Source organism: Staurois parvus, unplaced genomic scaffold, assembly GCF_062004578.1.
Source record: "Staurois parvus isolate SC_StPar_1 unplaced genomic scaffold, SC_StPar_1.0 ptg000342l, whole genome shotgun sequence".
NCBI classification, from domain to species: domain Eukaryota; kingdom Metazoa; phylum Chordata; class Amphibia; order Anura; family Ranidae; genus Staurois; species Staurois parvus.
Genome location: NW_028318138.1, coordinates 1 through 72,089, shown reverse-complemented (window position 1 = coordinate 72,089; position 72,089 = coordinate 1). Strand labels below are relative to the sequence as shown.

The window sequence follows — 72,089 nt, the reverse complement described above, 5'->3', positions numbered from 1 at the left end:
GAGGGAAATTATGTAAAGTTGCGAGGAGTGTAAAGTTCTACTTTAATGATGTTTCAAACCCAAGACCTATAATCAGCTTATAGACCTAGTGTCCTCAAAAATTTGAAAATATTTCTTCGTAATAGCACAGATCAAGGTTGCAAAACTCCATTGGTGGAGGATCCTAAAACATCCTCACACATTTTTAGGGTTTCTTTTCACAGTATAATTTACTGAAGCTGCCTATTCCTGTGCAGATTGCCACTGCCAACAACTTGTCAGCAACAGGATCACTAAAAGGTAATGTTCTCCAATGGAGCCACTCTCTGACTGTTCAGACCAAAGAGATGTTGCTCCTGTCACTTATCTCCTTATTTTTCCTGTTTTCCTCCAAGTAGACGTGTGTTTCGTTTCGTTATAATTCATTTTTCAAACAAAATTTTCAATTTCGGAGAGTTGGGTGCAGGGGTAGACTGACCATTTGGAAACTCGGGCACTGCCCGAGGGCCTGGGGTCAGAAGGGGGCCCCATGAGATGCCCCTGGTACCTTTTTCATAGGCTTTTTTGAGTTGGGCAAGGACACAGGGGCCCCATGATCCCCTATTGCCCGGGGGCCCCATGAGTTGTCAGTCCACCCCTGGTTGGGTGTATACGAATCTCCGAATGGACATAGTAACGAATCTCAGTGAATCCAAAAAAAAGTTATAATGAAATGAATGAATGTTTTAATCTGATTTGGACGACATCACATGATGCAGTAGTAGTTCAGGCCCATGGGGAAATGAATTCAATTTTCTAATTTGTTCAATAATTCGGATTCGGGTAATGAAAAGATCCAAATTTGGTTCCATTTGTTAATGCAGATTCACATGATGCCAGTCAATATTTTACAATCTACTCATGCCATTTCTCTTGGTGGATTGGACTAACGTAATAAAATATCAAATCCGTCTGAATTTATATTGCCGCGGCGAACTGAGCCAGAAGTGGGAATCAAAACCCGGTACCTCCTCCCCAAAAGGTGCCAAATATGGCATTGGAAGGGGGAGGAGACAAACAAGTGGACCTTCCACTTTTGAGTGGAACTCTGCTTTAAAAAATCAATTGTTCTCTATGGTGTACCATAGAAAACAATTGATTTTTTAAGTTTGAGCTTTTTTGAAGCTTCAAGCTCCAAAACGCTCAAGTGTGAATGCAGCCTGAAGCTCAGAAAATACCAATAGCCTAAAGTAGTGTGCATGGACACATAGGAGAACACTATTTAGCTTCTAGGAGCAGAAAAAAATGCTAATAACAGCTTTTAGGAGCTTAAAAAAACACCAGTGTCTGTTCAAATGAGCCTGATCAAATCACGTGATAGGGTAATTGAAAAAAAAAAAAAAAATTTTGTTAGCACATGATTGCATATTGAAAGCTTCACCGTATTCACTAACAAATGCTTTCCAAGGCAAACATACATTTTCCAAAGTGAACATCTACTTTGCTTGTTAAACAACCTCTAGCGGTTTAGTGAATTAACCTCAATGACTTACATATGTTCCATTTTAAAAACAAATGTATCTCTTTTCCCCATTTTTACCATAGAAGTGACATTGATATTTATTAAAACAACAACTGATAAAACTGCAGCACTTATACTCGATATGCAAAGCTGGCTGCATGGACAAGCATTGTTTCATATTTAATGCCCTGTGACCGGGACATGAACAAGGCGCCACCTGCATTCTTCTGCTTTTTCTCCTCCTCTGTCTCTAGATTTAATTAAATCAACATAATTACAGAAGAGCGGGGCAGTGCTGCAGCCTTCCCTGCTGTGGTAATTAAGGACGGGAGATTAATATGCAATCCCATCAAGGCTTTTACTTTCTGGCCTCCTGATGCTGGCAAGGGTAATGGAACACGATGGACGAAGAGCCGGCCAAATGGAAAACCAAATGTGTGATTGGCTTCTTCCTTCATGGTAGATTATTTCTGCCTAATCACCCTTACCATTTAGCAGGTGCACCTTTGTGTACCCTTAGGACTAGATTGCGCCTAGAATTATTAAGGTCAAGAATCTTTCCTTATGCTCTATGTAAGCCTCAGTTGGCACATAACCTACAGAACCATAGTCAATTATTGCCCCAAGGAAACTCATTTTCCCATTATCATTCATTTTCTATACTTAGGGCTACATTTAAAAAAAATCAATTTTAACAACTAAGCGTAATACAAGCTTTTTAATAGAAATCCTAGTCAATCTTTTATATTGGGACGTAACAATTGCTGTATTTATACGCTGGGATTTTAAGTGTTGGTTTTCTAATGTTGAAAATAATTTCCCAATATAGTGTGATGCATTCCTGATTTTTCCATAAATGGATTCCAGGTTGCTATGGATTCTGGTCCAGAGGTTGCACATGTGTGATCTATCCATGGGCTGTGAGGGGGGCTGAAATGTTCTCAGCTCGATCCCTTTTTCAACATGTAACATCAATTGTGTTGTAAATTATGATGTGTTATGTGATATTATGCCAGTTTGGAGGTTTAGTCTTGGTTCACACTACTGCGACCTGAAAGCCGCATGATTTACATTACAACTTTTCCAGGAGACTTGAGTACTACTTGGAAGCGACTTTGAAGCAACTCTGAAGCAGCTTTCAGGGAATGCCTGGGTAATCTTCCTGTCGAATCCAAATCACATCAGTATAGATGGGGATTCCACTTGGAGGCGACTTCCGTTAAAGTCTATGGGCACAAGGTGGATCGACGTCGAACTTGAAGTAGTGCAGGAACCTTTTCTAAAGTTGGAGAAACAATTGAGTACTGTCCATGATACCTTTTTTATTTGCACTAACATACAATTTTGAGGACAAGCTTTCGGGGAATGTCCCCTTCTTCAAGGTCTAAGCAGTACTACTCACAAAGTTAGCAGAATGTTAGTAGAGATGAAAAAAAGTAGTACTGCTTAGACCTTGAAGAAGGGGACACTCCCCGGAAGCTTGTCCTCAAAATTGTATGTTAGTGCAAATAAAAAAAAGTATCATGGACAGTACTCAATTGTTTCTGTCGCAAATGCACTAATATGGCTACAATCAACACAAACTAAAGTTGGAGCAAATTCAGGAGTGCTAATTAACCTCCCGGGCGGTCTAACTAATCAATATTTTTGAATATCAAAGCGGTACATTTTTTTGCATGGAAATTTGTTGTTTTATATTGTAGGCCTGTAATTCTTAGGGATAAGTCATTTAAATCTGTCCAAACAAGAGTCTAGTAAACATCCCGGGTATGATAAAGTTTGAAACACGAAATCATAAATTATAATATAATAAATAATTATAAAAAATAATATAATAAATTTAATTCAATAATGTAATCAAACCAAAAACACTGAAATATGAAATAGAGCGCCAAGTTCACACATCACTGAACAAAGTCGCAGAACCGTTTTCAGTGTTATTGGACGTCATGGACGTTTCTCAGTTTCCCGGCAGGAAGGATGGTAAAAGTGCAGGCAGGGCACAGGACAAAGCACTCGGGACAAAATGTATGTGAAATGGTTTGATACAGTAATGTAATACTAACAGATTACAGTGTATAGTGTGTATGTTAAATTTTTACTGTTATGAATCTCCCGCTGGTTCTGCCCCCCATACATCCTGACACTCGCAGGGAACGGAACCAGGAAGATGGATGCCGGCATTGGCCAGGGGACATGGCCGGGGGACATAGCAGGAGGACATTGTTGGATGATATGACAAGGCAGGGGCGGACTGACAACTTATGGGGCCCCCGGGCAATAGTGGATCATGGGGCCCCTGTGTCCTTGCCCAAACTCAAAAAAGCCTATGAAAAAGGTACCAGGGGCATCTCCTGGGGCCCCCTACTGACCCCAAACTCAAAAAAGCCTATGAAAAAGGTACCAGGGGCATCTCATGGGGCCCCCTACTGACCCCGGGCCCTCGGGCAGTGCCCGAGTTTCCAAATGGTCAGTCCGCCCCTGTGACAAGGTAAGGCTCGAGGGATCACTGCAGAGTAATCCCAGGTGTTGCTCGAGGTTACCGCTTTTGGTACTGAAATTAACCTCGAGCCACACTCGGGATTACCGCCAGGAAGGTTAAGACAGCTCTCATTGTCTAACTTGGGATTTCACATGTCATGTGACTTGGGGTCTCACAAGTCAGATAGCAAGTCACCACAGTGTGAACCGAGCCTTATAGCTTTATTTTCTCAGTTGTTGCAGATAATTGAATGAACCATGGTGGAGAAGAAGGGTGTGCTGTTTTTGCAGCACAATGCGCCCTCACATAAGGCAGGCAAGACACTGGCTGTTTTGAAGGATTTAGTAGACCTGCATGCTTGGAAATTTAAATATTGTTTCGGATGCATTCGTTTATTGAAGAATTTTGTTTTGTCATATTTGTTACATTGACTCGATTCGTTTTCAGAATTTGTTTTGTAGCTTCGGCATTCATTTTGTATATTCAATATATAGAAATCAAAGTGAGTGCCTCCTCCACCAGAGGGAGGGAGCCTTGTATCCAGGCTGATTCCGGTCCAACCTTAAGGGGACCTCTGGACCTAGCAGTATAAACACACATCACCAAGATTTGATGATCTGTTCTGGAAGCTCATCTGCTCCGCCTGCCTAAGTGATCTCGGTGGATACTGATTTATGCGCGTCCGGTGAGTGCGCACTTTTACTATTTTCTCCCGCCTCAACATCCTGATATCTCTGCTATAATAAGTGGATTTCATTATATGAACTATATATCCAGATCAATTTTTTTGTGTGGACTATTTTTAACATAATAAGAACATTTAGCGCTGCACTTTATTTTGTTGCATTTTGTATATTCGTTGGTCCAGGTGGATTCGAATTTGAATCAGAGTGATTTGATCTTTTCACTAGTCTAACCCACCAAGAGAAATGTCATGAGCTGATTGAACAATATCAACTGGGGTCATGTGTACCCAAATTTACAAATGGAATGAAATTCGGATCCATTCTCCAGCTCCTTTCTTTCTTGGGCTGGCTAAGAACCTTTCATGCCCCCCTCTTATATATAAGATCTATACCGAAAGTAATGCAAAAGTGGGCAGAATTTTTTTTTATACTTACATCCTCCCCCAAGAGTTGGTTCTGGCCAGCTCAGTGGATTGCTTTAAAAAAAGTCCTGGATTCTTTCTTAGATACACAGAATATAACTGGATATGACATTTATAGGTAAAGTTGATCCAGGGAATATCCAATTGCCTCTTGGGGGATCAGGAAGGAATTTTTTCCCCTGCAGGAGCAAATTGGATCATGCCTTGCTGGTTTTTTGCCTTCCTCTGGATCAACTGTGGGTGCAGGATTATAGCTTTTTTTTTTTTTATGGTTGCACTGGATGGACTTTTGTGTTTTTTCAGCCAGACTAACTATGTAACTATGTAACATAGGGAGTTCAAATGTCACATGTTGATAGAATAAATCTTTCTCTATAGCAACTCTTCTTCTTTTTCATTGCAGGTAAATAATGGATTTCTAGCAGAATCATTGGGGTTTATTTACTAAAGCTGGAGAGTCCAAAATCAGACTCACTTCTGCATAGAAACCAATCAGCTTCCAGGTTTCATTGCCAAAGCTTCATTGAACAAGCTTAGGTTAGAAGCTGATTGGTTTCTATGCAGAAGGGAGTCTGATTTTGGACTCTCCAGCTTTAGTAAATAAACCCCATTGTGTCATCAATGAGTTCTTGATGAAGGAGGGATGCGGGCTGTCCGACATCCACAGAAGGCTACAGAATGTTTACAGAGATGACACCACTGACAAGAGCAGTGAGCACAGATAGAGGAAGAAGTTAAAAGAAAGGGAAATAAAACATTGAAGACAAGCCATACAGTTGGAGACCATCAATTACAAACAGCCTGCACCCCTCCGTCAGCAAGAACTCAATGATGGTACGTTGCTTCTGCTTGGAATCAATTACTTATCTTTAATGAAAAAGAAGAAAGGTTACCATAGAGGAAGAGTTACTCTACCATCATGTAAAATTTGAATGACCTATGTAAGTTAATAAAAACTGATATAAAGTATCTGGTGACAGTGATTAAATCAAATAACTAGTTACATATTCAGTTGAACACATTATAGGCAATATCATATTATGTTACTAAGCCCAGGACCCTGCATTTACTATATCCGGTCTCCCCAGACCCTGCATTCACTATATCTGGTCCCCCCGGACCCTGCATTCACTATATCTGGTCTCCCCGGACCCTGCATTTACTATATCTGGTCTCCCCGGACCCTGCATTTACTATATCCGTTCTTCCCAGACCCTGCATTCACTATATCTGGTCCCCCCGGACCCTGCATTCACTATATCTGGTCTCCCCGGACCCCGCATTTACTATATCTGGTCTCCCCGGATCCTGCATTTACTATATCTGGTCTCCCCGGATCCTGCATTTACTATATCTGGTCTCCCCGGACCCTGCATTCACTATATCTGGTCTCCCCGGACCCTGCATTCACTATATCTGGTCTCCCCGGACCCGGCATTCACTATATCTGGTCTCCCCGGACCCTGCATTCACTATATCTGCTCTCCCTGGACCCTGCATTCACTATATCTGGTCTCCATAGACCCTGCATTCACTATATCTGGTCCTCCCAGACTCTGCATTCACTATATCTGGTCTCCCCGGACTCTGCATTCACTATATCTGGTCTCCCCGGACCCTGCATTCACTATATCTGGTCTCCCCGGACCCCGCATTCACTATATCTGGTCTCCCCGGACCCCGCATTCACTCTATTTGGTCTTCCTGGGCCCTGCACTCACTATATCTGGTCTCCCTGGACTCTGCATTCACTATATTTGGTCTCCCACAGTACACAGAACATGGAGGTGCAATTATTTTAGTAAGTCTTGTGACTTCTATCAGCGTCCGGTCGAGCACATTATAAAGCTTGTAGGAGGAGTTTTCATTTTGCTCTAGGAGTATGCAGAACCCCTGACCTCTGTCTGGACAGTGCTGATTGGCTCTTTGCTGATCACATGCACTCTCCCAAGAAAATAAAAACCTCTCTAAAATACACACCAAACTGAGCATGTGCAGAGTGTCTGCACACGATATTTCTTATCAGGAAATAAGAGGGGGGCACTGGAAGAAGAGGAGGATCAGAGAAGTCAGGATTAAACGGCCTTTTTACACAATGCAGAGGATTAACCCCTTAGGTTCCACAGTGAGTATAACAAGCATGCTTTACTGCATCTACAGACTGATTGTACTGTTGTGGGTTTAGTAACACTTTAAGACAGCTTCTCACCCCTCAAGATCAATGACATTGTGTATAATTGCCTAATATTTTTGCCTGTGACGACTATTTTATATTCTGTACTATGACTACATCCAGGGTTCAAGCTGTACGTCCTTGTCATCTATTCTTCAATAAAATAATTTGGTAACAAAAACTTTGCTGTGCCAGTGTCTCAAGCATTGGCACAGCTGTCATAAATAATCCCTGTATTTAGTCTAATATGTTTATTTCCTACAATTTTCTGCTCCATTTAGTGGTCATAATGCAGCCTTTTCCAAAAATATTCTAATTAGGTAAAATGCCATATTATGGCCACTAGGAGACGCTAACGATCAAACGACTATAAGTGCACCATGTCACTGAAGAATTTCTGCAGTCACACTTGGACTTCTGTTCCCAAAATCTAGATGCAGTCAATGACGAACATGGTTAAAGATTTCACCAGGACATTTCCACAATGGAAAATCGGTATCAGGGCAACTGGAATCTATCAATGCCGGCTGACTATTGTTGGACACTGGAGCAAGATGCAATGGACACAGAGTACAAACAAAATCATCAGCAAAACACTTTTAGCCCTGATAAATGCATGCAGAATGTCAGAAACTGTATGCAAATTAATCTATTATAGTCATTAAAAGTTACTTGTATATTTTTCATGATTCCTACCTGATACAGTCATTCTGAAATTACAGTTGTGTTCAGTTTGGAGGTGTCTACCATACGCAACAAAAGTTTTTCAAGGAATAAAACGTTTGAAAAAATATATTTTTTCTGCGCTATCTGTGAGAAAATTTGAAATTTATTACGAAGGTATCTCTGCTCTGAACTGATGGAGGAAACTGTCAGGAAAGAATGGGACATTTCCTATGACGCCCAATGGGAGAACCACTTTAGTAGTCCACAGGGACTGTTGGATGACCCGCTTAGTATTTTAAATGTTCTTCATAAAAATGTAGCCTGGTGCCCGCTGGTTTTTTTTTCGTTTATCTCTGCAGCCCGCTCATCCTCTCCTTTCTCCCGCCACTGTGCTGCAGTTGAGAGACTGGGCCATGTTGTTTCCAGCCGCTCTCTCTTCATCTCCATGCTGTCTGGACTATAATGCTGCTGGATGAGGGTTTCTCTCCCCCATTCATCCCTCCCCCCCATGTGTGCTGTGAGTACAGAGCAGGTTGTGTGTTCAATCCTGACTCCCTCTCTGCTCTTTCCCCTCCCTTCTGGCATCAGGGATCAAATCCAATGAGGGGAAAGGAGAGTAAGAGCTAATGGAAATACTCAGAAGAGGACTTGCTGTGTTGCAGGCCTCATGGTAGATGTAGTCTTAAAGGGGTGCTGCGCCATCTTTGTATATGGAAGCTTATGGCTATTGGATTTCAGTTCCCACAAATCTTTGCTGTTAGGAGGAGGAGAGTTTTGCAGGATTCCTGGCCAAACTGAGAGCAGTCAGGGCAGCCCACAGAAAGAGTGAGTAGGAAGGACCTGCTGTTATGGTCTGTGCCTCACATCTGAGGGACTGGAGCCCCTTGAGAAGACCTAAAAGGACCTGTTGCTGGACCTGTTCCCTCACATCAGGAAAAGGGGACAGGTCTGTTCCCGAGCCTGCTGAAGCTGCCTTCAGAGATTGAGTTGAGAGAGACAATCGCTACATCTACAGGGTCTAAGCTGAGAGAGTGTGGCCTGTGTGAGGACCCGGAACCTGATAGCTGGGAACTGTGAGTCGCCAAGCCATTGGGACCAGACGAGCCTTCTGCCAGGAAGAGGTCAGCTCAACTACATGCCCCAACCACCTGATGCACATGGTCAGCCAAAGCAAAGACTGCTCCTACTTAGTGGCTTAGCCTTTGTGATCTATAAACACATGTGGCTCCTTTCAGCTTGTGGCTGGGTGCATCAGGATGCGGAGGCAGTAAAGACACAGAGTCCAGCTGTAGATAAACTAGAATTTGTATTGCAAAAAATGCCAACTACAAAAAACTAGAAAAATGATGGTGCTGAATTTTGTTAGCTACGAGATAAGCGAGAAGTCTATGCCAGGACAACGTTGTACATACCATAACGTAAGTGAAAGTCTGGCACCGACACGGTATAAAATAAAATGACAATTCTTTATTCATAATTCATTGAGACATAAAAAAGATCCATCCAGTAAGAAGATTGACGCGTTTCAGCCCCACAACGTTTGGGCCTTAGTCAGCTACAAACACACCCCATGGGAGAGCGCTGCTAAGATCAACACTCGCAGTTCAGTTGTTGGCAGAGAGTCAACAGGTAAAGATGCACTGACAGCGTCGGTCTTCAGAGGGGGAATGCAGCCTGGCCAGTTCAGTCCCAAAAGGGAGGCTACAGTACAGAATTGCGAGTCCCTAGCCTTTCCCTTCTCAACAGGAACATTTCCCTGCTGCTATCACTTTCCCTGACAGGTGGGTGCTCTTTCCCTATCCTAACCACTTCGCAAAATGCACACCAAAATCTAGGGGCAGGAACTTAATAAAGACTCTGCTGACCCAAAGATGACCACCACAGGTCACCTGGAAGCACAGTAGCCAACCAGACTTCTGCCTCCATGAACCAGGAAACCATCAAGAAGCTAAGTTTCTCCTGACTTCATCTTCCAGCCTTGATATGGGTGCCACCTACAGTTGAGGAAGTAGACTGCACCTGCCTGCAAGCCAGTCACTATTAGACACTTAGTAAAGGCTTATCATTTCCATGGAGAGGGCTTGGAACATGGAGCTAGAAAACGCAAAAGAAAAATGCAAACACTCCAAAAAGCTGATACAGAAAAAAGACCTTTAAGCCAAACCAGCACTTTGTATTCTCTTGACTGATAGCAGTTAAAGCGGAGTGCCACCTGAAAAAAAATTGTAATTGTCATTCAAATGCAACAACGCTAAAAGTTGAAAATTGGCTTTGGCAGGAAGGCAGTAAAAGTGCCCAGTAGGCAAGTGGTTAAAGTGGAGTTCCACTCGACCTATCAAAAAATAAAAGTCAGCAGCTACAAAAACTGTAGCTGCTGACTTTTAAAATACAGTCAATTACCTGTTCCTCGGTCTCGTGGTGTCCTCACCATGGCTGGTTTCACCGGCCGTCTTCTCTCCCTGGCACCCGCATCTTCATTGTGGGCACCCGGATGTGACAGCTTGCGGGTGCCCACTGCGGATGCGCGAGAAGCGCTGAGCTTTGTGAATGGCCTGTAGTCTTCTGGGACCTGTCATGTGTCCCAGAAGACTACGGCGAAGGAAGGGGAAAGACAACTTCCACTTCCGATTGCCTAGGCGATCGCAGCAGAAGAGTGAGCAGGTACCTGTCAAATTCGGGTACCCGCTCCCCAAAGGTGCAAATCCTTAATGGGGAGCGGGGGACAAAGGCTTAAAGCAGGACTTCCCCTTTTGGGAATAATATTACGATTTGTACCTGTTGTACTTTTTGGTTGATCCTTGTCTTACACTGTTTAAATTCTGGCTACATCTTATGTATGTACTGATTACATTCTCCTAATAAAACTCTTCGTGAGAGACAGAAGCGGGAGCTATTTGCTCCCACCACTGTTAATCACAGCCAGTGAGCCAATAAGAAGAGAGAGTGGGTGGGGCTGAGCCACGGCTCTGTGTGTGAATGGACACACAGTAGCGGGTGCCCCCACAGCAAGCTGCTTGCTGTTGGGGCACTCGACAGGAGGGAGGGGCCAGAAGCACCGGCAGGGGACCCGAGAAGAGGAGGATGCGGGCTGCTCTGTGCAAAACCAGTGCACACAGCACGTAAGTATAGACATGCTTGTTATTTTTTCTTACAAAAAATTAAGCCTTTAGAATCACTTTAGATGTCTCCACTCTGGGTGGAGCAGCAATGGAGCCAGACACCCTTGGACAGAAGCACTGTCATCCTGTGGAAAGTGTAGTGTTGGGTGAACTAGCAGATTTGGATGGACTTGATTACCAAATTAAAACTGAACTCCTTAACACTTTAGAGACAGTTATAGCAACAGTTTTTTCCTTCGGGATAAAGGTTTTATCTAAATGACTAAAAGTTGATCTTTGTAAGCCCCTCTGTCAGTGGTAAACTGTTTATCTCAACTCTCTAAGTGCCACTTTGACTAGAAAGATCGGTCTGTTAAAAGAAGATGAAAAACAACAGACTTACTGGCCAGAGCACCAGGTAAAAATAAAGATTGAGGCCGATCATATTTCTGACATCACTTCCGGTTCCCATGAAATGCATGCCGACTCTTTCAATTGGGCAGCGGTGCATCTTTGAAGTCCCGAACAGTGAACTATGTTGATGCCTCCTTTTAGCATCTAATTATGTGAGCGCAGTATTTATCTATTATATTTTTTGGCTGAATAAAACATACTACAGAATAAGATCTCCCTCTGAGCTTTGTATTTTTATCTTTTGTCTTGGGTGTATGAGAGTTATGCAGTGACATCCATAGGCGGATTGAACACAGATGCCCCACATCCGGGATTGTGACACCTAACGCTTCAGGCTGCTCTGTTAGCTATAGGAATTTGGTGAGTGAGCAATTCACTTGCATGTAGTGGATCACTGTTGTTTAGATGAAGATTTATCACCTAAGTATGTCCTCAAGGGCACGGTGACTGGGAATTTCCTACAAGACATTTTTGGACTTTATATTGATTCTATTAAGTTTATATACTTGTTTAATTTCTTGAATTTCGATTTATGGTGGAGTCTTAATTAATTTAATAATTTGGTTCAAGGTATTACATGCTCCAAGTATTTTGCTTTAAAAGGCTTGCGCCTACCTTATATCATTTTTAATAGTTTACATGTATCAATTAACAAAATGGAAAGTAAATAAACAGAAGAAAAATTTGTCCTGAGTTGTTGTCCTTCTGCGGAATACATTTTGGGCCAGTCACACACCTCCCTTATGGTATGGCATGATGGATAAGTATCTGCTTGTATCTCTCAGCATTGAGGACACCATTGCTGTCCAAATCTCCAACTCTATTTGCAGAAATGCAACCCCAAACTTGCAAGGAACCTCCACCATGCTTCACCGTTGCCTGCAGACATTTTCCAGCTCTTCGTTGAACAAACTACCTCCTGCTACAGCCATATATTTCAAATGTTGACTAACCAGTCAGGAGCACCTGCTGCCATTTCTCTGCACCCCAGTTCCTATGTTTTAATGAGTGTTTGAGTTGCTTCGCCTTGTTTCCATGTCGGAGGTAAGGTTTTTTGGCAGCAATTCTTCCATAAAGACCACTTCTGGCCAAACTTCTCCAGACAGTAAATGGGTGTACCTGGGTCCTACTGGTTTCTGCCAGTTCTGTGCCATTGGCACGACTAGACACCTTCCATTGTCAAGAGGAAGTAAGCATGACATGTCTTTCATCTGCTGTATTAGGTTTCCTTGACCAACTATTATGTCTACGAACCTTGATGATGCAGTATAACTATCTTGTATCATGAAACTAACTGTCTTCCACAACTTCACCCTAGTAGCAGAGTTTGGCTGGTTCTTACCCAGTTTTAAGCATTTTGCACAGCTTTTTCTGTTTCAGTTAATGATTGTGTTTCAGCCTACATATGAAATATGCCTGACTCTATTCCTGCAAAATCCCTGACTTGGTGCAAGTGTACAAAGGGTGCAAGTGTAAGAATTGATGCTGGTTTGAAGCCAAAGGGTAGTCACACAAAAGATTGATTTGATTTACTTTTTTCTTCTGTTCATGCACTTTGCATTTTGTAAATTGATAAAAATAAACAATTATAATATATATTTCTGAAATCATTCTTACTTTACAGCATTTTTTCATACCTGCCTAATACTTTTGCATAGTACTATATATTAAATTTTTGGTTTTCGGTTTAATACCACTTTAAGTCATGCCCAAAATCAGGGTAACTCAACCATGCTCACCTATCTATTGCACTACGCCCATTACTACTATGTGCACTTTAGGCTGTAATCTCCCTAAAGTGGTTGTAAAGACTCATGGTTTTTTACCTTCATGCATTCTATGCATGAAGGTAGAAACCTTCTGTGTGCAGCTCCCACCCCAGCCCCCCCTAATACTTTCCTGAGCCCCACTAATAATTACCTGAGCCCCATAGTGATGCAGCAATGTGCATGAGAGCCTTGGGGACTCTACCTCCTCATTGGCTAAAACAATAGCAGGAGCCATTGGCTCCCACTGCTGTCAATCAGAGCCACTGAGCCAATGAGGAGAAAGAGTGGGTGGGGCTGAACCACGGCTCTGTGTGTGAATGGACACACAGGGCAGCTGCTTGGGAGCGAGCCTGCTTGAGTGCCCCCTTAGCAAGCTGCTTGCCCTGAGTGCACTCGGGAGAAGGGAGGAGCCAGGAGCGCCGGCAGTGGACCCAAGAAGAGGATGGGGGGTGCTCTGTGCAAAACCACTGCACACAGCAGGTAAGTATAACATGTTTGTTGTTATTATAAAAAAAATTGTCTTTAATATCACTTTAAAGTGTGCCTATTTCTAAAGTTCAAAAGTTGAGAGGTATGTAAAAAGATGTCATATGATTTTCTTATTTATTTGTTGTAAAAACAGAAACAGTAATTATTTCTGATTTATGACTATGTTTACCTAGTAATGCAAGCCATCTGACTGTAATTCAGCCACAAGCAAAATGCTGAAGAGGATTCTTGGACATGACAAATGGTAAGAAGAGAAACATGTGGACAAATACAGATAAAAGAGTAATACCTAGAAAGAGAAAATGAGAAACTATTAGCCAAGGTGGAAAATGCTGGGGGGTTGTCAGTGCACGGTCAGGTGCTCTTACACACTTTAAGTTTCATAATTGAAAACAGCAGCTAATATGGTGACTTTCACCCAGTGTGGTGCAAGCACACTGCTGTTTTCAATCAAGAAAATCACACTATGAAATAATTGCCCATCTGTCATTACCCCCGTTACAACTCCAGCAGATTGGTGCAAGTTAGAAAGCAGTAAAACGGTAACTATAAAGTAAATTGAAATTTGCATATTTTTATCAACTTAAAGTGGAAGAAAAGCCCGACTCTCCCCCTCCTCCTACCTATCCTGCCTAACCTGTATAAAAAAAGATGTATGTACTTAGCTACTTTTAATCTGATTCGGTCTGGTCACGTAATCTCACAGCTCTGTATCCCCTGGGTCAGTGACCAGCTGCTGCAGGGGAGAGGAGAGAGCACCAACAATGGCTGGGCCATGGAAGCTTATGGGTGATGTCATCGCTCACGGCATTCCCAGCTGTTGTCGAATGCCCCCTAAGCCAAAGCTGTAGGATCATATGACCAGACCAAAGAAGATTAAAAATAGGTAAGTATATAGATCTTTTTTTCTACAAGTTAGACGGGACAGGTAAGAGGAGAGGGAGGGAACATCTTTAAGAATAGTTAGACTTAGGATTTACGCAGGTTTGACAATCTACTCCAATCAGGAAGAACAACTCTTTCCCCTTCATGGATAAATGTGCAAACTAGCATTTGCCACATCTAGAGGTGCCTTTCCTAGTAGTACACAGATCACCTTTTTTGTCCTTCCTTTAATGACTCTGAACAACTTGGTCCCCAATGGAAAGGCTATGGCTATACTCTATTTCTGGATGTTTTGCTACATATTTGAAAACGAAGATATTGCTGATTAGAAAATGCTATTTTTTTCTTAAAATATGCCTAAACCATGTTTGATGGGCTGAGTACTTATCCAGTCTTTCCAATGTGAGGCCTGGTGTCACATTTTTCTGTCTCTATTGGATATTTAATGCACTTTTGGTAGAACTTTTTGGGTCTATTATATGATTATGCCACCGTTAGGTAACCCTGTGACTGGAGGCTCCTTTTTTGGTGGTGGATTTGGGCCTCTGTATGGTCCAGTGGCTGTACGAGGGCGACTTGGTCCAGGGGACAGCCCCCCACACTGGGTCTTTTGACCAGCAACCATGTTTGAGTTGCCATATAGCATGGGGTAAGTTAAAAGAAATAAGAGGTGAAGAAAGATATAAATGTAAATATATTCTGGACATTATGTGTAGTTTTGAATATGAAACTTATTCTTTTTATCAAACTGAAGATTTTAATATTATGTATTCCTGAATAAGTGGCTTCCACTGGCTGCAAAGCTCTTAGAGGAAGAACTATTTATGACCCCTCTTCCTCATCTTCCTGTACTTTGAAAAACTCTATCTGCAATAGTGATTTCAAGGCTCAGCAGTTGATTGTATGATATAATATCGGATATATAGGGCTGGAAACTCTAAAATAGGGTCATCAATCATACGTACATGCAGGGGCAGACTGACCATTTTGAAACTCGGGCTCTGCCCGAGGGCCCGGGGTCAGTTGGGGTCCCCATGAGATGCCCCTTGTACCTTTTTCATAGGCTTTTTTGAGTTTGGGCAAGGACACAGGGGCCCCATGATCCCCTATTGCCCGGGGGCTCCGTGAGTTGTCAGTCCGCCCCTGCGTACATGTATATTAGAATTCCATGTTGTTTTAACAAATTAAGATTCTTTCCTATGTTTATGAATTTTATGTTCTGTATAAATAAAGAATACTGGGTGTCAGGAATGGACTTGCCAATAGTGGTGGGACTCACCTGCCTTCCCCCATTTATTGTGGATCAAGTGAAATCACTGGTATGGTTGTTGGAGGATGATCCAGATTGTTTCCATGAGCACTATGCAGCATGTCCATCACATGTGCTTATGGATTGCATAAACGCAGTGCACCAAACCCCAAGCTAACACAAATACATACAACAAGGTGAAACAAACCCAAACCTAAACTGATACAGATACACAGGTACATACACATATAGAGCACAACGTAGTCAGGCAAGCCGGGTCGATAACTATCGGGCAGGTAGGTACAGGAGGAGCAGGCGGAGAGAATGGTCAGGGTCACAAGCCAGGGATCAAAACAGGAGAAGTCAGCAGAGGTCAGGATCAGGCAGGGTCGGCAACAAGTCAGGCAGAGGCAGGAACAGGAATGCAGGTTACAAGATACAGGGGCCCATGGAAAAACACACACCAAGGCACAGACTGCAGGTCTGGCCATCCCTTAAATACACCTGCAATCAGCCCCAGGTGATGGCTAATTGCCGAAGTGAACCTCTGGTTGTTGAGAGCACCCACTGGCCAGCCCTGGAACTGCAGCCCACAAGGCAGGTGAGTCCCACCACTATTGGCAAGTCCATTCCTGACACTGGGATTTGTTAAAAATCCTTTTCTCTGAGGTCATTGATGGACACAGCTCTTCTATTCCTTACCTCAGGGTTATATCATCACTTACAGGAGTAGAACACTAGGCAGAAAAAGAGCACAGCACTGCCTAAAGGGCAGTCTTAGCTGGTATAAACCTCCTCTCTTCTATAGGCAAGCCAGTTAGTCACAAAGCAGTGTAAAATGATTAAATAAACACACACACACAAGAAGGGTGGGTGCTGTGTCCATCAAAGAACTCAGAAAAAAGGATTTTACGGTGAGTAACAAAAAAAAAAAATTTCTATCATATTCATTGACAAACAAAGCTCCGCTATTCTTGACCATAATGATATACCAAAGCAACACCTCAATAAGGGGTAGGGAAAAACAACAGCCCGCAAAGGTATTTGGCCAAACAAGCATTCAAAGATCCAGACACATCAACATTGTAAAAGGTGGTAAATTAATGCACATATGATCATGTCACCAGAAAGATGGAAATGTGACACCACCTTCATGGATGGAGGGGCACAGACAGAGCACCACCTTATCTCTGCCCCAAACCAAATGGGAAGATTTAGAGGAAAAGGCCACCAGCCCCAGCACCAGGCGTGCGTAAGCAATGACAATCAAGAAGAAGACTTTGAGAAAGTGTAAGAGAGGGAAAAATCCTACTGCTTGCAAATGGAGGCTGCCGGAGGACAGAAAGAACTAAGCTCAGGTCCCACGGTGGCAATGGGGAATGAAAAAGGGGAGCCAGCCGGCAAACCCCTGGACTGAAGGAAAAAGGCAAGGAGTGTGTGTCTAGGTGACATTGAAAGAAGATCGCAAGAGCAGAACCTGGCCCTTAATGGTACTTAAGGCAAGCTTTCAATTAACACCCTGATGGGGAAAGACCGAAAACCTGAGCCACAGAGAAGGAGCATGTATGGGTGCCCAGAGCCAAGTACCCTATGATATAAGCCCTCCAGGTGCAATGAGAAGTCTTCTTAGTGGTTGAATTGCATGGCATCAACATAGTAGGGATCACCAACCCAACAACCCCCTATATCTCAGAGCATGAAATTTAATAGCCATACTGTCAAAGCCAGAGGCGGTATAGCAAAGAGGTAGAGTGTTCTTAAAAATGGGAGGTCCTCCCAAAGTAACAGCTGTCAGGGGGCATCCACTACCAGCCCCACCATGTCAGCATGGCCAGTCTGGAGCCACCAGAAGAACTTAAATCTCTTCTGCCTCCAACCCGCATATCAGGCGAGGGAGCATCTTGGAAAGAGGAAGGAGATAAATAAGGTGAAAACATATCCCACAGCTCCACCAGCACAACTGCTGCATCTGCCAGGGGGTCCCTCCATCTCACCATGAACATCGGTACCCGGCCATGGAAGCAAGACATCAGGAGAGCTATGCCCGCAGTCCTCTGGCGTCATCAGATCTGACAGAACATGTCCAGGTGTAGGGACCACTCCCCTGATCCTGCGTATGATGAAGCAATCATCTGCCAGTTCCCGACGCTTGAGATATACATCATAAATTCCATTATGCGCAGTTCTGCCCATTAAAGAATGCGTTATGCCTCCAGTGCCGCTGCCGCCTAGCTAGTGCCATCACGGTGGGTGACCTAGGCCACTGCGATGGTGATGTCTGATTGGATCCTAACTGGGTGTTCACAGAGAAGGTCCATCCATCGCACCAGACACAGCCTGACTGCTCACAACTCCAGGACATAGAAGAGCAGCCAAGCGGACGGCGGCCACTACCCTGTACTGATCTTGAACTCAGGACTCAGGCAGGCTGGCATCCATTGTGACTACCATCCAGGGAAAGGGAAGGAACAACTTCCTGGCCTTTAGGAAGCATGACCGAAAGCCACCAGAGGAGAGAGATCCTGGTCAATCAATCCAGATGAATCTGGTTGTCTGAGGAAGTAGGAGGCTTGTCCTAGATAGCCAAGATTGCCCTCTGCAGAACCCTAATAAAGGACCTCGCATACGGGACTGCCTCAAATGTGGACACCAGCAGACCTAGGACCTGCATGCAAAACCACAGAGAAGACAATCTGCAGGGCAAGAACAGCTTGACCTCAGCCCGAGTTTCCAGAGCTCGTCCATCGGGACAGAAGCACCATGGCATGTGCCAAGTCAAGAAGCAGACCCAGATACTCCAGTCTCCTGATTGGGGTCAAGGCAGACTTCTTGAGATTCAAGCTTCATCCGAAGTCCTGCAGAGTGCGCATTGTGATCTCCAGGTTGTCAGTATAGAATGAGTCCAGGTAACCATTTTGGTAAACCTCATTGTCTCAGCATTCCCCCACTGTCCCAGAAACTCCCAGGCGCAAAGCCGAAGGGGAACATCAGAAATTGATAATGTGTATCTCCAACTGCAAAGCGCAAGAAAAGTTGGTGACCCCCACAGATGGGACCGTGCACGCATCTTTGATGTCTATGGAGGCCAGGAACATCCACTAATGAAGGGAGACCACTCCATCCTAAATTTCTGCGCCCGCACAAAGAAAATTCAGGGTCTGAGGTCTAGGATCAGGCAAAGCCTTTCCATTTTTGTAAGGTAAAAATATTGGGGAAAGGTCCTCAGGTGGAGTCTTGTAGGAGGCAAAACTCTTGCCACCCGTAAAGTTCTTGATGATGTCATCCAAGATTGCACCAAGGAAACCTTCAGCATCTGAGATCTGGGGCTATCACAGGCCACAGTGCCAAGCTGACAAAAGGGAACATATTGCGGGAGATAAATTCAGCCTCCCAGTCCACAGGATCCTAAAAGGAAAGAGATTCCTCCACCAGTCACATGGTCTATTTGTTCAACCCAGGGATGGGTGAGATCTGCCACAGGAGGAACAGTTAACTTTTTTTTTGGAAGTGCCTTCTCAAAGGCATAATGTACTGAAAATACACTGAGAAACCAGGAAGGTATGCAGGTAAGAAAAAAACCTTAGCCAAGAGTTGACATCCAGGCACCATAGAGAACAGTCAGTTCTGTGGCCGCCCCAGGAGGACTATAATCAGTAATATTTCCAGGACCACCTTAAATAGAGCGGCATCTTTCTCCTGAACACAAAGCCAACAAATAGACGCAAACACACAGATGTGCGTCTGTTGCTCAATGCCTGCTGCAAATGGATTACTGCAGGGCTGCTACCCATCTAACAGAATCCCAAACTTGGAACTTGGAACCATGACAATTGCCAAAAGTGCCAAAAAACACCTAAATCTCCCCATTCAGCACATAAAAAGGCACACGTAAAATCATAGGGGCAGGAAACAGTAGTCTTCTGACCGGCATATGCAGTTGCAGCCATTTAATTAGCTGGGCCAGCTGAACCACCTACAGTGAGACGGGGGGAGGGAGTGTGACAGGACAGGGGGAACTGGTAACATTACAGCTTTATTGTAATCCATTGAACCTGTTGACAGGAGCAGACTTCCAACCCCAGATCCTGCTATAGTGAGCCTCTCGAACATTGCCTGGCAGGGAAGCAGGAGAAGGGAAATGCCCCCAATAAAAATGGCGGACGCGCCAGGTTGCCAGAGTAACCGCCCACTGATGAAATCTCAGGCACAGAGGCTAAACACCCAGTGTGTATGAGGCCTTTTGGTTCAGGGTATCACAAAGGCTACTGTTTCTATCTATCTATGTAGCTTAATGGGGAGGGGGCAGGGGCCATTTAATGACTATACCCTCAGCTGGTCTACTTTAGCCACAATGAAACAGATGAGCATAAAGGATCTTTTCTACACAGACTGTAATGCGTTACTTAATTCACCAAAATATACTTATTTATAGCATCTTAATCTTGTCCATCCAAGAAAAAAGGTAGAAAAACATACCTCCCAACTTTCTGAAATGATAAAGAAGGGCAGGTCCCTGCTACTCTCTCAGTTACATGGACCACAAAGATCTAATTTTCATAAAATGATAGACTTAACCGCACAAGTCTTTAATTACCTCTATTTTTCCTTTATATTTTTTTTTCAAAATAACAAATGCAGAAATAAAGAGGTTAGATAAAATGTTTGGTGCAGCTAAACACTTTTGATAGTAAAATAGAACATTTTCTGTAGAGATGCACACATCAGACCAAAAAGAGGGATAACTGAGACTCCAAATGAGGCACAGTTTGGAGCCATGGAAGAGCATAATGCATGTAGCAATAATATTATTATATTGCCCCCCCCCCCAATATATATTCTAGACCCAGGCCAATGAAGTCTTTATCCATTTGTCACACTACGTAGGTTACAAGTATGTGATGTGTAAAGTATGGAAAACCTTTTGACTCACAACTCGGTTGTGCTTACGGCTATGGATGCATGGGAGGCGTATAAAAAGCAAAAAATAAATGTGAATTATGTAAATGTGAATGAATAACAGACTGTTATTAGAAAAGACTTAAAGAGAAGGGGAGTGACCTTCCTGGAGGTAAATGACATATTGCTCCGGCCTAGGCTTCCATTATTGTGTTTTGTTAATTAGGTGATAGAGGCCGGCTTGTTTGCCTCGTGTGCTTAGAGGCAGATTGCAGCTTGGCATCTTGCCAATGTCAACATCACAAAGGCTTCTGAGAAACCCAATGGAAAGGTGTCCAATAAAAGAATTATTTAATAGTAGTGCCTGTCTGCCTACACATAATGAAGATATTCTGTCTGAATAATCTTCAGGTTCCTGTCTTCATAGCCTAAGGCAGGATGATTAAGCCTTTAAAAGAAATGTTATTTACTAAGTATTTTTGCTTGCTTTCTGAAAGATATAGCAGAAGGCAGTTAGACAGATAATATACAAATTAAAAGAAAGTTGTTTTGATTTCAGTGCAGAATAATTGGAGAGCCTTGCACCCTAAATGAAGCCTTCAACCATCACATTTGTCAGTATGAAAGGCCCTAATTCTGGACAAGAGGCTAAGATGATGGTTCTAGGGAAACCCACAAGATGGTAACAAAAATAAAAAACCGGGATGCCCTAAACCATAAATAGTGGTGAAATATAAACAACAGGGTTTCAAAAGGATGACCCCAAATTAATTGATACCATTATAGCCAACTCACTTGTGAATAACCCAAAGTGGTGTCCTCAGAACCAATCATGAGCATGTACAGTCAGGTCCATAAATATTGGGACATCGACACAATTCTAACATTTTTGGCTCTATACACCACCACAAAGACTGTCAGCTTTAATTTGAGGGTATTTACATCCAAATTAGGTGAACGGTGTAGGAATTACAACAGTTTGCATATGTGCCTCCCACTTGTTAAGGGACCAAAAGTAATGGGTCAGAATAATAATCATAAATCAAACTTTCACTTTTTAATACTTGGTTGCAAATCCTTTGCAGTCAATTACAGCCTGAAGTCTGGAACGCATAGACATCAATAGACGCTGGGTTTCATTCCTAATGATGCTCTGCCAGGCCTCTACTGCAACTGTCTTCAGTTCCTGCTTGTTCTTGGGCATTTTCCCTTCAGTTTTGTCTTCAGCAAGTGAAATGCATGCTCAATCAGATTCAGGTCAGGTGATTGACTTGGCCATTGCATAACAGTCCACTTCTTTTCCTTAAATAACTCTTTGGTTGCTTTTGCAGTATGCTTTGGGTCATAGTCCATCTGCACTGTGAAGCGGCGTCCAATGAGTTCTGAAGCATTTGGCTGAATATGAGCAGATAATATTGTCCGAAACACTTCAGAATTCATCCTGCCGCTTTTGTCAGCAGTCACATCATCAATAAATACAAGAGAAGCAGTTCCATTGGCAGCCATACATGCCCACGCCATGAGCAGTTCCTTTCCTTCTCCATACTCTTCTCTTCCCATCACTCTGGTACAAGTTGATCTTGGTCTCATCTGTCCATAGGATGTTGTTCCAGGACTGTGAAGGCTTTTTTAGGTCTAAACTTAAACTCTGATTAAACTCTAATCTGGCCTTCCTGTTTTTGAGGCTCACCAATGGTTTACATCTTGTGGTGAACCCTCTGTATTCACTCTGGTAAAGTCTTCTCTTGATTGTTGACTTTGACACACATCCACCTACCTCCTGGAGAGTGTTCTTGATATGGCCAACTGTTGTGAAAGGTGTTTTCTTCACCAGGGAAAGAATTCTTCGGTCACCACAGTTGTTTTCCGTGGTCTTCCGGGTCTTTTGGTGTTGCTGAGCTCACCGGTGCATTCCTTCTTTTTAAGAATGTTCCAAACAGTTGTTTTGGCCACGCCTAATGTTTTTGCTATCTCTCTGATGGGTTTGTTTTGTTTTTTCAGCCTAATGATGGCTTGCTTCACTGATAGTGACAGCTCTTTGGATCTCATCTGGAGAGTTGACAGCAACAGATTCCAAATGCAAATAGCACACTTGAAATGAACTCTGGACCTTTTATCTGCTTACTGTAATTTGGATAATGAGGGAATAACACATACCTGGCCAATGAACAGCTGAGAAGCCAATTGTCCCATTACTTTTGGTCCCTTAACAAGTGGGAGGCACATATGAAAACTGTTGTAATTCCTACACCGTTCACCTGATTTGGATGTAAATACCCTCAAATTAAAGCTGTCAGTCTGCAGCTAAAGCAAATCTTGTTCATTTCATTTCAAATCCATTGTGGTGGTGTATACAGCCAAAAATGTTAGAATTGTGTCCATGTCCCAATATTCATGGACCTGACTAAAGGGGAGAGAACCAAGGGAAAGAAATCCCATTGGTCAAGGGGTCCCAAAGAGGACAAAACATTGTCCTCATTGGGACCCCTTGACCAATGGGATTTCTTTCCCTTGGTTCTCTCCCATTTATAAACTCACAAGATGGCCCTTTGCAATGAAAGAAGCATGCAATGAGTTGTATTTCTAGGCTATCGAACACTAGTAAGTCAACCTTTATGAACCAGTTTTAAATCAACTGCTGGAATCGTTTAAAAAAAGCATTTTAACCTATTTATGCCTGGATAGGGATTAGTTCCCCTAAGTGCACTGAGAAACCTTGAACTCCTAGGAGTATCCAGGGCTGTGAAAGCTTCTATTGCATGCCTCTTTGCATGAGCTCACCCCTGTAGGGACAACTTGCCTGGCCTGAACAGTATTCTCCATCTGTGCTTCCCAATACCTACTACAGACCTTACAAACATGATTTCCTCATCAGCCCGCAGACACAAAGGCCCATTACAAGGAGACATTCCCAAAAGCTCTTAGGAGAAGGAAGAGTCCAGAAGCATAAACCCCTTTACATTTTACTGAACAGTTTGCCAGTGTAGACAGGTGTAGTTCAGCCTCCCTGCACAGGTGGCGCTGTTACAGCAGCCACCATGCAGAGAGGATGGAGGATAAGAGGAACTCTAGTTCCTCTGAGGCCTACATAGGTATCATCAGGGGAGCAGTTGTCTGATTGTTTATTGAGGGCAGTACTAATAAAGGAGGATAAGATAATAAAGGGGAGCATTTGCAAAGTGGCTAGGTCAGGGACAGGTGCCCTCTGGTGAAGTGTGTCTAGCATAGGGAAAGGTTCCAGTGGAGTAGGGACTTCACGTCTGACCCTCCATCTAAGAGCTCCTTCTGCCTATCGACCACCACACCACCTATCAGCAACCTCCTTCGTCAGATTTATTTATTATTATTTATTACAGATACTTATATAGCGCTGTCAATTTATGCAGCGCTTTACATATATATTGTACATTTATATCAGTCCCTAACCTTCAAAGGGGTATACAATCTAAGGTCCCTAACTCACATTCATACATACACATACTAGGGCCAATTTAGACAGGAGACAACCTACCAGCATGTCTTTGGAGTGTGGGAGGAAACCAGAGTACCTGGAGGAAATGCTCGCAGGCACAGGGAGAACATTCAAACTCCAGGCAGGCGGTGCCATGGCTGGGATTTGAACCAATGACCCTAGTACTGCCAGGCAGAAGGACTAACCATTTAGCCACTGTGCTGCCCAGATGTATACTTTACTGTATTAAGACCTCAATTTCCTCTGTAAGAAACTGTGGAATTGTTTGGTCGCTTAGTTCAGGCCCTGTTGTCACCCTGTGTTAATACATTATGCTGAACTCCTTGGTCTCTGTGTGTATTTGCTCCCCGTTGGGTACCAAACACTTGGCCCCACTCACACCAGTGACAGTCACCCTGATCCCAGGGGATGGCAGACATCTTCATTTACAAACAGAATATTTGATATTAGCAGAAAGAAAGTGAATAGAGGGTCCTGCAGCCAGGGATACGAATAATTCAAAGGGTCCATCCCCCTCCATGTTTTGTCACCCCTCAAGGGTAAACTCTAGGATAGATCCTTACAGACTATCTCCTGCTGTACCTTGGTTCTCAGTACTTCCCATGATAAACCCTAACAGCTTCCTGGTCTCCTACCCGGTGAGCCCCACTGCTGGCGGGAACAGTGCTGGCATCAAAGTGATATTAAACCCTCATTTTTTAAAATCAGTTTCAGCGGATGATTTAATCATTTAATGAGTACACAGCTTCTTTATCTTTTCATCTCTGCCTGTGTTCCAATTTAAAGTTATATTAAAGGCAATTTAAAAAAAACAAACAAAAAACAAACATGTCATACTTACCTGCTCTGTGCAGTGGTTTTGCACAGAGCAGCCCCAATCCTCCTCTTTTCGGGTCCTCCGCTGATGCTCCTGGCTGCTTCCTCCTGCCGAGTGCCCCTCAAGCAGGCTCGATCCCGAACTGCTGCTCTGTGTGTCCATTCGCACCCAGAACCATGGTATTTGGGGGTTAGGTGTCTGTCAGTGGAGGGAGGGTGTGATATTCGGGGGGTTGGAGGTCTGTCAGTGGGGGGAGGGGTGGTATTTTTGAGGGTTTGGGAAGTCTGTCAGTGGAGGAAGGGTTTTTTTTGGGGGGGTCTGTCAGTGGGGGGAGCGATGGTATTTGGAGAGGTTGGTGGTCTGTCAGTGGGGGGGTGTTTTGGAGCGTTGGAGGGTCTGTCAGTGAGGGGCAGTATTTGGGTCTATTAGTGGTGGGGGTCTGTCAGTGGCAGAGAGGGGGTCAGTAGTTGAGGGGTAGTGGTCTAAAAGTGGCGGCAGAAGTTTTGGGGTGTAGGTCTGTCAGTGGGGGGGTGGTAGTTGGAGGGAGTCTGTCAATGAGGGAAGGGGGCAGTAGTTGAAAGGGTGGGGTTTTGCAGTGGAGGGCAGGGGGGTGGTTGGGGTCTGTGAGTAGGGAGCTGGTGGACAGTAGTGGAGGGGGTCCATCAGTGAGGGTAGAGATTGGTGATTGGCAGGGTGGTTGTCTATCTGTGGCACCCTCTCCCTCCACTGACAGATCCCCAAACCCTCAAATATCACCCCCTCCCTCTAATGACAGTTCCCCAGCCCCTCCAAATACCATACCCTCCCTCCACTGACAGACCCCCAACCCCCCAAAAAACCACTCACTCCCTTCACTGACAGACCCTCAACCCCCCCAAATACCACACCCTCCCTCTACTGACAGACCCCCAACCCCTCAAATACCACCCCCTCTCCAACTGACAGACCCCCCAAATACTACTCCCTCCCCCACTGACCCTCAATACCCCCCCTTCGATCTTCATGCTACAGCTCCCCTGTATCCCCGGGGATCCCGTGCCTGTGTCCCCTCTCAGCTGTTACGGTGTAGCAAGAAGATCTGTACCGACCATAGGTGGCATGTAAGGGGTTAACCAGCTCAACTGTCATGGTGTAGCATGGAAATCTGCAGCTCGGTGCTTGGGTTGCTTTTCCACTAGGGAAAAGCTAAACCTGAGCTTCTCTGGGTCTGCTGATGAGGATGAGCTACTGTCCTCTTCCAGCTACCCACTTGCCAAGGCAGCAGCACTGAGTGGTTGAGTGCTACCTGCAGAGGTCCCTGGCTGATCTTCCAGCGGGGCTTCCTGACTGGCACAGCTAGGAGGCTGCCTGGCTGGGATGACAGAAGTGAGCTCAGAGATAGAATCTCACACCACCTTCTTTAATAATGATGACACCTGAGCTTTCTCCTGCTCCCTGTTGACTCTGAACTCCTCCAAGCAGCCTTTGCACACCAATTTATTTGGCATAGGTATTCCATCACAAGCCCAGAAGGACTTCTTGCTGGGGCGCTGGTGTTGCTCTGGAGAAGAGGAGGTATTGCATCTCTTTTTGGATTTCTTCTTGGAGTGGGAGCGGCGTCTGTAGCTACGTTCCTCTGAAAATGTGTTCCCTCCCTGGCTTTTGATCTTTGACAGTGTGGGGCTGAAAAACATAACACAGCAATTTGCATAAGAAGTCACTCTTTTAACATTCCAGGAAACTTACCGGTACAGTGGTCCCCTACCTTAGAAATTGAGGGTCTTGTATAAGTGGTGACTGACTCATGGTTCGAGGAAGAATAGGACGGCCAGCTGAAATGAGGACAACTGAAAAAAGGGGAAAATAATGAAAGGGAGCAAGTTTTTTATTTTTTTTCAATTCCTAAGGAAAAGAACAAATGAATTGTATATACACTATATTGCCAAAAGTATTGGGCCCGCCCTCCAAATCATTGGATTCAGGTGTTCCAATCCCCTCCATGGCCACAGATGTATAAAATCAAGCACCTAGGCATGCAGACTGCTTCTACATTTGTGAAAGAATGGGTCGCTCTCAGGAGCTCAGTGACTCCAAGCGTGGTACTGGGATAGGTTGCCACCTGTGCAATAAATCCATCCGTGACATTTCCTGGCTACTAAATATTCCACTGTCAACTGTTAGTGGGATTATAACAAAGTGGAAGCAACCTGGAACAACAGCAGCTCAGCCACCAAGTGGTAGGCCACGTAACATGATAGAGCGGGGTCAGCGCATGCTGAAGCGCACAGTGCGCAGAAGTCACCAACTGTCTGCAGAGTCAATAGCTGAAGACCTCCAAACGTCATGTGGCCTTCAGATTAGCACAACACTGCGTGGAGATCTTCATGGAATGGGTTTCCATGGCCAAGCAGCTGCATCCAAGTCTTACATTACCAAGTGCAATGCAAAGCATCAGATGCAGTGGTTTAAAGCACGCTGCCACTGGACTCTAGAGCAGAGGAGATGTGTTCTCGGGAGTGACTAATCATGCTTCTCTGTCTGGCAATCCAATGGACTTGTCTGGGTTTGGCGGTTGCCAGGAGAACGGTACTTCCCTGACTACATTGTGCCGAGTGTAAAGTTTGGTGGAGGGGGGATTATGGTGTGGGGTTGTTTTTCAGGGGTTGGGCTTGGCCTCTTAGTTCTAGTGATGGGAACTCTTAACCACTTCCTGTCCGGACACTTTTACCCCCTTCCTGTCCAGGGCAATTTTCAGCTCTCAGCGCTATCACATTTTGAATGACAATTGCGCGGTCATGCAATACTGTACCCATATGAATTTTTTACCATTTTTTTGAGACAGATAAAGCTTTATTTTGGTGGTATTTATTCACCGCTGGGATTTTTATTTTTTTTTACTATGTAAATGAAAAAGTCCAAAAATTTTGAAAAAAAGTGTTTTTTTAAATAAAATTTTGCAAATAAATAATATTTCATCCTAAATCTTGGCCAAAATTTATTCCGTTATTTTTTTAATAAAAAAAAAAATCCAAATTAGTTTATAACCAAACATTATAATTTTTAAACATTTTTTTTTACATTTTTATTTTATTTTTTTTTATATTATTTTTTATTTTTATTTTTTATTTTTACATACTGTCACCCTAGCAGTACAGTGTCACCATGGTGACACTGTACTACTTGTGGGGGGTGATGAAGATTTTTTATTTTTTTTTTACACTGATTGCTTTTACACCCATATAGGATGTAAAAGCAATCATTTCTCTTTCTCTCTGTCTGCATTCTTGCAGTCATTGAGAAATACTGAGTGAGCTGTGATTGGTCACAGCTTGTCACATGGTACAAGGCTGTTGTGAATAGCCTTGTACCATGTGACCTCTGTGATCATTCACAGATTTCACACGTAGTAAGCAATGATGTCACAAGTGACCGGAGGACATGTCCGCTGTGTCCGGAGGACACAGCGGACACCGGATCGCGGTGGTGCGCGCTCCTAGGGAGCGCGCACAGCTAGAAAAGGCGGGTGCCGTTTAGGAACGGCAACCCGACCTTGGACTGCCACCGCCCTGCCGTTTATAAACAGCAGGCGGACGGCAAGAGGTTAAGGCGTCAGCATCCCAAGACAATTTGGACAATTTCATGTTCCCATTTTTGAGGGAACAGTTTGGGGATGACCCCTTTCTGTTCCAACATGACTGCACACCAGTGCACAAAGCAAGGTCCATAAAGACATGAATGAGCGGGTTTGGGGTGGATGAACTTGACTGGCCTTCACAGAGTCCTGACCTCAACCTAATAGAACACCTTTGGGATGAATTAGAGCGGAGACTGTGAGCCAGGCCTTCTCGTCCGACATCAGTGCCTGACCTCACAAATGCGCTTCTGGAAGAATGGTCAAACCATCCCATAGACACACTCCTAAACCTTGTGTACAGATTTCCCAGAAGAGTTGAAGCTGTTATAGCTGCAAAGGGTGGGTCAACTCAATATTGAACCCTTCGGACTAAGACTGGGATGCCATTAAAGTTCATCTTTCCAAAACTTTTGGCAATATAGTGTATTTTTTCTCCTCTTTTTTTTTCTATGATATAACTGTAAACAAACAGCAGGGGGTGGCAGAGGTAAGCATCAGGACATGAGGCTCTGTATTGCCCAACAAACAGTGGCAATCTGAGCCTTTTGTATCCTCCTAGAAAGGATGGAGAGACCTCCACCAGCACTCCACCTCTCGACTGGCAAATGAGCAGCATTTTCCGAAAAACAAGATGGCGCCCAGCGCACTGATTAGGCCAGCGTGCCTGCAGAGTGTCCCACTGTGCCAAAAACAGACTCAGGTGGCCCTACTTGCCCTATAGAGATGCCAGAAGGGGCTGCGGACAGTGCAGCATTCATAGCATAGCCAGAAGGAAAATAGTAGGAAAGGAAAAAAATTTATTTTGCTTGGAAAAGGGATAGAGAGATAGGTAAAAGAGAAGGTTAAAACCTATGGCACATGGGCCAAAAGAGAAAAGGGGAAAATTAGCTGACCCCCCAAAACCCCTATACTGCAGGCACTTCCACAGAGGCAAATTTCGTTCCTAATGAGGAAACAGTGCAGGCCCCATCAAGACCCACAGAAAGGGCTCCCAGGATATTTAGCCCATTTAGCAGCCCAAACACTGGGACTGCGTGCTGGGAGAAGCTGAAGATGGAGACTGTGCTACAGGCAGAGGTGGGGACATAGTACTGCTTCTCTTCACTGGTACCTTGAGGTATGAGGAGAAAAAGAAGAACGGGGCAAACAAAAGATATCTAGTTTGATTAATTATTGCTGTCCAAGGTTGGCGTCACACAGCCCAGTGAAATCAGGACATTGCAACCAACTCAAGTGTGTGGATTACTTATAGCCTGTTGGAAAGCTATAGGGCACAGATGTCTGATAATGCCATTTTTCCTGGAGACCCCCCCCCCCACCCCAAGATTTGCCACCTAAAAGCACTATACACTTGGGGGTCTATTTATTAAAAAATCACTGCATGAATGTCTCAAGCAAGGGATGGATATTTGGCATAGTTACATTGGACCAGCTTGGAATAATGTATCTACTGTATGTATATAGCATACCCGTCGGATACCTTTAGAATCTGGAAATTACTGTAGTAGGCAGCACTACTCAAGTCTTCTCCACTAGCTTCCGGGTCTTGAATAGAGATGTACATGAAGGAAACATTTGTTTCATTTCAGATTCTTTGTGAAGCTAATAATTGCTTTTCTTCATATTCGTTGTTAGAATGATTAGTTTTCGGAATTTGTTTTGTATATTAGGATTCATTTCGTATATTCGTTCTTTTCAAATCGATTTAAAATTCAAATTTCGGAAGATGGCTATATCCGTTCCACTTTATTCTATTTTATTCTATTTAATTCTAGTCTTTTCTTTTTTATTCTTTTATTTTCTATTCTATTATTTTTTCTATTCTAATTTATTCTATTCTGTTTGTCTATTTTATTTTGTTCTATTCTAGTCTATTCTTATTTATTCTATTCCATTCTGTTTAATTTTATTCTATGCTTTTCTATTCTATTCCTTTATAGTCTTTTCTATTTTATTCTATTCTATCATTTTCTATTCTATCCTGTTATTATGTATTTTGTTCTAATCTATTCTATTCCTTTATTTTCTATTTTATTCTGTTTTATTATATTCTTTTTTATTCTATAATGCAGCCTAAGTAGGTATCATCATTCTTTTTCACTTTTACACCTTACTGTATTTGTTGCAATATGTTTCGAATTCAAATTAATTTTCGAATTCTAATTCATTTTCACATTCAAATTCATTTTTAAATTTAGATTTGGATAATTAGTTTAGTTATAATTTATTTTGAATTCACTGAAATTCATTACTGTTGTGATTCAGAAATTTGGATACATCCAAATCTCCAAATAACAAACATTTAATCCGAATTTCAGTTTGTAACGAAACAAATCACACAAGTCTAGTCCTGATCTAAGTGGCTGTCTTGCTACATTGTGAACAGAGGAGGTTGGTTGCACAGCTCGGGCACCATTCAGAGAATGCTTATATATTCTCAATCAAAGCATTCTCTGATTGGACTAAGTGGAGAGCATGATGTCACTGCCCTGCCTCTTCACCTTGTCCATTTAGAATTCATTGCATTCATTGAGAAGATGCAAAGCATTCTCTGAATGGTGCCCATGATTAACGGGTGACCTCCTGTGTTCACAATGCAGCTGCTTGGTCCACAATCCGGAAGCTAGTGGAGACCACAGGAGTAAAGGCTCCTTCCAGCTTTTAAAGGAATCTCACAGGTATGGTATATATATATATAATATATATATATATATATATATATATATATATATATATATATAGTTACATTGGTCAAAGCTGGTCCAATGTAGCTTGCATAAATGCCATATCTGGAACTGTAGCGACAAAGGTAATTCAATCTCATTTAAAATACAATAGGACGGTAATATCACTGTAATTTCCATCCATTGACTGCTTTGTAGAACAAGGCTTGCCAGACTCTTTCATTTGAAGGGTATTTGCAGGACAGAAAATAATGCATTACTGTAGATAGTAATGTTATATTGTACAGAGGGCAACACAGTGGCTAAATGGTTAGCACTTCCACCTGGCAGTACTAGGGTCGTTGGTTTCAATCCCAACCACAGCACCACCTGTCTGGAGTTTGCATGTTCTCCCTGTGCCCGTGTGGGTTTCCTCCGGGTACTCTAGTTTCCTCCCACACTCCAAAGACATGCTGGTAGGTTAATTGGCTCCTGTCTAAATTGTCCCTAGTATATGTATGTATGAATGTGAGTTAGGGACCTTAGATTGTACACCCCTTGAGGGTTAGGGACCTTAGATTGTACACCCCTTGAGGGTTATGGACTGATGTGAATGTACAATATATATGTAAAGTGCTGTGTAACTTGACGGCACTATATAAGTACCTGAAATTTAAAAAAAGTATTTATTTCAAGCTCTTACACAAACTGCAACCTCCAAAATGATCATATGCACCTAAATAAATGAGATGGACATAATAAACTTGTCCTGCAATTTATTCACCGTATTTAAATAGTTCAGCAATGCAAATCAAAGCCAGTTCAGTATCTATTTACTCATAGTTTTTACAGCAAATAGGATTCTACATGGCAATGCATGCACAAGGTGCCCTCTACTGGTGGAAGTACAGACTGCAAGCCCTAATTAGTATATGGCACTGGATGAATATGTGGTTCAAGCAGGATCCGTGATCATTAGGGCTTGTTTACATTGTGATTGGAGCAGGAGGGAGCAGGGGTGGACTGACAACTCATGGGGCCCCCGGGCAATAGGGGATCATGGGGCCCCTGTGTCCTTGCCCAAACTCAAAAAAGCCTATGAAAAAGGTACCAGGGGCATGTCATGGGGCCCTCTACTGACCCCAGGCCCTCAGGCAGTGCCCGAGTTTCCAAATGGTCAGTCCGCCCCTGGGAGGGAGGCGACAAAAGCATGAGGCTGAGCCATGTTTTCACCCCCCCCCCCACAATCTGCAAGGAAGCCATACAGAGTATATGCATTCTGCAGCAAACAATATCCCCACTGATCGAAAATGACCCAATCAAGTGAAGAGAGCCATGCCACAGCCGCTGCAGTCGCAGCATCCTGGTGCAGGCTTTTAGAGTAGGTGATACAATACCTGATCACTGCCTGTCAAATGCCCTCTGACAAGCAATCTACCACAGATCACTCTATAAAGGGTCAACGCAAGTGTAAATAAGCCCTTATAGCTATACCCACATGGAAGAAAAATATATTTGAAATATATTTGAAAAATATTCTTCACAAATATATTGCCATATATTTGAAATACTACAATTTTGGCCAATAAATATATATAAATATACTGTATGTTGAAATGCTTTTTTATTACAAAATATATGAAAAATATTTTTAAAAATACATTTCAAATATACTGTGTTTTTAAAAATGCAAATATTCATTTTTGGAATGCATTTACAAATATATGTAAAAATATATGTTAAAGTGACTTTTTTATGTTAAAAAAAATCTGAAGAATATATTTTAAAAATATATATTTTTAAAAATATATATATTTTTAAAATATATTCTTCAGATGTTTTTAACATATAAAAAATTCACACTAGATGCAGTTCTTTGCATTTGTTTTCTGCATCAAAAATGCATGCATAGTGTTTTTCATATACTCCAGTGGCCCTAGTTAACACCAGTGCAGTCAGTTCCAGTTTCCAGCGAAGAAAAAAAAGTAGAACATGTTGCATTTTTTCTGCACAGAACCATACAGGAACATAGCAAACTGCATCAAAACTGCACCGGAACTGCCTGTGGTGTGAACTGTAGGCAAAAACATATCCAGAATGCATCTGGAGTATGTTTTTGTAGTGTGAACTGGCCCTAAGGCCTGGCTTCTTCGGGGGACCATGCCAGTAGTTTACTGGCTTCAGCACAGAATGTCTAGTTTAGAGCATCATAGATTTGACCTTGTCCAAGAGTAATGTGTGTATCTGTTCTCTAAGGAGTTTCGAATCCATCGCTTTGGTGGCTAGACGTGTGTTTTGATTCATTTTTCAGACAAAAATTGCATTTATACATCCAAAACTCCAAATAAACATAGTAAACAATTCCAACAAATAAAAAAAAACAGTTATAACAAAATAGTGAATGCATTTGTTTCATTAGGATGACGTCACATGTTCGCACCCATGGGGAAATGAATACAATTTTCAATTTCATTCGATAATTCAGGTTCTGATAGCAAATGGATCTGAATTTCGTTCCATTTCCTAATTATGATGCATATGACGCCAATCGATATTGTCCAATCAGCTCATGCCATTCTCTTGGTGGGTTGCACTAGTGTCTGAAATTATTGAATCTTTACGATTCGAATCCGTCTGATTCTCTAATTTATCGAATATAGAGCAATCTTCCAGAAAAACTGCAAAATGTTTTGAATCCATTGGATCACTAATATATGAAACAAATGCTGAAGATGAAACGAATCCTAAAAACTAATCGGCTGAACATAATGAATATGACGAAAACAAATTGGGGTAAATGAACAAATGCATCGAAATGAAACGAACATTTCCAATGTTCACGTCTATTCTCACATGTGGAGTAGGCTGGAAGTACAGTGGGAGCTTTCCTATCCGGGAGACAGAAAACTATTGATTTTAAAGTACGATGAAGGGTGAAGAATACATATACATAATATGTATTATATATACAATATATACTTATATACAGTTGTGTTCAAAATAATAGCAGTCAGACATCACTAACCGAATCAATCACTGTTTTTGGTAGAAATGATATTTCTACATGGCAAATAATTTACTAGCAGGTGTAGTAGAGTAATAGAAATCCAACAGACCCAACAGTCATGACATGCATGCTGCTGATTCTGTGTAATTGAATCACTCATTGAAAGGGGCATGTTCAAAATAATAGCAGTGTGGAGTTCTATTAGTGAAGTCATTCATTCTTTGAAAAACAGGTGGAAATTATTGCTCTTATTTAAAGAAGGAAGGCAGCAAATGTTGTACATGCTGGTTACAGTGCATTTCTCTCTGAAATTCTGAGGAAAATGGGTCGTTCCAGACATTGTTCAGAAGAACAGCATACCTTGATTAAAAAGTTGATTGGAGAGGGGAAAACATATAAAGAAGTGCAGAAAATGATAGGCTGCTCAGCTAAAATGATCGCAAATGCTTTAAAATGGCAACCAAAACCTGAAAGATGTGGAAGAAAGCGAAAAACTACCATTCGAATGGATAGAAGAATAGCCAAAATGGCGCGGACTCAGCCAACAATCAGCTCCAGGAAGATGAAAGAAGGTGTAAAGTTCCCTGTGAGTACTGTTACAATTAGAAGACGCCTATGTGAAGCCAAGCTATCTGCAAGAAGCCCCCGCAAAGTCCCACTGTTGAAAAAAAGACATGTGCTGAAGAGGTTACAATTTGCCAAAGAGCACATTGACTGGCCTAAAGAGAAATGGCGCAACATTTTGTGGACTGATGAAAGTAAGATTGTTCTTTTTGGGTCTAGTGGCCGGAGACAGTTTGTCAGACGACCCCCAAACACTGAATTCAAGCCACAGTACACTGTGAAGACAGTGAAGCATGGTGGTGCAAGCATCATGATATGGGGATGTTTCTCATACTACGGTGTTGGGCCTATTTATCGCATACCAGGGGTCATGGATCAGTTTGAATACATCAGAATACTTGAAGAGGTCATGCTGCCTTATGCTGAAGAGGAAATGCCCTTGAAATGGGTGTTCCAACAAGACAACGACCCCAAACACACCAGTAAACGTGCAACATCTTGGTTCCAGACCAACAAGATTGACGTTATGGAGTGGCCAGCCCAATCCCCGGATCTTAATCCAATAGAAAACTTGTGGAGTGACATCAAAAATGCAGTTTCTGAGGCAAAACCAAGAAATAGAGAAGAACTGTGGAATGTAGTCCAATCATCCTGGGCTGGAATACCTGATCACAGGTGCCAGAAGTTGGTTGACTCCATGCAACACAGATGTACAGCAGTTCTCAGAAACAGTGTGACTACAACGAAATATTCATTAAGTGATTCAAAGGAAAGCAAAATCTTCAAACATTTTTCAGTTTATATAGTGAATGTTTGAGTTTGTAAAGAAGAATACAAACACTGCGATTTTTTTGAACAGTCTAATATTTACTTTTCTTCAATTTTTTTAGAGGAACAACACAAATTTGATATATTTTTCTTCATGTTTTGATTTGGAATAGAATGTGTCGTGTTCCCAATGCATTTGTGTGTATGGAAATAAAAGCTATTAGAAGGATTTTGAGCTTTATTCACTTTTTTCAACACACTGCTATTGTGGTAACTTTTTGAATAACATATATATATACACTGCTCAAAAAAATTAAAGGAACACTCTAAAAACACATCAGATCTCAATGGGTAAAAATCTGCTAGGAACATTTGATGGAAACGAAAATTATCAACCTACAGAGGACTGATTAAATTCAAAGACACCCCAAAAATCAAAGTGAAAAAATGATGCAGCAGGCTAGTCCATTTTGCTGAAATTTCATTACAGCAATTCATAATGGTCCTCAGCAGGGATGCACTGACCATTTGGAAACTCAGGCACTGCCCAAGGGCCCAGGGTCAGTAGGGGGCCCCATGAGATGCCCTTGGTACCTTTTTCATAGGCTTTTTTGAGTTTGGGCAAGGACACAGGGGCCCCATGATCCCCTATTGCCCGGGGGCCCCATGATTTGTCAGTCTGCCCCTGGTCCTCAGTAGTTTGTATAGGCCTCATGTGCTTGTATGCATGCATGACAACATCAGGGCATGCTCCTAATGAGACGATGGATGGTGTCCTGGGGTATTTCCTCCCAGATCTGGACCAGGGCATCTCTGAGCTCCTGGACAGTCTGAGGTGCAACCTGGCAGTTTCGGATGGACCAAAATATGATATCCCAGAGGGGTTCTATTGGATTTAGTTTAGGCGAGTGTCGGGGCAATTCAATGGTATCAATTCCTTCGTCCTCCAGGAACTGCTTGAATACTCTTGCCACATGAAGCCGGGCATCGATGTGCACCAGGAGGAACCCAGGACGCACTGAACCAGCGTAGGGTCTGACAATGGGTCCAAGGATTTCATCCCAATACCTAATGGCAGTCAGGGTGCCATTTTCTAGCCTGTAGAGGTCTGTATGTCCCTCCATGGATATGACTCCCCAGACCATCACTGACCCACCACCAAAACAGTCATGCTGAACCATGTTACAGGCAGCATAACATTCTCCACAATTTCTCCAGACCCTTCCACGTCTGTCACATGTGCTCAGGGTGAACCTGCTCTCATCTGTGAGAAGCACAGGGTGCCAGTGGCAGACCCGCCAATTCTAGTGTTCAATGGAAAATGCCAATTGAGCTGTATGGTACCGGGCAGTGAGCACAAGGCCCGCTAGAGGAAGTCGGGCCTGTAGCAATTGTGCATACAGAGATGGACGCGGTCACCCATCTTGCTAAGGATCCTCCATCTTGTATCATTTCTACTCCCAAACCAGCCTCCCTCCAATTTCCCCCCTCCCTCAGGAATGTGGTATGGATGATGCCAGAGATCACAGGCTCAGCAGGAGAGCTTAATGGTTATAAATCCCACTAGCTGGTGACCGGGTATCTGTTAGCTTCTCAATCTGAGATATCGTAAAGCCATAAACCAAGTCCTTCACTGAGCTTCAAAGACATTCCAGATAAGCCATAAAACAGACATCACATTCAAAATCCACTTTCCCCTATGATTTCATATCTTGGAATATGAAAGACTTACAAGGAGACCAGGCATATATTCAGATCGGTCACTTTAATACAAGTCGCCTGATATATTATACCCCCTAGCTGGAATCTACAGGAGAGCAGAAAATGATATCTCCTTAACCACCCCAAGCAGGTATGCCATATTTCATTTTTAGACATTCAGCAGATGCTGCTGCATATTAATCTACTAGTGGCTAGGCTGCTACATGCACCGAGGGTAAGTTATGGGTCATGATATAAGCTGGGGGGGATTTAGGCTGCTACATGCACCGAGGGTAAGTTATGGGTCATGATATAAGCTGGGGGGGATTTTGGTTCTAGCTGGGGTCTCCGCCTCCAACACCCTCTCCAAATGAGGCGATTGGTTCGCTGCTTCAAGATGGCACCCTGCTGAGTTCCTAGAAAAGCTGTTATGTTTGGAGTTAAGCTAAGTTGAGCTGAGTTGAGCTGAAGTTGAAGAATCCTCCCTTTTAACATTGGAACCAACTTTGAGAGAAAAGGCCCTTTTGCTCAGGAAACTTGATCTGCTTAACCCAGGACTTTTGGCAAGTACTTCACCTCTCTAAATTTCTTCTGTTATCTCTTTGCTGTGTTATTGCTCTCTGAATATGTATATTTATATATATATATATATACACACAGTGGGGATCGAAAGTTTGGGCACCCCAGCTAAACATTTGTATTAATGTGCATAAAGAAGCCAAGGAAAGATGGAAAAATCTCCAAAAGGCATCAAATTACAGATTAGACATTCTTATAATATCTCAACAAAAGTTAGATTTTATTTCCATCATTTACACTTTCAAAATAACAGAAAACAAAAAAATGGCATCTGCAAAAGTTTGGGCACCCTGCAGAGTTAATATCTTGTACTGCCCCCTTTGGCACGTATCACAGCTTGTAAATGCTTTTTGTAGCCAGCCAAGAGTCTTTCAATTCTTGTTTGAGGTATCTTTGCCCATTCTTCCTTACAAAAGTCTTCCAGTCCTTTGAGATTTCTGGGCTGTCTGTCACGCACTGCTCTTTTAAGGTCTATCCATAGATTTTCAATTATGTTGAGGTCAAGAGATTGTGAAGGCCATGGCAAAACCTTCAGTTTACGCCTCTTGATGTAATCCCCCGTGGATTTCGAGGTGTGTTTAGGATCATTATCCATTTGTAGAAGCCATCCTCTCTTTAACTTCAGCTTTTTCACAGATGGCATCAAGTTACCATCCAAAATTTGCTGAAATGTTATTGAATCCATTTTTCCTTCTACTCGTGAGATGTTCCCTGTGCCACTGGCTGCAACACAACCCCAAAGCATGATTGATCCAACCCCATGCTTAACAGTTGGACAGAGGTTCTTTTCATTAAATTCTGTGCCCCTTCTTCTCCAAACGTACCTTTGCTCATTCCGGCCAAAAAGTTCAATTTTAACCTCATCGGTCCACAGAACTTGTTTCCAAAATGCATCAGGCTTGTCTATATGTTCATTTGCAAAGTTCAAACGATGATTTTTGTGGTGAGGACGTAGAAGAGGTTTTCTTCTGATGACTCTTCCATGAAGACCATATTTGTACAAGTATCTCTTTATAGTGGAATAGTGTACCACAACTCCAGTGTCTGCCAGATCTTTCTGGAGGGATCGTGCAGTCAAACGTGGGTTTTGAATTGTTTTTCTCACAATCCTGCGAGCTGTTCTGCCTGATATTTTTCTTGGTCTTCCAGATCTTGCTTTAACTTCCACTGTTCCTGATGACTGCCATTTCTTAATTACATTCCAAACAGAGGATATTGACATCTGAAAACGCTTTGCTATCTTCTTATAGCCTTCTCCAGCTTTGTGAGCGTCAACTATTTTCAGTTTCAGTTTTCTAGACAACTGCTTAGAAGAACCCATGGTGCTGATTGTTGGGGCAAGGTCAGATGAGTCTGGGCATTTAAAACCTTTGAGATTGACATCACCTGGTCTTCCCAGACGATGACTGAGAACAATCCATGACACTGGCAGGTCTCAGCTTTGCTAAGGGGGCAGTGCATGCTATAAATTCTGCAGGGTGCCCAAACTTTTGCAGACGCCATTTTTCTGTTTTCTGTTATTTTGAAAGTGTAAATGATGGAAATAAAATCTAACTTTTGTTGACATATTATAAGAATGTCTAATCTGTAATTTGATGCCTTTTGGAGATTTTTCCATCTTTCCTTGGCTTCTTTATGCACATTAATACAAATTTTTAGCTGGGGTGCCCAAACTTTCGATCCCCACTGTATATATATATATATTGGCTACATCTTTTTCTGTAAATATTTTTATTGCACCCTTTTGACCTTTTAGTAATAAATCTAACTTTCTGAAAGTGTTGAACTGTTTCTAAAGCTCTTTAATGCAAACTAAGAACCCCTGTCTCTGAAGAGCGCTACTGTGTGTTTTAAACGACTGCATACATCTGTCTGCGGTGACATTGTGTATACAAACGATTATTCAAACATCATAGTGTTATTGCTGATATTGCCGAGTTTCCTCTTTCTCTGCACAAAAAGGAGGTGGTGGCAGTGTGAGGGGTTAATTGTGTAATTAACCTGACCTAGTAACAATCGCTCCCAGGCTGCCGGTACACAGATTGTGGTCCATTAGCTGGAAAATCTTTGTTCAGGGTGCAGCTGGGCGTGGCAATGTTATGCACGTGACAGCGCGGTTTTAGATTGGCTAGTCCTTCGGTCATGAGTTTGGTGAGAAGGGCTGGGGTCTGATGCCGCGATCATCACAGGGCCCTCAGGCCACCCTCATGAAGTTGGTTTCTGATTGTTTGGTCAGAGACATTCACACCAGTGGCCTACAGGAGGTCATTTTGTAGGGCTCTGGCAGTGCTCATCCTGTTCCTCCTTGCAGAAAGGTGAAGATACCGGTCCTGCTGATGGATTAAGGTCCTTCTGAGGCCCTGTCCAGCTCTCCTAGAGTAACTGCTTGTCTCCTGTAATATCCTCCATGCTCTTGAGACTGTGCTGGGAGACACAGCAAACCTTCTGTGCCATCCTGGAGGAGTTGGACTACCTGTGCAACCTCTGTAGGGTCGAGGTATTGCTTCATGCCACCAGTAGTGACACTGACCCTAGCCAAATGCAAAAGTAGTGAAAAACAGTCAGAAAAAATTATTTGGGATAAAAATGTCAGTGGCCTCAACCTGTAAAACCATTCCTGTTTTGGGGGTCATCTCATTCTTGCCCATCTAGTGCACCTGTTGTTAATTTCATTAACACCAAAGCAGCTGAAACTGATTAACAACCCCCTCTGCTACTTAAGTGACCAGATCAGTATCCCAGGAGTTTACTTGACTTGATGATATACTCTGATTAAAAAGTGTTCCTTTAAAATTTTTCAGCAGTGTATATAAAAAAATCAAAAAACACCTGCCCGGCGCCTGGAACTGCATGTCCCGGGCGTTGGGCAATATAAATCGTGCATCTCTGTGACAACGCTTCCGTGCATGAGCGGAAGTTCAGTCATCTCAGAATTGCTGAAATTTTTAGTTTCTGCACTTTTTCTTACTAGAGTTTTAAAAAAGTGTGAAAAGGTTTTGAAGAACATATATAGCGACGGCACAGCCAGGGGTAGCATTGGCAACAATCATCTGGGCTAAAGTATTCATCTTGGAGTAAGTATTGAGCTCTGCATCATCTGAATAACTCTTCTCTATCCTGTCACAAGTACATTTGCGAGCAATATCCATCTGTAGTATCGCCCATGCCATGTATGAATGCTAATTCACCCTGCACTGCTATATGGTAATATATACTGCTTTTAAAATCCACCTCTAACTGAAGCTGATTCATAAATATCAATGTTCTTATTGGTCACTCTTACTGCTTCAAAAATCTTTAACTTTGACCCATATTACTGTGGTGTTTATTTTGCTCTAATTATCTAACCCAAATTTATGAGCTGATCCTAATCTTTACAACTCTGCCCTCCTGCTCTCTTGCTGTCTCTTGTAGTCCTCCTTTGGTGTGAGAAGTTTGCCCTGCTAGCCATGTGCCTCTGCTATGCATTCCTAATTGGCAATACCCCCACCCAACTCAGTATAAATTTAGGCCTTCCTTAGGGGAGGCACAGCCAGGGGTTGCATTGGCAACTATCATCTTGGCTAAAGTATTTGTCTTGGATTAAGTATTGAGCATTGCACTTCGGCTCTTCCCTTCAATAAGCAAGAAGCAGACAAGTTCAAATACTAAACAGACTACAGGTGACCTGTTTCCCCATCCAGCTCTTTTAGCTCTTATCCAGCCTGCTTCTTCATCTCACCACTCTGTAACATGCACTCCCTACTCATCCTTCTAAAAGTTGTATCCTATCTCTTCAAACTCTCTCTCCTTCACCCTTCTCCACCCCACAACTTAAATATCCTACCCTTACTCCTGTCTTCACCTTACTACTGTACTCATCAACTCCTGCTAATTCTGAACCCACATACTAATAAAACCTCCAGGACACCGGGACCTGTCCCTCCATATAAGTCATACTCCCATATTACCTCCCTCACCCTTATACTTCCCCATAACATCTGGAGACATTTCCCCAAATCCTGGGCCACCATCTTTTTCCTTTGATCAACATACCCGACACCCCCTATCCTCTAACAGCAGCCGCAATCCACACAATCTAGTAACTATTCCTCTTCTTCCTAGAACCAGCCTCCCCTTTTCCTGTACCCTCTGGAATGCCCGTTCTGTCTGTATTATTATACAGGATATATATAGCGCCAACAGTTTGCGCAGCGCTTTAACAAACTCACCTCTGTCCATGACCTTTTTAACACAAACTCCTTTAACTTGTTTGCAATTACAGAAGCCTGGCTTCACGAATCTGACTTTCCCTCTCCTGCTGCCCTCTCCCATGGTGGTCTCCTCTGAACTCACTCTCCTAGTGGACGGAAAGATGGTGGAGATGGAATCCTCCTATCCCCTCAAAGCACTTTTCAGGCCCTTCATTCACCTCCCTCTCTGTCCCTATCCTCATTTGAAGTTTATTGTATTCGTCTATTCTCTCCAGTTTCTTTAAGAATTGCTTCCTTGATGACTTCTCTGCCTGGCTGCCTTACCTTCTCTCTTCTGAAATTTCCACAATCATTCTTGGTGACTTCAACATCCCTGTTAATCTTAACACTCCTGCTACCTCTAAACTTCTGAGCCTAACCACTTGTTTTGACCTAAAACAATGGACACATGCTTCTACTCACTCTAATGGTAACTGCCTCGACCTTGTATTCTCCTACCAATGCATTCCTTGCCACCTCACCAACTTTCCTTTTCTTCTCTCTGATCACTCCCTTATTAGCTTCACTCTCTCATTGGCTTTCTCCTTGTCTTCCAGCTACCAGTTACTTTTAGAACCCTTCGCTATCTTAACCCTTCTCTTCTTTTTTCGGCAACAGATTGTCTCTATGACAAAATCTCAGCCCTGTCCTGCCCCAACCGGCCAACTTCTGTATACAACAGTTCACTGTCATCCAGTGTGGACACATTGGCCCCCCTCACTACACACAGAATTAGGTCCTGAATGCTACAGCCCTGGCAGACAGACAATACCAGATGCCTCAAAAAATGTAGCCGTGCTCTTGAACGTTTATGGCGTAAGACTAAGACAAAGCAAGACTTCAATCAATATAAATCTGCCCTTCAAAAATACAATTCTTGTCTCCACACTGCCAAACAGACCTATTTTATCACTCTCATTAACAACCTCTCATGCAATCCCCGTCAACTCTTTTCTACCTTTAACTCTCTACTTTCTCCGTCTTTACCTGCATCCACTAACTCACTCACTGCCCAGGAGATCACTAATCACTTCAAAAATAAGATCTGACAAGATCTCCACTGTAAAGATATCTCCCTCACCCTACACTCCTTGTCCACCTGCACAATCTATACTTCCCTTGTTTAATCCAGCTACTATAGAGGAGGTTGGTAAACTTTTTTCTAAAGCCCACCTAACCACCTACCCCCTGGATCTTGTTCCCTCGCAAATACTATGGTCACCCTCAGGCTCTATTCTTCACTCTTTAACTCATATCTTCAATCTCTCCCTTTCTATTGGCATCTTCCCCAACTCTCTAAAACATGCACTAGTCACCCCCATGCTTAAAAAAGTCTCACTGGACCCCACCAATCTTAGCAATCTAAGACCCATCTCCTTACTCCCTTTTGCCTCCAAACTCCTTGAGAGTCTAGTCTACAAACGGCTGAGCTGCCACCTTATTGAGAATAACCTTCTCGATCCCTTTCAGTCTGGATTTTGCTCACAACACTCCACAGAAACTGATCTCCTAAAACTCACAAGCGACTTACTAACCGCTAAAACCAATGGTCATTATTCTGTACTTTTACTCTTGGATCTCTCTGTTGACACAGTTGACCACCCCCTCCTTAAAAAAAAACTCTACTTGGTCTCCGTGACTATACTCTCCGTTGGTTTGAATCTTACCTATCTCACCGCACCTTCAGTGTCACTTACAACTCTACTTCCTCCTCTCCTACTCCTCTTACTGTCGGGGTCCCCCAAGGTTCTTTCCTTGGATCGCTCCTATTCTTGATCTACACTTCTTCCTTGGGTCGGCTGATAGCTTCCCATGGTTTGCAATACCCTTTCTATGCTGATGACACACAAGTCTATCTCTCTACTCCTCAGCTCACCCCATCAGTGTCCTCACGAATCACCGATGTACTAACAGACATATCAAACTGGATGTCAAACCACTTCCTAAAACTCAATCTATCCAAAATTGAGCTTATAATATTGCCTCCCCAAAGTTCCTCGTCACCTGATTTCTTGGTCAGGATCAATAGCACCACTATCAATCCATCCCTGCATGCCAGGGTGCTAGGGGTAACCCTGGATTCTGAACTATCCTTTCAGGCCCACATCCAATCCCTGTCCAAATCATGCCAACTCAACCTCTGCAACATCTCCAGAATACGCCCCTTTTTAACCAATGATACCACAAAGCTCCTAGTTCACTCCCTGGTTATCTCTCCCCTCGACTACTGCAACTCCCTCCTCATTGGCTTACCTTTACATAGGCTATGCCCCCTCCAGTCCATCATATATACTGCTCCCAGGCTCATCCACCTTACCGACCGTTCAGTATCTGCTACCCCTCTCTGTCAATCCCTTCACTGGTTTCCACTCACCCAACGAATACAATTAAAAATACTAACAACAACTTAAAAAGCCATCAACAACTCTGCCCCCAACTACATCACCAACCTGATCTCAAAATATCAACCAAACCGCTCTCTTCGATCCTCCCAAGACCTTCTGCTCTCTAGTTCTCATGTCAACTCCTCCCATGCTCCAGGACTTCTCCCGAGCTTCTCCATTCCTATGGAACTCCTTACCCCAATCTGTCCGACAATCTCTTAATCTATCCACTTTTAGACGATCCATGAAAACCTTTCTCTTTAACCCCTTCACGCCTAAGGGTCAGGGGCGGACTGACAACTCATGGGGCCCCTGGGCAATAGGCCCCTGTGTCCTTGCCCAAACTCAAAAAAGCCTATGAAAAAGCTACCAGGGGCATCTCATGGGGCCCCCTACTGACCCCGGGCCCTCGGGCAGTGCCTGAGTTTCCAAATGGTCAGTCCTCCCCTGCTAAGGGTAAAACAAATCTAAATACCTAAGCGCAATTTTGCAATGTTGACATGTGTTAGCAAAACCGTACATATCATCAAAACTACTTTGTACATCCAGGTGGATTATACCTTGTTTTTTTCAGAACAAATTGGGCTTTCATTTGGTGGTAAATGGTAATGAATATCTCCTAATTTTATTTTATTATCAAAGGAAAACTGGCCCAAAATAGTAAAAAAAAAATTGTTTTTTTTTTATTTAGCTGTGTGTTTCTTGTTACGACCATAACCTACCTCCATAGAACAACCCAAAAAAAAATCTCTAGCTCCTGACGATCGCAGCAATACCATATATGTGTATGTTATTTGTCCCCGTAGTACAGCCCAGAAACAATAGAGCGCATTTTGTTTTTGTCTTTTTTTTTTACCTAAAACACACTGACACTGACATTAACGCTAACTGACACTGATACCAATTTTAAAAAAAAAATCCTGACCATTGACCCTGACCTTTGACCTTGACTCAAACACTAACCCTGGCACTGAACTAGATCAAACCTTGATCTAGGTATTTTTCTTTATTTTTTAATATTTCTTTATTTATCTTCTTTTTTTTTACAAACCTTTTTTTATCTCTCTATGCCAGGAGTTAGAGATATACAATGTATCTCTCTCCATTCAAAGAGAGAGAAGAAATAGGGGGGCCGGGCTGCACAGTGACTGATCACTGTGATAGCCAATCAGAGGCTATCACAGCGATCACGTGACCAGGAATCGGGAGTCCGGGGTCCCGATAGTTAGAACGGGACCCCGGGGCTCTCAGTGACACCGCGGTCTCTGTGCTGGGAGCGCGCCGAGCGGCACGCTGCCAGCACAAAGACAGGTACGCAAATATGCGGCCCCACGGAAAAAAGCCAGTTCCGTGAGGCCGCATATTTGTGTGTTGGCGTCAAGGGGTTAAAGAAGCCTATCCTGCTTCTACTTAGTAAACTGCCATTTATTTCCTCCATCAACTCATCCCCCCCAGAGTTCTTACCTTTTGTATCACTCAACCTTTCCTTCTAGATTGTAAGCTCTAAAAGCCGGGCTCTCTGTTTCCTCTTCTACCAAATTGTATTGTAACTGTAATGTCTGCCTTCATTTTGTAAAGCGCTGCGCAAACTGTTACCACTATATAAATCTTGTATAATATATATATATTTATTGTTATATAGTCTATCCTGCCTCCACCTTACAACTGTATTTCCATTACAGTTGGTATTTCCACTTTCTCCTTCAGCCCATCCCCCACAGTTATTACTTTTTATATCACTTGACCCCTCCCCTCTTACATTGTAATTACTAACGAGCAGGGCTCTATGATTCCTCCTGTTTTGAATTGTATTGTATCTGTACTGTCTGCCCTCATGTTGTAAAATTTTGGCATTATATATATCCTGTATAATTATTTATATACACTATATTGCCAAAAGTATTGGGACACCTGTCTCCACCCAAGTTCCTCCACCCCAAACTGGCTCATCCATGTCTTTATGGACCTTGCTTTGTGCACTGGTACGCAGTGATGTTGGAATAGGAAGGGGCCATCCCCAAACTCTTCCCACAAAGTTGGGAGCATGAAATTGTCCAAAATGTCTTGGTATGCTGATGCCTTAAGAGTTCCCTTCACTGGAACTAGGGGGCCAAGCCCAACCCCTGAAAAACAACCCCACACCATAATCCCCCCTCCATCAAACTTTACACTTGGCATAATGCAGTCAGGTAAGTAACGTTCTCCTGGAAACTACCAAACCCAGACATGTCCATCCGATTACCAGACAGAGAAGCGTGATTCCTCACTCCAGAGAACACGTCTCCACTGCGCTAGAGTCCAGTGGCGGCGTGCTTTACACCACTGCATCTGATGCTTTGCATTGCACTTGGTGATGTAAGGTTTGGATGCATCTTCTTGGCCATGGAAACCCATTCCATGAAGCTCTCTAAACACTGTTGTGATAATCTGAAGGCCACAGGATGTTTGGGCAGAAGTCGCCAACGACAGTTGGCGACTTCTGCGCAATTCAGCATGCACTGACCCCGCTCTGTTATAGTATGTGGCCTACCACTTCATGGCTGAGTTGCTGTTATTCCCAATTGCTTCCACTTTGTTGTAATACCACTAACAGTTGACCGTGGAATATTTAGTAGCCAGGAAATGTCATGGATGGACTTATTGCACAGGTGGCAACCTATCACGGGACCACGCTTGAATTCACTGAGCTCCTGAGAGCGACCCATTCTTTCAAAAATTTTGTAGAAGCAGTATGCATGCCTAGGTGCTTGATTTTATACACCTGTGGCCATGGAAGCGATTGGAACACCTGAATCTAATGATCTGGAGAGAAGAGACAATACTTTTGGCAATATATACAGTGGGGCAAAAAAATCTTTAGTCAGCCACCAATTGTGCAAGTTCTCACACTTAAAAAGATGAGAGAGGCCTGTAATTGGCATCATAGGTAGACCTCAACTATGAGAGACAAAATGAGAAAAAAAATCCAGACAATCACATTGGCTGATTTGGAAAGAATTTATTTGCAAATTATGGTGGAAAATAAGTATTTGGTCAATATCAAAACTTCATCTCAATACTTTGTTATATCCTTTGTTGGCAATGACAGAGGTCAAACGTTTCCTGTAAGTTTTCACAAGGTTGGCACACACTGTTGCTGGTATGTTGGCCCATTCCTCCATGCAGATCTCCTCTACAGCAGTGATGTTTTGGGGGTGTCACTGGGCAACACGGACTTTCAACTCCCTCCAAAGGTTTTCTATGGGGTTGAGATCTGGAGACTGGCTAGGCCACTCCAGGACCTTGAAATGCTTCTTACGAAGCCACTCCTTCGTTGCCCAGGTGGTATGTTTGGGATCATTGTCATGTTGGAAGACCCAGCCACGTTTCATCTGCAATGCCCTTGCTGATAGAAGGAGGTTTGCACTCAAAATCTCACGATACATGGCCCCATTCATTCTGTCCTGTACATGGATCAGTCATCCTGTCCCTTTGCGGAGAAACAGCCCCAAAGCATGATGTTGCCACCCCCATGCTTCACAGTAGATATGGTGTTCTTTGGATGCAACTCAGCATTCTCTCTCCTCCAAACACGACGAGTTGTTTTTCTACCAAACAGTTCTATTTTGGTTTCATCTGACCATATGACATTCTCCCAATCCTCTTCTGGATCATCCAAATGCTCTCTAGCAAACTTCAGACGGGCCCGGACATGTACTGGCTTAAGCAGGGGGACACGTCTGGCACTGCAGGAGTCCCTGGCGGCGTAGTGTGTTATTGATGGTAGCCTTCGTTACGTTGGTCCCAGCTCTCTGCAGGTAATTCACTAGGTCCCCCGTGTGGTCCTGGGATTTTTGCTCACCGTTCTTGTGATCATTTTGACCCCACGGGGTGAAATCTTGCGTGGAGCCCCAGATCGAGGGAGATTATCAGTGGTCTTGTATGTTTTCCATTTTCTAATTTTTGCTCCCACAGTTGCTTTGTTCACACCAAGCTGCTTGCCTACTGCAGATTCAGTCTTCCCTGCCTGGTGCAGGTCTACAATTTTGTTTCTGGTGTCCTTCGACAGCTCTTTGGTCTTCACCATAGTGGAGTTTGGAGTGTGACTGTTTGAGGTTGTGGACAGGTGTCTTTTATACTGATAACAAGTTCAAACAGGTGCCATTGATACAGGTAATGAGTGCAGGACAGAGGAGCCTCTTAACCTCCTCGGCGGTATGATTCTTTCCGATTTTTTGTGCTGAAAGCGGTACCATTTTTTTGCATGGAAATATGTAGTTTTTTATTGTAGGCTGTAATTTTTAGGAATAACTCACTGAAATCTGTCCGAACAAGAGTCTAGTAAACAGCCCAGGTATGATAAAACTTGAAACACAAAATCATAAATTATAATTTAATAAATCATAAAAAATAATATAATAATAATAAATTTAATTCAATAATATAATCAAACCAAAAACACTGAAATTTGAAATACAGAGGCAAATTCGCACATCGCTGAGCAAAGTCGCAAATCGTTTTCAGTGTCTGACGAATTTCCCCACTAATCATTATCACTCAATTCTGCAAGTGGTTCTGATTTACTATCGCTGGTCTAAAACCGCTTTTGACGTAAAGGGACGCTTTTTGGACGCCATGGACTTTTCTCAGTTTCCAGGCAGAAAGAACAGTAAAAATGAAGGCAGGGCACAGGACAAAGCAGTAGGGACAAAAGTATGTGAAATTCACTGAAATAGCAATGACAGCAAAAATGACATTTTTTAAAAATTTCAAATTTCCCGCCGGTTCTGGCGCCCGTACGTCCCGACGTTACAGGGACCGCAACACGGAAGCTGGATGCCGACTTCCGCCGGAGGAGATGGCCGAGGACGCTGCAGGGGACACATCGTGGGAGCGAAGGACAAGGTAAGTGCTGCAGGGACCCCCAGAGCAGCACTCATGCAACCCCAGACCATGACACTCCCACCACCATGCTTGACTGTAGGCAAGACACACTTGTCTTTGTACTCCTCACCTGGTTGCCGCCACACATGCCTGACACCATCTGAACCAAATCAGTTTATCTTGGTGTCATCAGACCACAGGACATGGTTCCAGTAATCCATGTCCTTAGTCTGCTTGTCTTCAGCAAACTGTTTGCGGGCTTTCTTGTGCATCATCTTTAGAAGAGGCTTCCTTCTGGGACGACAGCCATGAAGACCAATTTGATGCAGTGTGCAGCGTATGGTCTGAGCATTGACAGGCTGACCCCCCACCCCTTCAACCTCTGCAGCAATGCTGGCAGCACTCTTACATCTATTTCCCAAAGACAACATCTGGATATGACACTGAGCATGTGCACTCAACTTCTTTGGTCGACCATGGCGAGGCCTGTTCTGAGTGGAACATGTCCTGTTAAACCGCTGTATGGTCTTGGCCACCGTGCTGCAGCTCCGTTTCAGGGTCTTGGCAATCTTCTCATAGCCTAGGCCATCTTTATGTAGAGCAACAATTCTTTTTTTCAGATCCTCAGAGAGTTCTTTGCCATGAGATGCCATGTTGAACTTCCAGTGACCAGTATGAGAGCGTGAGAGCGATAACACCAAGTTTAACACACCTGCTCCCCATTCACACCTGAGACCTTGTAACACTAACGAGTCACATGACCCCGGGTATGGAAAACGCCTAATTGGGCCCAATTTGGACATTGTCACTTAGGGGTGGAGTCACTTTTGTTGCCAGCAGTTTAGACATTAACGGCTGTGTGTTGAGATATTTTGAGGGGACAGCACATTTACATGTTATACAAGCTGTACACTCACTATGTCACATTGTAGCAAAGTGCCATTTCTCCAGTGTTGTCACCTGAAAAGATAGAATCAAATATTTACACAAATGTGAGGGGTGGACTCACTGCTGGGAGATACTCTGTGCGTGTGTGTGTGTGTATATATCCACACACACATATACATACATAGCTATAGATGTTTTAAATGATCTATATATAGTCCTGTAGTTATATTATTATTATTATTATACAGTATTTATATACCGCCAAACATTTTGCTCAACGCTGTACATTATAGTGGGGGATAGTACATGAGACAGTACAGTAACAATACAATCAGGGTGGATAAAAATCAATGATTTAAAAAAAAAAAAAAATCGGATTTTTTTTATTTAAATCGGATTTTTTTAAATAAAATGCTTTTTAAGGAAAATATATTACCATCCAAAGGTTATTCCATCATGAAATAAAGATTCATTTTTTAATTATGTAGAATAAGGCTGTATATGTTTAATGTTTTTGGTAAATAAATTCCATGAATCCATTCACAATGTCATGCTCTTCCAGAGGGTTTTGTAAGATTATTGGGCAGTTTCTCTGCCTACAAGATATTATCACAGTTGATTGGTTTACTTTTGCAGTTCTCAAAACTGAATTTGACTCAGCGGAGATCACATGCCTCTTCTTCACAGCAAAAATGTTATAACATGAACAGAGTTAAGAAAAAGACCTTCATCCTAACTTCTACAAACCTATGAATACAGAATCAACCCCTTCACTGCTAAGTTTCAAGAAGTTCAGTGAATAGAATAGAAACAATATTTTTCTGATTGTTTGGAGTGGAATAGATCTGCACAAGAAGAAAGTGGAACTAAGTGTGAGGAGGAAGGGGCTGACAGTCTAAGTTTCTTAAAATATATATATTTGTTTAGCCAAATTAGTTAACAAACATGGATGTTTAAGCAAATCACATATGCTGCAATGTTATTGTTTCAGATGAATAAATCTATTTAAATTTTTATTATTAAGGGAATGATTATTTTTCTCCTTCCTAAGTACAACAGAAAAGTTGTCCAAATATGAATGATTAACCTATTAAACTGGGGATAAAAAAAACTAATATGAAAAGTTGTTATTCTAAAAATCTTCATCTATTTGCATATTAAAGTTATACCAGCAAGAATTAGTCTTTATGTAGAAAACTAGGATTTAAATCAAGCCTTACTGACTAGTGATTTAAATCAAATCCACCCTGAGTACAATACACGAGGGGTTCGGGGGCCCTGCTTCTTGGAGCTTACAATCTAGGAGGGAAGGGATAGTGGAACAGGAGGAAATGGCTGTGGGGGATGGAGTGGTAGGAAGAGTGGAGGAGATCGGCAATTAGCTGAGGGCGGGGTAGGCTTCCCTGAAGAGATGGGTTTTCAGGGTGCCCCTATAGGTGAGGAGGGTAGATGACAGTCTGATAGATTGGGGTAGTGAGTTCCAGAGGATGGGGGAAGACCTGGAGAAGTCCTGGAGTCGGGCGTGGGAGATGGAGACCAGGGAGCTACAAAGTAGGAGGTCTTGTGAGGAGCGAAGATTATGGGTTGGGTGGTACTTGGGTATGAGGTTGGTGAGGTAGTTTGGGGCAGCGTTATGAATGGCTTTGTATGTCAGTGTTAGTAGTTTGAATTTAATGCGTTGGGCAATCGGGAGCCAGTGGAGGGATTGGCAGAAGGGGTGGCGGATACGGAGGGGTTGGTAAGGTGGATGAGTCTGTCCGCTGAGTTCAGGATAGACTGAAGTGGGGATAGTCTGTGATGAGGTAGGCCGGTGAGGAGGGAGTTGCAGTAGTCCAGGCGTGAGATAATAAGGGAGTGAACGAGTTTAGTAGTGTCTGGGGTGAGGAACAAATGTATTTTGGAGATGATGTGGAGGTGGAGCCTGCATGAGTTTGCCAGTGATTGTACATGGGGCTGGAAGGACAGGTTGGAGTCTAGATTGACACCCAGGACTTTGGCTTGTGTGGTGGGACTGATGGTGGCGTTGTTGGTCGTGATGGAGAGGGGGGGGGGGCGCGGGCTGGGGGGGAACTAGGAGCTCGGTTTACAGCTAAACAGATATGATTACCGGTGATTATCACGTTAATAACAGGTAATCATATCTCCTGCAGAGGGCTGGCGCGGTAAAGCTGATCGATCTTCTCCCACACTCTGTAATATGTTCCAGCGTCACCCTTTAAATGTTTAAATGTTAGCAGCAGCCAATAGCAGAGCTCATCAGCGTTTCCCTTTCTCTGACTAATCAGCCCTTGACGTGGAGCGCCTTGGTCACATGTGTACACAGCATGCCATTGGCTGCGCCAATTCAACTCCCTCCCGGCTATGACCAATGGTGTACGGGGGGGGGGACGCTCCTCTCACTGTCAGTGTACGGGGGGTAGGATGACGCTCGGCCAATCAGCATCCGCGTTAGGTTGTGGCGCGGCCGGTTTGATCGCAGTGCTTGAGGATCGGGAAAGATGGCGGCGGTGCGGTGACCCGGTGTAGAGGGGGGCTGAGGGGGCACCGGAGCCGCCATGACGTCTTCGTACAATGTGGTGCTGCTGGTGGACGCCGCGGACTCGGCTCTGAAGGACCGGATGAAACTTCTGTCCCTCCGGCTGCTCAACTACCTGACGTGCCGTGTAGGCCTGGGCCAGGTCCGCTGGAGTTACCGCTTCTTGAACTCTTCGGGCGGACGGTGCCGGCCCCCCCGGCGCTCGGACCTGAGGGAGCTGGGCCCCCGGAGCTGGGATGAGTTCGAGGAAGAGCTGGAGGCGTGCTGGGAGGGAGGAGGAAGGGGAGTCCGGGGATCCGCCACCTGCCGGGCCGCCCTCACCCACACCGCCCTGCTGGAGACTCTGTCAGACTTCCAGTGGGACCGACCAGACATCTCCTCCCCGGCCAAGCCGGCCCTGGCGAGGGGGCGCCGGGGGAGGCTGGTCGATGTGGAGGAGCCAATGAAGGCGGAGCCCCCGGCCGGGTGTAAGAACGCCGTATTCCTCCTCTCCCCCGCTCCGCACTCCCGGGACCAACTCCGCACCTTCACCGCCCTCCCCGAAGGGGACATCGCACTGCAGCCAATCATGGAGAGAATACTGCCCCGGGGGGTACAGGACGTCCTCCGACGAAACAAGGTCACCCTCTACTGGATGGACGCCGCCTACCGGGCACAGGTGAGACCGTGGGGGAGGGGCTCTGCATCTGTACTGGGGGCAGTCCTCCCACTGTATGGGGGAGGGGCTCTGTGGGGTGACACTCCTCCCACTGTCAGTGTACGTGGGGGGGGACGCTCCTCCCACTGTCAGTGTACGTGGGGGGGGACGCTCCTCCCACTGTCAGTGTACGTGGGGGGGGACGCTCCTCCCACTGTCAGTGTACGTGGGGGGGGACGCTCCTCCCACTGTCAGTGTACGTGGGGGGGGACGCTCCTCCCACTGTCAGTGTACGTGGGGGGGGACGCTCCTCCCACTGTCAGTGTACGTGGGGGGGGACGCTCCTCCCACTGTCAGTGTACGTGGGGGGGGACGCTCCTCCCACTGTCAGTGTACGTGGGGGGGGACGCTCCTCCCACTGTCAGTGTACGTGGGGGGGGACGCTCCTCCCACTGTCAGTGTACGTGGGGGGGGACGCTCCTCCCACTGTCAGTGTACGGGGGGGGGGGGACGCTCCTCCCACTGTCAGTGTACGGGGGGGGACGCTCCTCCCACTGTCAGTGTACGGGGGGGGGACGCTCCTCCCACTGTCAGTGTACGGGGGGGGGACGCTCCTCCCACTGTCAGTGTACGGGGGGGGGACGCTCCTCCCACTGTCAGTGTACGGGGGGGGACGCTCCTCCCACTGTCAGTGTACGGGGGGGGGACGCTCCTCCCACTGTCAGTGTACGGGGGGGGACGCTCCTCCCACTGTCAGTGTACGGGGGGGGGACACGCTCCTCCCACTGTCAGTGTACGTGGGGGGGACACGCTCCTCCCACTGTCAGTGTACGTGGGGGGGACACGCTCCTCTCACTGTCAGTGTACGTGGGGGGGACACGCTCCTCTCACTGTCAGTGTACGTGGGGGGGGGACACGCTCCTCTCACTGTCGGGGGGGGACGCTCCTCTCACTGTCGGGGGGGGGGGGGCGCTCCTCTCACTGTCGGGGGGGGGGGGCGCTCCTCTCACTGTCGGGGGGGGGGGGGGCGCTCCTCTCACTGTCGGGGGGGGGGGCGCTCCTCTCACTGTCGGGGGGGGGGGCGCTCCTCTCACTGTCGGGGGGGGGGGCGCTCCTCTCACTGTCGGGGGGGGGGCGCTCCTCTCACTGTCGGGGGGGGGGGCGCTCCTCTCACTGTCGGGGGGGGGACGCTCCTCCCACTGTCAGTGTACGTGGGGGGGGACGCTCCTCCCACTGTCAGTGTACGTGGGGGGGGACGCTCCTCCCACTGTCAGTGTACGTGGGGGGGGACGCTCCTCCCACTGTCAGTGTACGTGGGGGGGGACGCTCCTCCCACTGTCAGTGTACGTGGGGGGGGACGCTCCTCCCACTGTCAGTGTACGTGGGGGGGGACGCTCCTCCCACTGTCAGTGTACGTGGGGGGGGACGCTCCTCCCACTGTCAGTGTACGTGGGGGGGGACGCTCCTCCCACTGTCAGTGTACGTGGGGGGGGACGCTCCTCCCACTGTCAGTGTACGTGGGGGGGGACGCTCCTCCCACTGTCAGTGTACGTGGGGGGGGACGCTCCTCCCACTGTCAGTGTACGGGGGGGGGGGACGCTCCTCCCACTGTCAGTGTACGGGGGGGGGGGACGCTCCTCCCACTGTCAGTGTACGGGGGGGGGGGGACGCTCCTCCCACTGTCAGTGTACGGGGGGGGGGGGACGCTCCTCCCACTGTCAGTGTACGGGGGGGGGGGACGCTCCTCCCACTGTCAGTGTACGGGGGGGGGGGACGCTCCTCCCACTGTCAGTGTACGGGGGGGGGGACGCTCCTCTCACTGTCAGTGTACGGGGGGGGGGGACGCTCCTCTCACTGTCAGTGTACGGGGGGGGGGGACGCTCCTCTCACTGTCAGTGTACGGGGGGGGGGGACGCTCCTCTCACTGTCAGTGTACGTGGGGGACGCTCCTCTCACTGTCAGTGTACGTGGGGGGGGGCTCCTCTCACTGTCAGTGTACGTGGGGGGGGCTCCTCTCACTGTCAGTGTACGGGGGGGGGGGCTCCTCTCACTGTCAGTGTACGGGGGGGGGCGCTCCTCTCACTGTCAGTGTACGTGGGGGGGGGGCGCTCCTCTCACTGTCAGTGTACGGGGGGGGGCGCTCCTCTCACTGTCAGTGTACGTGGGGGGGGGCTCTCCTCTCACTGTCAGTGTACGTGGGGGGGGGCTCTCCTCTCACTGTCAGTGTACGTGGGGGGGGGCTCTCCTCTCACTGTCAGTGTACGTGGGGGGGGGGCGCTCCTCTCACTGTCAGTGTACGTGGGGGCTCCTCTCACTGTCAGTGTACGGGGGGGGGCTCCTCTCACTGTCAGTGTACGGGGGGGGCACCTCTCACTGTCAGTGTTCGGGGGGGGGCACCTCCCACTGTCAGTGTACGTGGGGGACGACGCTCCTCTCACTGTCAGTGTACGTGGGGGGGGACGCTCCTCTCACTGTCAGTGTACGTGGGGGGGGACGCTCCTCTCACTGTCAGTGTACGTGGGGGGGGGGGCGCTCCTCTCACTGTCAGTGTACGTGGGGGCTCCTCTCACTGTCAGTGTACGTGGGGGCTCCTCTCACTGTCAGTGTACGGGGGGGGGCTCCTCTCACTGTCAGTGTACGGGGGGGGGGCACCTCTCACTGTCAGTGTTCGGGGGGGGGCACCTCCCACTGTCAGTGTACGTGGGGGACGACGCTCCTCTCACTGTCAGTGTACGTGGGGGGGGACGCTCCTCTCACTGTCAGTGTACGGGGGGGGGCACCTCTCACTGTCAGTGTACGTGGGGGGGGGCTCCTCTCACTGTCAGTGTACGGGGGGGGGCACCGCTCACTGTCAGTGTTCGGGGGGGGGGGCACCTCCCACTGTCAGTGTACGTGGGGGGGGACGCTCCTCCCACTGTCAGTGTACGTGGGGGGGGACGCTCCTCTCACTGTCAGTGTACGGGGGGGGCACCTCTCACTGTCAGTGTACAGGGGGGGGGGCGGCACCTCTCACTGTCAGTGTACGGGGGGGGGCACCTCTCACTGTCAGTGTACGGGGGGGGGCACCTCTCACTGTCAGTGTACGGGGGGGGGGCACCTCTCACTGTCAGTGTACGGGGGGGGCTCCTCTCACTGTCGGGGGGGGGGGGGCGCTCCTCTCACTGTCGGGGGGGGGGGGGCGCTCCTCTCACTGTCGGGGGGGGGGGCGCTCCTCTCACTGTCGGGGGGGGGCGCTCCTCTCACTGTCGGGGGGGGGCGCTCCTCTCACTGTCGGGGGGGGGGGGGCGCTCCTCTCACTGTCGGGGGGGGGGGCGCTCCTCTCACTGGGGGGGGGGGGGGGGGGCGCTCCTCTCACTGTCAAGGGGGGGGGGCGCTCCTCTCACTGTCAAGGGGGGGGGGCGCTCCTCTCACTGTCGGGGACGACGACGCTCCTCTCACTGTCAGTGTACGTGGGGGGGGGGACGCTCCTCTCACTGTCGGGGGGGGGGGGGACGCTCCTCTCACTGTCGGGGGGGGGGGACGCTCCTCTCACTGTCGGGGGGGGGGGGACGGACGCTCCTCTCACTGTCGGGGGTGGGGGGGACGCTCCTCTCACTGTCGGGGGTGGGGGGGACGCTCCTCTCACTGTCGGGGGTGGGGGGGACGCTCCTCTCACTGTCGGGGGGGGGGGGTGGGACGCTCCTCTCACTGTTCGGGGGGGTGGGACGCTCCTCTCACTGTTCGGGGGGGTGGGACGCTCCTCTCACTGTTCGGGGGGGTGGGACGCTCCTCTCACTGTTCGGGGGGGTGGGACGCTCCTCTCACTGTTCGGGGGGGGGGGGGGACGCTCCTCTCACTGTTCGGGGGGGGCGCTCCTCTCACTGTCGGGGGGGGCGCGGGACGCTCCTCTCACTGTCGGGGGGGGGGGGGACGCTCCTCTCACTGTCGGGGGGGGGGACGCTCCTCTCACTGTCGGGGGGGGGGGACGCGCTCCTCTCACTGTCAGTGTACGTGGGGGGGGGGGGACGCTCCTCTCACTGTCAGTGTACGTGGGGGGGGGGGACGCTCCTCTCACTGTCAGTGTACGTGGGGGGCTCCTCTCACTGTCAGTGTACGTGGGGGGCTCCTCTCACTGTCAGTGTACGTGGGGGGCTCCTCTCACTGTCTGTGTACGTGGGGGGGCTCCTCTCACTGTCTGTGTACGTGGGGGGGCTCCTCTCACTGTCTGTGTACGTGGGGGGGCTCCTCTCACTGTCTGTGTACGTGGGGGGGCTCCTCTCACTGTCTGTGTACGTGGGGGGGCTCCTCTCACTGTCTGTGTACGTGGGGGGGCTCCTCTCACTGTCTGTGTACGTGGGGGGGCTCCTCTCACTGTCTGTGTACGTGGGGGGGCTCCTCTCACAGACAGTGAGAGGAGCCCCCCCACGTACACAGACAGTGAGAGGAGCCCCCCCACGTACACAGACAGTGAGAGGAGCCCCCCCACGTACACAGACAGTGAGAGGAGCCCCCCCACGTACACAGACAGTGAGAGGAGCCCCCCCACGTACACAGACAGTGAGAGGAGCCCCCCCACGTACACAGACAGTGAGAGGAGCCCCCCCACGTACACAGACAGTGAGAGGAGCCCCCCCACGTACACAGACAGTGTACGTGGGGGGGCTCCTCTCACTGTCTGTGTACGTGGGGGGGCTCCTCTCACTGTCTGTGTACGTGGGGGGGCTCCTCTCACTGTCTGTGTACGTGGGGGGGCTCCTCTCACTGTCTGTGTACGTGGGGGGGCTCCTCTCACTGTCTGTGTACGTGGGGGGGCTCCTCTCACTGTCAGTGTACGTGGGGGGGGGGGCGACGCTCCTCTCACTGTCAGTGTACGTGGGACGGGCGCTCCTCTCACTGTCAGTGTACGTGGGGGGGGGACGCTCCTCACTGTCAGTGTACGTGGGGGGGGACGCTCCTCACTGTCAGTGTACGTGGGGGGGGGGCTCCTCTCACTGTCAGTGTACGGGGGGGGGGGCGCTCCTCTCACTGTCAGTGTACGGGGGGGGGGGGGGGCCTCCTCTCACTGTCAGTGTACGTGGGGGGGGGGGGAGGAACGCTCTGCCCACTGTCATTGTACGTAGGGGGACACTCAGTGTACGCTTCGTTCCATCAGCTGACAACAGGCAATAATTCGCTGTAAGCTGACTCCAGGTCACATGAGAACAAAAGGAAATCTACTCCTGTGACCCTCGAGGAGTATAGCCAAAACATGTTTGGTCGCACTTCTACTTTAACCACCTCCCACCCGCCATATAAGGTCATGACGGGCGCAAGGCAGTTCTCTCGTTCTGGGAGGACGTCACATGATGTCCTCCCACTCTAACCGCGTGTGCAGTGCGGCGATCAGTGCACTGTGTCCCTGGGACACAGCGGATCACCGATCAATGGAAAGAGCTGATGTCGGCTCGGTCATGTGATCAGCTGTGTCCAATCACAGCTGATCGCATGTAAATAAGGAAATACCAGTTATCGACGTTCCTCTCCTCACGAGCCGTCACGCTGACAGAGGAGAGCCGGTAATCGGCATTATTCAGATGATCCGTGTAGCCCCATCAGTGCCACCTGCCAGTGCCAATCAGTGCCGAATATCCGTGCCCATCTGAGCTGCCTTTCAGTGCCGCCTATCAGTGCCACTTATGAGTGCTTCCTTTCAGTGATGCCAGTTAATGTCTCCCAGTGCAGCCTATCAGTGCCCATCAGTGCAGCCTCATTAGCACACATCAGTGAAGGAGAAAAATCACTTATTTACAAAATTTTAGAACAGAAACTAAGAAAAAATGCTTTTTTTTTTTTCCTTCAAAATTTTCAGTTGTTTTTGGTTTGTTTAGTAAAAAATAAAAAACCCAGAGGTGATTAAATACCACCAAACGCAAGCTCTATCTCAGAAAAGTGATAAAAATGGCATATGGGTACAGTGTTGCATGTCTGCGCAAATGTCATTCAAAGTGTGACAGCGCTGAAAATTGGCCTTGGCAGGAAGGGGGTATAAGTGCCCTGTAGGCGAGGGGTTCATAGCACTTTAAAGTGTAAGTTCACCTTTACCCCAGGTTCACACCTAAGCGTTTTCCGAAGCATTTTGCAGAAACGCACAGCAGACCATTTAACATGATTTCCTATGGGACAGGTTCACATCTCCATGTTTTCACCTGGTGCGTTTTTTGGAAAGGATCAGGGACTTTTTTGAATGCAAAATGTTGCATTTTTGATTCTATAGTTCAATGGAAATGCTGCAGAAAAGCATGTATTGTGTTTTTCATGTGTTTCGCATTTAAAATCTGCCTAGCAACAAGAAAAATTTTAAAAAAGTTACACAACGCATGCAGAAACGCATCAAACGCAACCTGCCTAGGTGTGAACCTAGACTTACAGAAAATCTGTAAGATGACCTTTCACTGGGTTGCATCTATGTGATCCATGTTAATAGAAACACATATCTAGCCTGTCGTGCAAATCTGTGAGTTTAAAAATGCATCCAGAATGGCATGTGTGTGAACCGGGGCGGCTCCATTCACACCTGGCCATTTTGGGATTGTGGCAGAATCGCTGTGATCGCAGAAACGCAGGTTCTGGTGCCATTATTTTCAATGGCCCCTAAAATGTGGTGATTGTCACATGGCAAATCGCATCTTGTGTCGCTTGACACCCAAAAGTTGCCTTGTTCTGGGTACTGACAACTCGCACTAAGCTAGAAAAACAAAACTAGCTCCTAACTTTAGCCGCCTCCTAGATTCAAAGCAAATTTGTCAAGTTCTGCATTACAGATTTTCTGTGAAGGTGAACTACAAAATAGTTTCTGATTTATTTTTTTTGCTCATATATAACGGTGAAGGGCCCATTGTCTATTCATGTTTTTATTTTGTAGGCTTGGGATTCCTGTGATCATTTTGGGTACTGGAAGATGGTGGAACTGATGCAGTTGGTTGGTGGTAGAATTTTGCCATCAGAGTGTTTGTTGGAATCTACATTTCAGCAAGTATCGGAGAAGCCTTCCACTCACGGACTGCCTTTACAGATTCCTAGTGATTCTGTGCTGACTTCTCTGATCAGCGATGATTGTGAAATGAACATTCAGTTTCCTCAGCAGAACGGCACTTTGTATTTCACAGCAGCTGGTAAGTTTTCTTTTTTTCTCTTTCAAAATTCTGACTATTTTATTTTACTATATTGCTTATTTGTTCTTTAGCTTTGTGAAAATTCAGCTTTGGGCTTAAAGTGGTTCAAAAAGCAGATGGGCAAGGAGGGCCGTGCAGGTGGGCAAGGAGGGCCGTGCAGGTGGGCAAGGAGGGCCGTGCAGGTGGGCAAGGAGGGCCGTGCAGGTGGGCAAGGAGGGCCGTGCAGGTGGGCAAGGAGGGCCGTGCAGGTGGGCAAGGAGGGCCGTGCAGGTGGGCAAGGAGGGCCATGAAAGGAGGGCCATGAAAGGAGGGCCATGAAAGGAGGGCCATGAAAGGAGGGCCATGAAAGGAGGGCCATGAAAGGAGGGCCATGAAAGGAGGGCCATGAAAGGAGGGCCATGAAAGGAGGGCCATGAAAGGAGGGCCATGAAAGGAGGGCCGTGCAGGTGGGAAAGGAGGGTCATGAAAGGAGGGTCGTGCAGGTGGGAAAGGAGGGTCATGAAAGGAGGGCCGTGCAGGTGGGAAAGGAGGGTCATGAAAGGAGGGTCGTGCAGGTGGGAAAGGAGGGTCATGAAAGGAGGGTCGTGCAGGTGGGAAAGGAGGGTCATGAAAGGAGGGTCCTGCAGGTGGGAACGGAGGGTCCTGCAGGTGGGGTGCATTCAGGAGTTTTGGTGTGCTGTCAGTGCACCAAACTCGCAGGTTATAATGCAAGTCTATGGCTACCGCAGAAAAGCTTCAGGGACACTGCACTGCACCCACGGTGTGGGTAAACCGCAGCGCATCAGTGTGAAAGCAGCCGTATACTATTATGCCCAGTGTATTGCTTCTCTTGACTATCTCTACTTTCCTGCTGCTGGCACCACCCTGGAGACTGCTATTTGGAGTAATAGGTGGATTGCAGTTGGTATGACTACGCATGGGACAGAAGTCAGCGCTACAGAGGTGGAATCGGCTTATGCGGCTCTTGCTCCCTAGAGTGCATTGTTCTCTGATGCTCTGGGATGGCGGGTCAGCAAGCCAAACTGCAATCTACCAGTCACCTGGCTGAGATCTTCTGTGTTGCTGATCACCGTGTTTTGTTTTATTCCTGACATGTGCCTTCTGTACGTGTATGAAAAAGTATCCCGTTCTCTTCGTATTGCTTCCTTTGTGTGCAGCCCCTCTGCATTTGTATTCAAAACTGACCACACTAGACAGGAGAGCAGTTCTCTGGGAATTCTGCTCGCTCTTCACCAATAATTTGTCCTGAGAATACCCCTCCCGCACAGCCATTCACTGAGAAGATTGGTGTACTGTTGTTTTTCCTCCCCAGCTCTTATGCAGCTGAAAAAAAAATGGTATTTATAATGGTGTTTTGTTTTATTTATTTTTTTTATATCTATACATAAAAGTTTTTTGCCTTTTTAATTTCTCTTTTAAACTGAGTCTGTTTACAAGGTGAGGGTTTAAATACACTTTAAAAAGAAATGCGGCCACCCAGGGTGGATTTGATTTAAATCAAACTGATTTAAATCACTAGTCAGTAAGGCTTGATTTAAATCCTAGTTTTCTACATAAAGACTAATTCTTGCTGGTATAACTTTAATATGCAAGTAGATGAAGATTTGTAGATTACTATTAGTTTTTGTTCTTGGGTTTAGATACCCTTTAAGTAACTTAACCTCCTTGGGGCTGCGCCTCCCAGCCTTTAAGAGTTTCAGAAGCCGGGAGGCAGGGTGGGGTTTTAGGATCATGTGACCACCGTAATTTGCTATCACTGTGGTCACATGATCGGAAAAGGTCCCGATCAAAAGTGGAGCTTGGGACCTTTCCGGGAGTAGCGGACATATGTGCTGGGAGCGCGCAGGGTGCGTGCTCTCAGCACATATGTATTTTTTAATTGCACGCAAATATGCGGCCGCTCGGCGTCAAGGGGTTAAGCAGATGTGCAACAAATTTTCTGATCTAGGCAACTCTATATTGTATCTGTTTATATATACTTGTATTTCCTGAGATCAGAATGGCAAGTCAAGACTAATGAATCTCCATGAATGAACCAATGTGAGCAGCAGGGTTAATCTATAACTTATTTAAACTATGACGCGGCTAATCAAACAATTGGAAAGTGACAAATGATCTCATCCACCCTTTTTTTAATAGACCTGTTAGGCGAAAACCTTGGTTATATTGTGACATGTAAAAGCGCTCCCTAATTCTCACATATTAAAGGCTTCGTATATAGGAATGCAGAGCTTTGTCAGATGTTAGTGGAGTGTGTTCTGTTTTCATTCAGCTCTGTAAGCAGAATATTTTGTCTCAGACTGGAAAAATTAAACAAAAAACAAAATAGCTTGATCAAGGTCACACGGGGATCTAAGCCAGGACCTTTTGCAAGATCATTGCATCTAAAAAAACTAATATATAGAGCTCTTATTAAGTCCAACACCAAATGACCGGTCTTGGGAATAGGACAGATTAGCTTTGCCACTTGCTGCTTTTTTTTTTTTTTTTTTTACTAATGCTTAACCCTTCTACTGCCAGGTCATTACATTGGGGTTTACACACACTCCCTTTGGCTGCAGCCCGTGTGTGTATCTGACAAGCCATCTGTTGGCTGTCAGGTGGAAGTGATTGGGTTCTTTGCCATGAGGTGCCATGTTGAACTTCCAGTGACCAGTATGAGAGAGTGAAAGTGATCTGCCTTACGCTTCACGGTCCTGTTATCTGAGAACTCCCTACACAGTGGATTAGTGCCCATCATACTTATCTAATTCACCTGCTATAATCATTATTTCTACTGTTTTATATTATATTATACTGTGGTACTTTGTCTCAAGATGATCCACACTTTAAACAAATGTCTTAGGACCCGTCTGCGTTACGGGAGAACATGCAAGATGTATATGAGCGGACTGCGATCCATATCTGTATATGACTTTATATGCCTTTCATATTTCAATAAAACTTTTTTGGAAAAAAAGAAAAGAAAGTGATAGCACCAAATTTAACACTTGCTCCCAATTCACACATGAGACCTTGTAACACGAGTCACATGACACGGGAGGGAAAATGGCTAATTGGGCCCAATTTGGACATTTTCACTTAGGGGTGGACTGACTTTTGTTGCCAGCGGTTTAGAAATTAATGGCGGTGTGGTGAGTTATGTTGAGGGGACAGCAAATGTACATGTTATGCAAGCTGTACACTCACTACGTCACATTGTAGCAAAGTGTCATTTTTTCAGTGTTGTCACATGAAAAGAGAATCACAAATTTACAAAAATGTGATGTGTGTGTGTGTTAGGATGCCTTTGGGGAACCAGGGGATTTATTTTGACTGAATGGCTGTTGGAAGGGAGTGAGAACTACATAACGTCAGATTGATGCTGGTTTTCGGTTGACTTCTATATTTTCAGGTTTGTCCAGGCCTGGAATAATCTCTCCTTGCAAATCCTATTCCTTCTCTTCTCCAACAGTGCACAATAATTATCAAGTACTACTTGGTTATATTTTACATGGGGCCCTTCTTCACAAAATGCTTTGTTTTGTAGGTGGAGTTGAAAATTGTGAATGTCCTATTACTTTGGAACCTGTTTCTGTACATCAGAAACACTTCAAGAGTTTAATTAAAATAAGTTTAAAAGGAACCATTCAAAACTGGAACTGGCGTCAAATGGGTAGTTTTGCATTGGACACCTGGATTATTCAAAATTCATCCGACAGTTGTCAGACTCCGTGCTTACTCTTTCAGCAACTGCTGTCTGCTGCTATGTCAAAAGGGCTGCTCTTGGTAAGTAAAATAACTGTCATTTTTTATTACAATGAATTATTTGATTGTTCTTACTCCTGTTTAAATGATGGTTGCTATTCAAAGAGTTCCGCAGCGGTTCAAAAGATATAGAGTAAGCAGAACTATACTTGCCTGTTCTCCATAGCTTCCAGGTCTCCATGCCCAGGGTATCAAAATCCCTGGCTGTTTCCATTGGCTGGGCTGAGATGACACAGGAGTGTTTAAAAAAAAAAAAACTGCTTGTGCAAGGGACTAAATTGTGGGGGGGTCCCTATCCATTTGCCCTGATGAAGAAAAAATATTTTTTTTTTTTTAACCAAAACCGTATTTAAATTTGAGGTGCTTTGAGGAATGTCTGGGGCTTTTAAAAGTGTAGGGGCTTTATGGCGACCTAAACTTTTAATGTTTTTAACATTGCGCTGTTTATCTCCCCCTCACCTCCCTGCCTGTCTCCAGCACTGCACCCAGGAACTAACATGGAGGGGAGAGACCTTGCAGTGTAATATGCACCAATTTGGTGCTCGTCAGGAGAAAAGTGTCGGGCTCTTTTTAAGTCTCAGCAGAAGTGCATCTGCTGAGCGAGTAGATACAGTGCCAGCCCAATGAGTTAAAAAAAAAAAAAAAAAAAAAAAAAGCTTCAGGTTACCCTCATTCTCAGTGCTTCATACTAGCAGGGCGCCAGTGGAGGACCAGCCAATTCTGGTGTTCAATGGCAAATGCCAATCCAGCTTTATGGTGTCGGGCAGTGAGCACAGGGCCCACTAGAGGACATCGGGCCCTCGGACCACCCTGATGAAGTTATTTCTGATTGTTTGGTCAGAGACATTCACACCAGTGGCCTGCTGGAGGTCATTTTGTAGGGCTCTGGCAGCGCTCATCCTGTTCCTCCTTGCACAGAGGAGCAGATGCGGGTCCTGCTGATGGTTTAAGGACTTTCTACGGCCCTGTCCAGCTCTCCTAGAGTAACTGCCTGTCTCCTGGAATCTCCTCCATGCTCTTGAGACTGTGCTGGGAGACGCAGCAAACCTTCTGGCAATGGCACATATTGATGTGCCATCCTGGAGGAATTGGACTGCCTGCGCAACCTCTGTAGGGTCCAGGTATCGCCTCATGCTACCAGTAGTGACACTGACCCTAGCCAAATGCAAAACTAGTGAGAAACAGTCAGAAAAGATGAGTAGGGAAAAAAATGTCAGTGGCCTCCACCTGTAAAACCATTCCTGTTTTGGGGGTCGTCTCATTGTTGCCAATCTAGTGCACCTGTTAATTTCATTAATACCAAAGCAGCTGAAACTAATTAATCCTCTCTGTTATTAACTGATCAGATCAATATCCCAGAAGTTTCATTGACTTGATGCTATACTCTGATTAAAAAGTGTCATTTAAATTTTTTTGAGCAATATAAATCGTGTATCTCCTGTGCACGTGCGGAAGTTCAGTCCTGTCAGCATTGCCGAAATTCTTGCCCTGAGCTGCACATGTACAGGGGCGAACAGGCAGGTACATAATGCAGAAGAGACAAAAACTCTTCGTAATCCTACCTGTTTTCATTTCTCAAGTTCTACTTTAATCCAAGTTGGACCAAAGCAATACAAACTGTACCTGGAGGTTAGGATCACCTGCACATGGTCCTGATGTTTAAGCATCTGCTTTTTTAGATGTAATTTCAGGCGTAAATTACTGACCAAAAATGCAGATTTCCCTATATATTGTATTTTAATGAGGAATACGTGGCGCCTGTTTACGTACCTGTGTGCAAAGGAACGTTGTAAATAATGGGCTACGTTTTAACTCAGTAAAAAAAACAAAAAACACTACTGCGCTTTTTCAAGCTACAGTGTGCAATGACCATACTGATGTTTTATGGTTTTAGAGTACTTGGTCATATTTTTTATTTGCAATTCTGCTTTAGTGGCTAACCATAGCTGCGTATTCAGAGTTCAGAGACTGGCAACTATATTTTTGCGGACTTATAACAGCTGCCATTATTAAAGGAAGATTATAGGCAAAGCTTTTTTTTTTGGCTGTACTTGTATAGATCACAAGAGTGCAGTTTGTTCTGCACTCCTGTGACCCGTTTTCAGCTGAAAGTGGGCTTCACAGAGATGTTGCGGAGCTGGTCCAGGCTCTGGACAGGATCCACCCAGAAGCCTGGACTGGCAGCGGGCTTAGCCTCTCAGTGATCTGCTGGCAGCCTGAGCCAGCCCCTCTCGCCCTCTCCACAGCCCAGAGCTCTAATAAGCAGAGAGCTGGAGACCGACCATCACCAGCTCTCTGCAGCCTGAAGATCGAGAGCTGAGAGATCAGTGGTGTTTGATCACTTAGTTCTTGGTCTTAGAGCTGACAGGGAACAGATGCAGCATCCAACTAGGTGAGTATAATTGGGTTTTTTGTTTAATTCCTGATCTTCCTTTAAATATTTAGACATTTTATTTTTTCTTTTAACCGTTTTCCGCCCGCCATATAAGCTAATGACGGGCGCAAGGCGGTTATCTCGTTCGGGGAGGACGTCATACGATGTCCTCCCACTATAACCGCGCATGCGCGGCCATTGGTGGTGCGCTGTGTCCTTCGGACACAGCGGATCACCGATCAACGGAAAGAGACGAAGATGTCGGCTCGGTCATGTGATCAGCTGTGTCCAATCACAGCTGATCGCATGTAAATGGGGAAATGCCAGCTGGAGAGGAGAGCCGGTAATCGGCATTCCTCAGAGGGGACATGTACACTAATCATCAAGGCACTGCAGTGCCACCTGTCAGTGCTCATCAATGCCACCTATTACTGCCGTCTATCAGTGCCGCCTATCAGTGCTGCTAGTCAGTGCCATATATGAGTGCTGCTTTTCAGTGTCCATCAGTGATGCCTGTCAATGCTCATCAGTGCCCATCACTGCAGCCTCATTAGCACACATTAGTGAAGGAGAAAAATCACATACAGTATTTACAAAATTTTATAACTAAGAAAAGTTTTTTTTTTTTTTTTTTTTCACAATTTTCAGTTTTTGGTTTGTTTAGCAAAAAATAAAAATCCCAGAGGTGATTAAATACCACCAAAAGAAAGCTCTATTTGTCTAAAAAAAGATAAAAATTTCATATGGGTACAGTGTTGCCTGACCGTGCAATTGTCATTCAAAGTGCGACAGCACTGAAAACTGGCCTGGGCAGGAAGGGGGTATAAGTACCCTGTAGGCAAGTGGTTAAATAAAAGCTTCTGTATTTTTCATGAATGTTTATGATGTGCAATTTTTTTATCTTCAGATTGCGGATATATTCACAGAGGATGACTTGTCTCTGAATACCGGGATCCTGTCTCCAATTTCAGGAACTGCGGCAGTTCTTAGTGTATTTAGAAGTGATGAATCTTTTAGGCTTGATAGTTCTCTTCTTTGGGAGAATGAAAAAGAATGCAGTGAAGAAATTTCATCTGATCTCTCAGATATTGTGAACAGCATCCTTCACCATGTTTATTCTTTTGATGAGAGAATAAAGTCACCTGGTAAGTCTGCTTTATTTAACCCAGTTGATGGCCTAGATGCACCCTTTTATGTCATTCTCTACTAGGTGCTATCCCACAAGTGTGGTTACTGGCCTATTAGCACTCCAAATCTGCAAATATGGAGATAATTACAGGAGGGTAGTACAATTAAAGAAGTGAGGTGACCAAAATTTTCTTTAGGTACTCCTCTCTCCCAGGGAATAGAGTGCAGTTAGATGTAACCAGGAGTGGACTGACCATTCGGGCATTGCCCGGGGTCAGTAGGGGGTCCGGTGAAAGGCTCACTGGGTACACAATTCACTAAGTGGTATCTTATCGCATCCAAGTATGCAGTAGGATACCGCTTAGCATTGTTTTAAAAAAAAGTTTGAATTCACAAAAAAAGCTCCTAAAATACCGCATGAGTTATTTTATCACGTCATGCAATATTTTAGTAGTGAAAACCATGCGTTAATGTTGCAGCTGTCAGCAGGGTTCCCCACTGACAGCTGAATGTAAAAGAATTGCCAGCAATTAAAAATTTATTTTTAAAAAACGGCGTGGGGTCCCCCTTCCATCCATACCAAGCCCTTTGGGTCTGGTATGGATTTTAAGGGGAACCCCCACCCAAAATCCAACCCTTATCCGAGCATGCAGCCCGGCAGGACAGGAAAGGAAGGGGGGGAAGAGCGAGCGCGAATTCCCCCCCTTGAACCATACCAGGCCACGTGCCCTGGGGGGGGTTCTTTGTGGTGGAGGGGGCGCAAACACTCACCAGGTACACCTTCCGGCTGTGTTGTTTGAACCTTTGAATTTAACCTGGCTGCATTTAACATCTGCAGAGCATCTTCTGCCTCAGTTGTTCTAGGAAGACCTGAACATACTGACAGGTAAAATTAAAAAATGCTCAGTATTTAACTGGTTTCCAGTAAAACAGGTTTTTAACCTAGTATAATGTCATTAGCAAATGCAGTTTAAAAGTTATTTTGTGGGTGTGATTTTATTGTTAATCACACACAAATAACAATGCATAATGAATGTACACATATACACTATATTGCCAAAAGTATTGGGACGCTTGCCTTTACATGCACATGAACTTTACTGGCATCCCAGTCTTAGTCCGTAGGGTTCAATATTGAGTTGGCCCCGCCCTTTGCAGCTTAAACAGCTTCAACTCTTCTAGGAAGGCCGTCCACAAGGTTTAGGAGTGTGTCTATGGGAAGGTTGGACCATTCTTCCAGAAGCACATTTGTGAGGTCAGGCACTGATGTCGGGGGAGGAGGCCTGGCTCGCAGTCTCCGCTCTAATTCATCCCAAAGGTGTTCTATCGGGTTGAGGTCAGTACTCTGTGCAGGCCAGTCAAGTTCCTCCACCCCAAACTCGCTCCTCCATGTCTTTATGGACCTTGCTTTGTGCACTGGTGTGTAGTCATGTTGGAACAGGAAGGGGCCATCCTCAAACTTCCCACAAAGTTGGTAACATGAAATTGTCCAAAATGTCTTGGGATGCTGATGCCTTAAGAGTTCCCTTCACTGGAACTAGGGGGCCAAACCCAACCCTTGAAAAACAACCCCACACCATAATACCCCCTCCACCAAACTTTACACTTGGCACAATGCAGTCAGGCAAGTACCGTTCTCCTCTCATTCAACCAAACCCAGACACGTCCATCGGATTGCCAGACAGAGAAGCGTGATTGGTCACTCCAGAAAACACGTCTCCACTGCTCTAGAGTCCAGTGGCGGCCTTCTTTACACCACTGCATCCGACGCTTTGCATTGTACAAGGTGATGTAAGGCTTGGATGAAGCTGCTTGGCCATGGAAACCCATTCCATGAAGCTCTCTACGCACTGTTGTGCTAATTTGAAGGCCATATGAAGTTTGGAGGTCTTTAGCTATTGACTTTTGAGAGCTGGGGACTGCTGCGCACTGTGCGCTTCAGTGTGTTCTCACCCCGCTCTATCAATTTGCGTGGCGTACCACTCGGTGGCTGAGTTGATGTTGTTCCCGGTTGCTTCCACTTTGTTCTAATACCACTAACAAATTACTGTGGAATATTTAGTAGCAATGAAATTTCTTTTGGTAACGTGTGTGTGTGTGTGTGTGTGTGTGTGTGTGTGTGTGTGTGTGTGTGTGTGTGTGTGTGTGTGTGTGTGTGTGTGTGTGTGTGTGTGTGTGTGTGTGTGTGTGTGTGGTGTGTCAATACTTTGCGATGTGATTTGCGTCCATACAAAATAAATGGGTGCAAAGAATGGAATGCAATTTGAACAGGAATGTGGTGCAATTCCTGATCGAATCGTATGCGGTTGCCTGCACCACTCCTGTGTGAACCCAGGCTTGACATAGTGATTTCAGTCTGGGTTCACACAGGAGCGGTGCAGGAAACCACCTGTGATTTGGACAGGAATCGCACCGCTTTCCTGTTCAAATCGCATACCATTCTTGTAATGTGATTTGTGTCCATTCATTTTATATTAGCACTGTAGATAGGGGATAGCCCTTTGTTTATTACAAGCTTTACTACTGGTAAGGCTTCTTTTTATTAAGTCTCAATACATGCATAACTGGATTAAATGGGGGGGGGGGTTGATTGTAACATCTATGGACAATTTGTTTTATTTTAAGGGCAAGTTTATTATGTTAAATATACTGCCAAATTATGTTTTGAGACATTGCCTTTTTCCCCCTCACAGGTGTCGCTATGCCAGAGTGGATTAATCAAGAATTGTCAAAAAGCAGTCGATGGAGCACTTCGGTTATTGAGAGATGGTACCCTATATCTGGAATCTCTGGGGCCAGCAGCAATTTAATGGAATCCTTTAGGTGTGAAAATATATATGCATCTTTATCTGTACTTCTAAAAGGGTTTTTTTTTTTTACTTTTATGCACTTTTATTTATGGCTGCAACAAATGATTATTTTCATTATCATTTAGTTGGTCTATTATTGTTTTGATCGCATCAAAACCTTAAGTGTGGTATGTAATTTAGATAATATGTAAAGTTTCAAAAATTATTCTTAAATATCTTTTTGCAGCTATAAATAAAAATAATGAGCTATATGGTTAGGGAACAAAATATTATTATACAGAATTTATATAGCGCCAACAGTTTGCGCAGGGCTTTACAATATAAGGGAGACGGTACACTTACAATACATTTTAGTACAGAAGGAATGTGAGGACCCGGCTCGTGGAGCTTACAATCTAATGTAAGGGGGAGGGGATACAAAAGGTGATAGCTGCGGGGGATGATCTGGTGGAGGTGATTCAAGTACAGTTCTTAGGTGGAGGTGGGGTAGGCTTCCCTGAATAAGTGAGTTTTCAAAGATCGTCTAAAGGCAGACAGGGTGGGGGCTGACCCGACATGCTGTGGTAGGGAGTTCCAGAGGATGGGAGAGGCTCTGGAGAAGTCCTGGAGGCGAGCGTGGGAGGAGGTGATGAGGGAGCTAGAGAGAAAAATATCATGGGAGGAGCGGAATGGACGATTTGGCTGATAACTGTGGTTGAGGTTGGTGATGTAGCTAGGGGCAGTGTTGTGGATGTCTTTGTAAGCTGTAGTCAGTATTTTGAATTTTATACGTTGGGTTAGTGGAAGCCAGTGAAGGGATTGGCAGAGAGGGGCAGCAGTCGCTGATCGGTTGGTAAGGTGTATGAGTCTAACAGCAGCATTCATAATAGACTGAAGTGGGGATAGCCTGTGTAATGGTAGGCCAGTGAGGAGGGAGTTGCAGTAATCGAGGCGGGATATAACCAAGGCATGGATAAGTTGTATTGTGGTGTCATTGGTCAGGAAGGGGCAGATTTTGGAAATGTCCCGGAGGTTGAGGCAGCAGGTTTTAGCCAGTAAGTGGATGTGGGGCCCAAAGAGGTCAGAGTCTAGGATTACGCCTAGCACCCTGGGCATGAGGGGAAGGACCAATGGTTGTGCTGTTGATCTTAGTGGTAAAGTCATGAGTGGGGGATCGGGGGAGGAAATATTACAAGCTCAATTTTTGAAAGATTGAGTTTAAGGTAGTGATGTGACATCCATGCTGATATGTCTCTTAGTAGATTTGTGATACGTGAGGAGATTGAGGGGGTGAGCTGGGGAGTGGATGAGAGAGGTCTGGGTTTCATCAGCATAGCGGTGGTATTGGAAGCCATGGGAGGTTATCAGTTGGCTTAGGGAGGAGGTGTAGAGAGAGAAAAGGAGGAGCCCAAGGACAGAACCTTGGGGTACCCCAGCAGGAAGAGGAGCGGAGGAGGAGGAGTTGTATGTGACACTGAAAGTGCACTG

At 45.3% G+C, this 72,089-nt stretch overlaps 1 protein-coding gene across 1 annotated transcript; it reads left to right on the top strand.

Moving 5' to 3' along the window:
- The first annotated feature begins 52,729 nt into the window (after nt 1–52,729).
- LOC149456913 (treslin-like) lies at nt 52,730–70,747 on the top strand. The gene is made up of 5 exons (XM_089684298.1): nt 52,730–53,454; nt 60,314–60,563; nt 64,093–64,331; nt 67,592–67,829; nt 70,506–70,747. The coding sequence occupies exons 1-5, from the start codon at nt 52,816–52,818 to the stop codon at nt 70,745–70,747; spliced, it is 1,608 nt and encodes a 535-aa protein (XP_089540424.1). The 5' UTR covers nt 52,730–52,815.
- Nucleotides 70,748–72,089: the final 1,342 nt, after the last annotated feature.

What these genes read in the sequence shown, in the direction of transcription:
- LOC149456913 (XM_089684298.1), top strand. Translation starts at nt 52,816, where the DNA reads ATGACGTCTTCGTACAATGTGGTGCTGCTGGTGGACGCCGCGGACTCG. An exon ending in TTTGTATTTCACAGCAGCTG is followed by an intron (nt 60,564 to 64,092) that starts GTAAGTTTTCTT and finishes TTTGTTTTGTAG; the next exon opens with GTGGAGTTGAAAATTGTGAA. An exon ending in TGAGAGAATAAAGTCACCTG is followed by an intron (nt 67,830 to 70,505) that starts GTAAGTCTGCTT and finishes TCCCCCTCACAG; the next exon opens with GTGTCGCTATGCCAGAGTGG.